Below are 72,089 nucleotides of genomic sequence, written 5' to 3'. Positions count from 1 at the left end.
TAGCTGAAGCTAGACGTCTTATATGCATCACATTTTCCCATTTTTTTGTGGCAATGTTGTATGTATTGTCCCTGTCAAATAAACATTTTATTATTATTATTATAATCTCCTCTGCAATTCAGAAAAAAACAGAGCAAACATTTTTTTGTCAAGAGAATAATTTCGCTTCCGTAAGAGAAGCCATAGTCACGCATAAGTTACGCATATCAGCAGTAAAGTATAAAGCTGGCGCGGCACAGCATTACTGACAGTGTTTTATATTCGCTGTATAATATGTTGGCAAGCTATAGCCTAATACTGTGCAGTAAACAGACACATTAGGTGACAGTTTCCATTGAAGAGCCTGTTTGATTTATTACCAGATCCATTTTCCTCAAGTGATCAGTTTCAATTATTAGGCTATATAATTTTTATATTCATTAGGCTATTTAACGAGGCTCGTCTGTGACTAGGATCGCACAAGTGAACAGTAACAATCGCGTGCAGCCGCAGCGTTACTTGAATCCACCTGACATAACTGTTCAGTGGCACAGACGTTAAAAAGCATACAATACAAATAGGTTTATTAATCGGAATGTAGAGCATGTCACGATGTGTAAAGTGGCCGCCTATATGAACGGCTGAGAACAAGGCTACTGATCAGATAAATGATCGGTCAAACGTTAAATCATCAGGAAATGATAAAAACATCCCGATGGAGATTTCTATGGAGTGATTTTGCTTCAAACTGTACAGGGACGCGTGTGACAGTGACACTCTTTCTTCAGTCGGAGCTGCAGCGTAAAGTGAAAACAAACTCAGGGTAGGTCTAACGACCTCCCGAGCAGGTTAGACCCATGGCGTATGTTGCCGCAGTAACTGACTCTCGGTTGCGCTGAACCTGCTACCTGAAACGGAAAACCCAGAGTTTCCACTAACTCAGAGCGAACAAACTCTGGGTTGCCTCAAAACCAGCTACCTGAAACAGGCCTCTGGACACAGGCAGCCTGTGTGTGTTAAGGTGCGCCCACGCCAAACGCGCCGCTTGATCATTTTGTGTCAAAAATGGTTCATCGCGTCTTATGCATCTACTCCTCTTCCCTCCTAGTCTCCCTCCCTCTATGAGAGGGAGCTGAGATCAGACCCGACACAACAGCGTGCATGTCCGCACAAAAACAACAACACAGCCAACAACACAGCCAAAAGACAAATAAACAGCAACTGAATGGAACAAATAGGCTAGCATTAAAGGTCTCATATTATACACTTTTCGGTTCTATTATACACCATATTATATGGTCTTAGTGGTCCCTAATAAGTTTTTCTTTAATTGTTTGCTGAAAAAAACTTTCAGATAATTTATTGTACTATGCCTCTATACCCTGATGTTCAGCTAATCTCACGATGGCCTATTTTTGAAACCGAGCTGCAGCTCCCCTCGTAAATATACAATCTATGAGCTCCCCCCGCCCCCTGTCCGGAAGCGAAGCCATACGCCTCGCCCTCTTGTCTGTTTGTAAACAATGATGACGTATTTGCTGAGCCTTTTAGCACAGTTAGGTTTAGCCTACCCATGAGAAGAACCATGTCTATTGCTAGTAACGCAGGAGCTCAGCCGCACTTTGAAAAGTTTGACATGACCGATCCTTGTCCACATGAAAGACTATGTTCATACAGATGCACTGACAGCCACAAGCTAATGGAAACGGCATGTTCACAATAAAAATGCTGCAAAAGATGGTGGCTACTGCGAAGCTAGCTCGGGAGCTAGCTGCTAAAAATACCACTAAAATCAGTGAAAAAAATATCTTCAAAGTCAGACTTCTTCACTATTACCTTCCAATCCTTTGTCCTGTTAAAAACGAGGCATTGCTACTGGTGTGGGGAATATAAATATGTTTTTATGAGCAAAAGCTGAATGCTTGTCCCAAAGCTAATAGCTATACACCAGTCAGTTTCACTGTTTGAAAAAAAGCACAAGTAGCTTCCTATCCGGTGTGTTATTAAAAACGAGGCATTAATAGACTGCTGTGGTTAAGATAAATTAGTGGATTATGCAACATTCAGCATGCTTAGCTGTACTAGGCGTCTTGTCGCTTAGCAACAAGCAAACAACATGGGGGTGAAGGAATATTTTTCCAGAGGATCTCGGGGCCGTGGACCAATAAGAAATAACGGTGTGGGCTGCACAGTGGAAGCTTCTGGCTTTCCAGTTTTTGACGTCAGAAACGGGAAGAATTCTGACTGGAGTATATTGGGGGAAGGGGTGGAGGGTTTCAGAAAGGGGGAGAGTGAGAAAAGGAGAGAGCTTTCTTTTTTTTATACTTTGGCAGTCTCTAGGCACACCGTAGACCCATAATTATGTTCAAAAACGTCGGAAAAGTGCATTTGCACAATATGGGAGCTTTAAAACAGCATTGCATATTCACGCCGCTTGGAAATGCACACAATTAACAGCAAGGCAACAATACCAAACGCATACAGCAGCATTGTGTGCACGGCGGTACAAAATAAAGGCAAGTAGCCTACATTTCCCTACCTGGCTGTGACAGGGGACTGTGGCTGGCGTAGATATAAACAACGGTGCTTTGTTGTACTTGTCGTGAAAGTTCCCCGGACTTAGCCGTCATGTTTGGGTTCATAATATGGAGGTGCTAGCCGCACACAACTGGGTGAGTTTACTAATGCTATCCGACGCTAACTTGGTTTATCGGCTAAAGCACAGCCCCACATATTCACTGAATTAACCAGGAAGCCCGTTCTCCTGGTTCACTTTCCCTACGTCTTGTAGAATCCCGAGCGGCTGTCATACAGCACCGGCCGTCTGCAAATAAATTTTTCTCCTGTGTTTCTCAGCCTCTGTGTACACTGTCCTCCGACCGTGCCGATGTCGGTGATGTCGGGTCGTTCTCCAAACTGATCGGCTAAGCGTCATGCGATGGAGTGTAAAAAGTTAAATATTTTGAACTTCACGCGATGAGGCGTTACACACGTAGGAGCCTAAAATTGCCTGAAACGCCTCTACGTGCCTAAACCAATGGATTCTTATGTATAAATGCAGATTGTCTACGCCTCTATCGCGAACTACGCGTTTGGTGTGGGCGCACCTTTATTGTAACTAATAGGAATGAGAACAATACGTGGACTCCACAACGAATTGAAACGATTCTCGGCTCGTGCTCAAGTTGACGACCAGAGAAAATCTCCAGTGAAACAGCAGCCTCCCTCTTTAAGAGTCTGTCCAATTGGACATCCTTTAAACAGGGCTCCAGACTAACCTTTACATCCAGGTGCACCAAGCATATATTTTGGGTGCACCCAATTAGTGCTGCACGATTTGGTGAATTAGTGCGATTACAATTATAGTGGTAAATATTGCGATTTGTGATGTGATATAATAAATAAACGGTATTATGATTCTACCTGCTTGGTTTTCAAGGAAATTGTGAGATTATTTATAGTTTTGAAACCCAAAATTCAATATTTCAATTTAAAACATGTAGCTTGTACTAGGCTAGTAGTTATATTGTTGTATAAGAAATAATAAAAGTTCTAGTTCCCATTTTCTTATAAAAAAATGTTTGTTTCCCCCATGAAAATAAATGCATATCTTCAAAGTGCAAAGACAGAAGCAGAGTCTATAAACATACTGAAACTTGTGTGGGCGGTGGGCCTTCACTCTCATGTGTTGATAGACTGCCACCATGGACCTATTATAAGAGGTTGCCACCGACTTTACAAGTTTTAAACAGCACTTCTATCTGTTCAACGTCGCCGTACCCAAATTCTAAATATCCCCATATAGCAGACGCTGGGTTTGTTTTCGGCATAGTTCGGTGTCGGCAAGCTGTAATGCTGCTGTCCGTCGGCGTCCATGTTTGTTTAACTCACCGGCTCTTATACACATACGCTGACATACACACTGTCGGAGCGGCGCTACCAAAAAGACGAGAGGAGCTGTTGGCACAGCGGATATGGAGGGGGAGCAGATTCCACAGAGTGGGGGCAGACGCACAGAAGGCCCTGTCCCCAAAGGTCTTGAGTCTGGTGCGGGGGGTTGCCAGCTGGTCCTTAGCAGAGGACCTGAGGGACCGCAGGGGGGTGTAAGGATGGAGGAGGTCAGAGAGGTAACGGGGTGAGTAGGAGGATTTTGAACTTGATCCGCGACTTAACTGGTAACCAGTGGGGCTGATGTGCTGCCAGGGCTTAGTGCCAGTTAAAACCCTGGCAGCTGAGTTCTGAACATATTACAGTCGGTCCAAGGTTTTGGAGGGGAGACCTGTGAGGATGGCATTACAGTAGTCCAGACGGGTGGAGATGAAGCAGTGGAAAAGGGTTTCAGTGACTGAGTCTGAGAGTGAGGGTCGGAGTCTTGCGATGTTTCTCAGGTGGTAGAATGCAGATTTTGTGACATTGTTGATATATTTACCATAAATCGCAATCGCAGCCATTTGTGCGGTTATGGAGGCTATTTGCACTAGCTCACATCGTGATTGCGATTAGATTAATCGTGCAGCATTACGGCCACTATTACATTTAATATAATGTGATACATTTCAGGTGCACTGGTGCGACCAGCGAAAATATCTAGACGCACTCCACAGATTTTTGGCCGCACGTGCGCCTACAACAGGCGCACTCTGGAGCCCTGCTTTAAATAATAATATTCATAATAATTCAGAGTATTACTTCTCGTTACGTCCTTTATCATACAAAGTTTGCAGACTGGCTCGTTTACATTTTCAGCTTTCAGCATTGTGTTTTATATCCAAAATATGGATGATCTGAATGTTTGGCAACCGAAATGAGTTGTCTGAAAATAGCAAAATAAAAAAAGCTTTGGCTCTGTGATGCCACCCTTCTCTAATCCGTGTATCTTCCGTTCAATCCATATCCGTTTGGAAATCAAAACACGAAAAACAAAAATGTACATGTTTTTTTAATAATCATCCTCTCATCTACATTATATATTTTACTAAAAACACGTTTTTATCTATTTTTAATCACAATTCATGACCAGGATATCAAATATGAGAATAATGGCCTAAATGTTGATTTTGAAAAATACATGTTTCAATTTAGTGGTCGAGGTTCCGGTGTCGTGCGAAAGTTGAACGGAAGATACACGGATTTTCTCTGATCAGACCCTTTCAATTTAATTGTTCTGTAAGTTTTCAAAAATGAGTAGTATTTTACTCATTTGTTAAAGCCACTATGAGTAACTTTGTCCGTTGGCGGCCCCTTTGGACAAAAGCGGTAGTATTTTTACGACCCCAGCTGTCGCAAAGCTGTTTTCTAGCGCGTTCCGTTCGTGCAAGAGTCAAATTAATAGGACGCAATATAGTACATGTCCGTGTAGCCTATTGAAAGTGTGAGGGCACCGGACTCTTTTCAGCTCCGTGAGAGTGGTTAGTGACTCTGCATCAACTAATGCCAGTCAGTGCCAAACACACCTGATTGCGATGAGTTGATGCAGTGTCACCTAACTAGGCTACTCTCACGGAGCTGAAAGATTCTGTGTCCTCACAGAAAGCGAATGAACGAGAGACGGCAGTTAGTATGGATCACGATGAGGTAATGTGTTTATGTTGTTGTAAATAATTACTATTTCAGATGAATAATGGTCATCTGATGATGGTGAAGCAAAGTAAACTTTGTGTTAGTACCGCTCATTCATTTAGGAGTAAACACTGCAGTCTAGTTCGCTCCCGTGAATGTTTACATGTTGCTTGGCAACGTCCTCCTCCCGCCCGTCTATCACTCTCCCTTTTAGCTTTTCTTCATTGCATTCTCTTTTTTTTTCTTTGAAGGTTCAGCCCCGTTATCAGTCATTATGACGACAAATAACTGTCTCAAACAAGGCTCCCGCTCCCCTTCCCTCACCTGGAGGGATAGGCTTCTCAAATCGTGTTGCTGCGCCACACTGAAATCTGCGACCAATAACGGATATGTGACATAGAGCATGCACGCGTAAACCGAAAATCGGATTGGGTGTGCGACCAGACCAAAAGCAGTAATAAAAACTATATAAAAACGTCTTTCTTTGCACTGATGGTCTCGTTTGCTGTTAAAGGTAATTTATGATTATGAGAGGAAACATGAGGCTGTTTAAAAGATATTTAAATGTTACTCGTAGCTGCTTTTAATTAGTAAAATATTTTCTGATACGAAACAATGTACCAAATTGCATTAAAAAAATTATTGTGCCTTTCAAGCAAGAGTACCTATTTGCAGACCCATGGGGGAAACCATTGAAAACGGAAGCCACGCCCCAAACTCATTTCATTGGTCAGAATTGTAACCTACTCTGAATTTGTTGTCTTCTTTTTGTTTTACTGCCGGAGTTCACCTAGCGGTGAATAATAATACACAGTTTCCACCGGTTATGTGCTAGTACACAGTAAAATACGTCAGTTTGTTAAGGTGGCCAGGACGGTGGTAAAATGTAGATGTTGAGGTAGAAGATGAATGAAGCAACGAAGCTTTGTGTAGCCTACATCTTCTAAAATCCGTCTCTTTAATTCACAATTATCACACTAGGTCAATCACATACAAATATAAACTCTTATAAATAAAAGAGTTGATATTTGTATGTGATTGACCTACTTCTGATAATTGTGAATTAAAGAGACGGATTTCGGAAGATGTACCCAAAGCTTCGTTGCTTCATTCATCTTCTACCTCAACATCTACATTTTACCACCGTCCTGGCCACCTGGGACCCTTAACAAACTGACGTATTTTACTGTGTACTAGCACATAACCGGTGGAAACTGTGTATTATTATTCACCGCTAGGTGAACTCCGGCAGTAAAACAAAAAGAAGACAACAAATTCAGAGTAGGTTACAATTCTGACCAATGAAATGAGTTCGGGGCGTGGCTTCCGTTTTCAATGGTTTCCCCCATGGGTCTGCAAATAGGTGCCTCTCCTTTCAAGGGACCTAAAGCCGCTAACAGGAAGTGATGTCATGTCTTGTGTTCCAGGAAGCTTTTACGAACGCCATCACAGACCTGATCAGTGAGTTGTCTCTGCTGGAAGAACGCTTCAGGGTGGCCATCAAGGACAAACAGGAAGGGATCGAGTGATGACCTCACTGCCTGCTTCCGTTTGATGATTGGTTTATTTTTTTTATAAATAAAGTGTGATGTCACAATGTGTGCTGTGTTCTTTAACAGTCTGTTGGCTTGCAGCTCAGGTGTGACAGCCTCATGTCAGTAGCAGGTTGACAGGAAGCTTAATTATTCATGTCTTTATTTCTATAGATTTTACATTATATAACATTTATATCTCCTAGAGAACTATCTGATGCCTTTTTATAATGTCAATTTTCAAATTTGGCTTCTAAATATAACCAATTCAACTTCAGCATTTAAGTAACATGAATATATAATATAATATTATTAGGACATAGAGCAAAATGTTCCTTCTAAAGTTGTAAAATGTACTTAAAAAGTGTTGTGTTATAACATTTATGGGCTGTTTTATTTATTGAAAGTTTTATTAGGGCATCACCATAAGGATCAAGGGTGAGTTTGTGTTTGTGAGCAATAAGCAGAAAATGCAACAGGAGTTAATGTTATTTTAATGATGGTCCTTAGTGAAAGTCTTTCTGCTCATATAAATGGGAAAAGGGCCTCTAAAGTCACCTAGCGTCTTAAGAATTGTGTGCACCATGTCATCCCCAAGGTTTGTTATAATACAAGAGACCAACACTGAAGGTATACAGTAGTTTCACATAGTAAAAAAGACCGGTGCGTCTGAAAGTTTCATTATGAGGGTGTCATTGGTATGAATGGATGAATACATTTATTTCAGACATCAAAATAATATATAACAAACAAGAAAAGCAAAAAAATCTAATTAGTTCACAAATACAAATAAAAAGCATATTACACCATATATTTGATAAACCAGCATTGACATGCCGGAAAAGTAGTTGGTATTCAGTTTATGGTGGGGATGGATTGAGGGGACAAAGATTGTGCGGGGTGAAGAGCACTGTCACATGAGTGAATTTAGACTAATATCTATGACCCATTACTTACAGAACACAGTAAATATTGTTTTCTCTTGCTGCGACTCTACATTTCTATATGCAGAAGATAGAGAAGTCCATTTAGAAGGCACAAAAGAAGGAGGAGATGAGTGAATGTTCACAATGACAGGTCCTGATGTGGCCTTCTGGCATATTGAGGATGATACTAACTCAGTGACAGGCTCGTCATCCAACAGAAATAGAATTATAATCTGAAATGTCTGCTGGTTCCACTCTTTGTGTGTGTGACTGTGAGAGTTAAAAGACCTGATGTATTTTGTTGGTGTGTATTACTCATTTTGTGGGGACATTTTCCTGTTAAAACTGATATTGTGGGGATGTACCTTCCTTTTGGGGACTAAATGGAAGTCCCCATAACGCAATAATGATATTTTACGGTGAAGACTTGCTTTAGGTAAGGTTAAGGTTAGGTTAGACAAGTAGTGGTTATGATTAGGGCAAGTCAAGAAATTAATGTAACCCGTAATGTCCTCAGAAGAGATGAAAACAGGACTGTGTGTGTGTGCATGGATCCCAGGATGATCCCAGCCACTCTAAATGCTAATGATGTTTGTAGGTGAGTGATAGTTTCCAGAGAGCCTTGCTTTTCAGAGCAGCAGGGATAAAGCACAGAGAATAGAATCTACCTACAGCTATACAGAGGCTTCCTCATTTCAATGCAAAAAACTGCACAATGACCCAGCAAGAGTTTGAATATTTGCTTAGGATTTAGAAACTGTATTACCTGAGGAGACCTGTTATTATTTGGACTCAAGAAACCTTTTATGGAAATCCTCAGTCCGATTTGAAGGTAAAATGACCAGGTTGTACCTGCAAAGTTAAGGTGAGACACTGCAGGTTAATAGGGTCAACTGTTTAACTTCTGGATATCATCATGAAACTTTACCAGTTGATAACTGACATACAAAACTATTTCATTCATTTGTCCATTATTTTTTTAATCTTACATTAACAGCGCCTGCAAACCGATGACTAAAGAGTCCAGTATGTATTTTATGGCACTATCTTACAGCCTATCTAAATCACTCTTCCAAAAAATGTGAAGAAAACACTCCCACCCAAAACATGACACAAACTCCACTTCCATTAGTTGGAGCAGTACATCTGCTCTGTGTTCCAATACCCACACTTCCATACTATTTTGTATGCCTGAAAAAGATTTAGGATGTACCAATGCATGCATATTGAATGCAGTTTGCCAAATAATACCATCCAATAGCATTTTGCAGTATGGAAACCATCTTGCTTTAGTATGCAGTATAGTGAAAAGTATGGGGTTTGGAACGCAGGGTCTGCTCTGTCTTGTCTGAGAAGTATACAGTTCTGGTGTCCATGTTCAAAGTTTGAGTGAGGATAGGGCCTGTGATAGGTCTTCAATTGTCATGGAGTAGGCCTTCATTCTCAAAAGTTTGGTTGGATAAGTGAACTCTGCTGGAGATGGTTGAAGTCAATTTTCCCAAAAATGTTGCTCCACTTCTGAAGGACAAGAGGAGAAGTTACCCTATGCACTTGCTGCAGTGTGGAGTATTTGTTGGGCTGATCTTGTTTCACTTTATGTTTGTATATGTTGGAGTTAAACACTTGGCACTGTTAACAACTTAACCTTTTATTGGCCAATAGGGTTGATTATGAGGATCCCGACAGTAAACCCCAAGTTAGAATCACTTGGAATCATCCTTTAAAATCATCATGTATGACTGCTTTAACACCCTTGCCTTGAATATCAGTGCAGTGTGAGTATGTTCCCTTTAAATAACTTGAGAAATCTGAATGCACAGATGAAAGCCCATTTCAACACTGACATGCTCTGCAGTGTATATTCCTTTGTGTCCTGCTGCCCATTATGGCCATCGTCTCTCCAGCTACGTTTTGCCTGGACCAATCAATGAAGCTGAAATAGATTATAGTCTAATATTTTTTCCCCTCTTTCTTCTCAGTAAGACCTCTGTTCTTCCTTAAAGAAACACAGGTCTATTCTCTCCTTTGATGCAGAGGACAGCACACACACAAAATGAAAGAAAGAATATTCCTTTTTTCTTTTCCAACATGGTTATACTTTGTACATTTTTAATATACAGTATATCCGTAAGTGTTAAAAACTCTAAGAACAAACCCAAACTGAAAACTTGTAAAACCAAACGGTGGAAAGCAATTATTTAGAAAACATAGATATGATAAAAAAATTTAATTTTCTTTGTTAATTTACTGTTGTTTCACCCCTTCAAAGTGAGCTTTTGTCAAGTAGCTATGAGAAACATGGAATGATTTTTCCCACAGAGGGAAGTCTGAGGTTCTAGCTTTACAAAGCTGTCTTAAAAGTAAAGTAAAAGTAAAATATAATAATGTAGGGAATGCACAACATATACCTTTCTCATCATTATCATTAGTAGTATTGGTATATTACAACATGGCCATCTTAACATTATCCAAAAGCCCTACTGCTTAGACATGAACTGTTAGATTGGTATTCATAAGATGGTTCATATTGATTTCATTATATTTATTAGAACAATGTTTTGCCAACCTGTTCGTCTGGTATAAACCTTTTACAAGTTCCAATCACATATGACATTGGTACTTTATGTCACCATTGACAGTCTAAGGTATTAGCAGATATAGCTTACAACCTAGGCAAACATTGTGAATAGGGACTAGGGAGAGAATATTGTTTGTGTGAAATTGTGTTTTTGGCTTGGCTAAAATAGAAATAACATATGGGACACATATACAGTAATATATACAATAGCTGAAACCTTTTTCAAAGACTTGATGGACTGAAGATCCTGAAACAATTTGAGAAGTCCCGTGTGGCCATAGACACAGTGCGTTGTTTAAGAGCTTATAGATCCTCATACAGGTTACCAGAAAGTTTACATGGTAAATGGACGCCACTTATAAAGCGCTTTTCTCTGTTTTTTTAACGACCAAAAGTGCTTTACATTGTCTCACCCATTCACAAACACATTCATACACTGATAGCAGCAACTACCACGCAGGGTGCAAGCTAACCATCGGGAGCAATTTGGGGTTCAGTGTCTTGCCCAGGGACACTAAGGGTGTATTCACACATGGAAAGTCCGTTAGTTCACTTGCTTTGGTCCAGACCAAATAGAATTTGGATTTTTTTGTTTGGTGTGGTCCACTTTCATATTGCCCCTTTTGCAAGTGAACCAGCATTACGAAGCAAAACCACACGTGATCTAAGGTCATTCATTCATTGGACAGACATTCTGGGGTGGAGAGAAGCAGGAAGAACGAAGTAAAAACTGCGAATTTATCATTGATATAATATGGAGTTAAAAATAATAAAAATGCCTACATCTAGCCTATAAATAAAGAAGAAAAAAATCTAATTATTGTTGTTTCATATGTTTATAATATGTAGCCCTATGACAATGCCACGTTATGTGGCTTCTAGCCTACGATGTGAAACATAATTTTTACTGTATTTTTGCTGCTGGACGCGCGACTCGCGTGAAGAATAGGCTCAAAATCAGCTGGGTGTCAGTTCGGCGCAGTTCAGCACCAAACTGACACGGGGACAGTATTGACGGTCCCGTTGGGAAGAACAATAAAAACACACACTTCATGCAAAGCGCAGCGTGAACCTGTTGGCACTGTAGGCTACGGGAGACGCTCCTCTCCATCTGATCGCTGATCCGCACGCATCATTATCAAATGTAATATTTTCGCTCGGGGCTCCCGGTCAAACCACAACTAATCTTCCTAACAATGGCGACAACAACACTTTCCCATAATGTGAAGCTGATGGCGATTTATTAAAAAAGAAAAGAAAGAAAAGGCGCAGTGCTTCCTGCAATTGGGTCGGATCGAGTCCGGCCAAATTCACACCACAAACGAACTGCAGCAGAGTGCGTTTTGAAGCGCATCGAGACTACCTCTTCAGCTGGGTCTCGGAGCGTTTGTTTGGTCCGCCCCCGAGTGCGATTGCTGTATTCACACCTGTCTGAAAGATGCGCACCGAAGGTGGAAGTGCACCTGAGTTCGTTTCAACCGAACTAAACACAAGCCCCTTTTACACAGAGATTGCGGCATATTGACGGAACAACATCACTCCAAAATGCCGGCTTTGCTTGCTTCTGTGTTATTTACACAGAACCAAGCAACGCCGGCCTGCTGGCGCATCAGTAGTCCCTTTTACACAGCGCTCCGGAATGAAAGAGGTGCTTGTAAACAGCGTCAGGTGTGACGTAAACATTTAGCGCCGCGCCGGTCAGCTGCTTTACAACAACAACAATGGCCGGTGAATTGAGAGCAGAAGTGCTGGAGCTTGCAGTAAGAGGGCCGTATTTTACTGTCCCCACGATGTGCCAGTTGATCTCGCTACGCGCTGAGTCCAACATCACTGGGACAGTTAACCAAACTGACTAAATCAATCCGACCGCTTCACCTCTGTGTGTGTGTGTGTGTGTGTGTGTGTGTGACAGGTTGGTTGTGAGCGAGTCTCTTTGTGAGGGCAGCGATCTGCCAATCAGACATACACATACACATACACACAGTGTGTGAAGTCACGTTACTGTAGACAGAAATAAAGTGTGGATATACGCTCAGACTTAGGATAATAATAGCGGCGGCGGAATGTGTTAGCAAAACAGTAGCTCTGTGGCTAACAGCTGAGCCGGAGCCTTCAGTCAGCTGAAGCTGACAGTCTAGCGGGGCGAGCAGACTATTCCCCCGTTACTAGGTCGACCTTCAAGCTGAACAAGAGCCCTCCGCTGCGCGTCGGGCTCCTGCTTCAGCTTTTCGGTCTTTATTTCTAGCAAGTGACCCGTTCGCTATACTTTATCCCTTACTTAGCCTAGCTTTCCATTGTACAACTTCTCCTGGGCAGAAATAGACTCATACACTCTGCAAAATGAAGCGCGGGGGTTTGGATTGAGCAACGGACCTTATGATCAGCTAGATTATACACCGTTCCTTTTATTTGGTGATTTTTACGGGACATCAGGCCGCCGTGGTTAATGTTAAACACACGTCCTTCAACTGCTAACATGGTCGCATGTTTAGAACATAGACTATGGAACGTCAAACGCCCCCCTGTTCCGCAACAACAAGCTGGAGCATTTAAACAGAGAGGCGGAACTGATCGTGTCGGGAATCTTACTACCCCCCGAGGTAGTAAAATTCCCGGAACGATCACTCGCACCTTTCTTCCCTCGTTCCGCAACTGTCGCATTTACACAGCAGGGCGGAGGGCCGAAAGGCCGGCATATTCCCGGCTTTCACTGGCTGTGTAAAAGGGGCTACAGCATGTGTGAATACACCCTAAGACATGTGGAGGGTATAGGCGGGGGATCAAACCAACGACCTTTGCAGAGACAATGTTCCCCATGCGAAAGGCTTTATTTCCCTCTCACTAAGTAAGTACCAAACCTTATTGTAAGATGCAGATCCAGACAGGTCAATAGTTTACAATGTACCATCTATTCATAACGGTAGCTCTAACCCAATCCAGAGCTCCACACTGCTCTTTATTGACAGCAGTGAGACAGGACTGAGGCAAACCAGAGCAGGAAGATGTGTGCACAACACTTGGACCGATTCTAACTCAATACAACCGGTGCTCCAGTGATGTGGCATCCAGGCTGACAGAGATTCACTTTCCTCCTTAAAGGCTTTTGCACAGCGGACACGTCGCGAATAAATGGCACGAAAATGCAAATAATTTGGAATGTGAATTTTGACGCGTCTGAAGCGACGTCCTAGAAAAATCTCACTCAGTTCGAAAAAATAAAAGCCCCAATTTTGTGAAGCAGTGACATACAAATACCAGGAAGTGGTATTTTGAGTGTCAAAACACTGTCAAGTATAGCAGCAAAGAAAATTAATAAATATAAATGTGTTATGAACATCAAATAAAAAGAAATAAAAAATCAACAAAAGAGGAAGAGTGAGAGCACTTCAAAAAGAGTTGGCTTTGGTGAACAGGTGATGCTATTATAGATGGAAATGAACGAGAGATGCCAGCAGGGAGGAAGCATTTTTGTTTTTAGGCATATGGAAATGGATAGTATGCATTGTCGGCATGGTACAAGTTAGATGCACACTGCCAGCAGCAACAATGCTTACATACACAGTTCATGTCCTAGTGATATGTATTGAGTGAATTTTCTTTTCAGTGTGTTTCATTTTAAGGATCTTCTTGTGGCCCTTGAAGAGGTAAATTAACATATATATATAAGGTTATATCCATAAGATTTTCATTAAATCAAACCTTTTTTGACACAATTCATTTACCAACAACATCCTGTAAATACCTCCAGATATAGTTGTTTTTTTCATTCTCGGCCATTGCTACACTGGATTCAAATTGCCCATACATTAGATGGATTCACATTAAACGATGCAGCATGTAATCCAGTATCATTTTATTTCATTAATATCACCATGTCGCTGTTCACTTTATCATATCAGAGCTGCAAGGTTCCTGCTCATACAAACATACTAACATTTCCTTCTGTTACTGCTTTGAAAAAAGTAAAGATAATGTATCTGTCACTTTGGCTAACACTTTGCGTGATTATTGATCCAGAAATTGGTGTCAGAATTTGGAGTACACAGTGTGAATGTGGACATTCATTGGTAGACCTATGTCAGAGTTGGGGGGGGGGGGGGGGGCTGTAATGTTGTGGAGAGTAGTTTTCTTGGCACGCAAACACTCACCTCTTCACCGGAGTCTCAGTCAAATGGCCACAGTGTACCTTGGCTTATAGTTGATGAACAACAGGTGCATCCTTTTGTCCACACTCCACCCACATGGACCTGTATTGTCACAGAGCACTCAGTGTTTCATGATGGTTCCGGGAACTCTCAACTGTCTCATCTGAACACAGCACCTTGGGGTGTCAGGCTGCACTGTTGAGGAGGTCAACATTGTATAGCAACGATTCACCAACCTGACTTTTGGGGGCCTCGTGGGAATGAAATGCATGTTAACATGATTGTAATTATTAGATACAATATATATATGTCAAATATTATTCAAAGTACCCGTAAACCCAAATCCACAAAGTTATGTAGGCTACTTTGGGGAGTAGCCTAGGTTTCATGATAGTAAGCATCAAAGAGTCAAGCACTTATCAATCCAAATTAAAGATTTAGGGTCACACATCCACTAAGAATGGATTGCACGCGCTAATATCTCAATGAATTGCAGCCAAATAGTGCCCGGCAATCTGCTCCGTTTTAGCACCGTACCCACAAAGGAATTTTCACAAAGTATATACCGGCGCTTTCACGCCCACAAAGTTTGACAGCTGGGCGCAGTTCGCCCCCGTTTAGCGTTTGCGTGAGTGAGCGGGCAGGCCGGCCGTCAAGGGGGAAACATCTGTACAGTTGTCCTGGGCCCAGGAGGGGTAGGGGCACAGGGAGACACACAGAGAAAAAAACTAAAACAAACTTCTCATAGAAGAAAAGAGAAAAAGACGAAGACGCTGCTTTGCTTACTATTACTAAAATAAAATAAAACAACCTCAACAAGGATACCCTCATCCCACCTCTGTGCTGCAGCGTGTGATGCAGCATTTGGAGTATTTTATCCACGTGGAGCTGCAGGAGAAGGGGTCGCAGATCCACGTTGTTAACTTGATGTGCTGTGGTAGCCTATTAATTGCAATATGAGGAAAATTGTGTCGGGGGGACGGTAAAGACACAGCAGGCAGTAATGGGTCTCTTCCCAGGCGGGACTGTTTCAGGCAGCACTGTGTGCTTCTTCACACAGGGTCAAGACGATCGACTAGGATTTGATGGTGATGAATGTTCTATACTCTGCTTCACATCCACACAGGTCGGCTGTTACACACAGTTCACAGCTTTATACAGTGACATTGTTTTTAATAAAGCAGCCCTTATTGAATAAACCTGAGCTCCATCATCACTGTTTTTTCCTATGGATTTCCCTCAAAATATGACTCAATATCAATTCCATATAATTTAAAGTTCACAAGTGTTGAAGAGAGATAGGGAGCCAGAGAGAAGGGGAGTAGAGAAGGATTGCGCGACTTTAGTACACAACTTTCATATGTGGAAATTGCGCAACTAAAACGGCCTGTTGCAATTAGTGCCGGCCTTTGAGGAGGATATAATAAGGTGCCATTTGCAACAAGATTTATTTGCTTATTTGGATTTTAAATATGCCCTAATTTAAATACATTCAAATGAGATGCATCAAGTGAGTAGTTTCAGGGCAGTTTCAGTGCAGTCTGCACACATTTCCCCTTTGCTTGTGTAACCGGTGTATAATTATAAATAAAGTTGGTTGAGCTGCTTGAAAAATACAACGATGTCTTCTCCAAACATGCACTAGACTGCGGTGAGGCAAAAGGTTTTGCTCATCGCATCAGACTCACTGCCTTGACACAATCAATAATCAATAATAACATGCTATTTAGCCACATAGACTGGCCTATTTACAGCCCTCATAAAACTGACATCTTTTCTTCGATGCAAGTTCGTCAATTCATGGCTTAAAATCCTGAGCTGTGGAACTTTCAGCAGCCAAAATTAAATATCATGTTTATAGCACTGTAGTTCAATTTGAAAAGCAGGTTTGATTGTTTGGGGACAGTGGCTCCTAGGTACTGTATATGTTAAGTAACTTTAATAGGGAGATTACTGAGTTGATATCACTTTTTGTCAAGATCTGTGAATATCTCCTCACGATCTGCCACCTTTCCGTAGGACTTCTGTGTGTGCCGAAAATAAATCCAGTGTTAATACACAGCCTATGCTCTGTAAACTGGTATGTAGCCTAAACAAAGGTATAAGGGGCCCACCATAGCTAGGAACATGCCCGTTTACAAAGCCTAGGCTGTGCATTAAGACTGGCAATTATTGTCAGCACACAATCAGTACGGACAGTAATTGGATCGTGAGGATAAATTCTCTGATTTTGACAACAGGCATTCTCCTGAATCACTAACTCCTAAAATGCAGGATTGCATTAGTTTGATCAAGATGCACATCCCCCATGAGTGTAGATACACTTCGATTTAGATCATTTATGGCCAAATGACAACCTCAGGAATACATCAGAAAGAAATTTAAAAAGCCAAAACCATAAAAACTTTTCTAAAAAAAATCTTAAAAAAACATAATCTATAAAATGGGTCATGATAATTCGTTACAGTGACCATGTGCTCCTTTAGACAGTAGCATATGGAGCTCCTGGAATGAGCTGGCTAAAGTCATATCAGATTAGGACAGAGAAAATGCTTTTTTTCCACCCTACTTTTTAAATTCAATCCCATGTCTCTGAGGGCGACAAAAGAAAGATGTGGTGATGGCATTATATGATATTATATTGGATTTGATTATGCGTTATGTTCGTGACCTGCCCATGCTACGTGTGGGAGGAGGAGGGGGGGGGGGGGCTGTTGACGTCAGCGGACATCAGCAGGTAGCAGGGGCCGTGAGGAGCGCATATAAACTGGATGGCGTCCTCACTTCATCTCAACACACTGAGCAACCAACGTCTGCTGCCACTGACTTCACTGTGCAAAGGGACGGCAGATCACCACATCGAAGGTAATTTACTCTGTTTGTAGGCCTACTACTTTGCAAATCTTTGGAAAAGTTCGCCTCTAAATGTAAGTTGTACTACTCTATTCATGGCAGGGGGAAAAAAACGTGTTGATGGGATAACTCTTCAGCAGAAATACTTTTATTTTATTGTATGTTTTTTTTTAAATTCTAAATGTCTTTTCTTAGATGCAGAGGTGCTTTGGGATTATTTTCGTGTCGCTCATCATTTGCGCAGCTCTGTCTGAGACCATCGGGCTGGTCATTGCGGTGAGTTCACACAAGTTGGTTTAGATTTCCAGGCAGGTGCCAAATCATTTAGATATAGGCTAAAGGCTACACTGTAAACAATATTAAAAATTACAAAACAAAAGCATATACAATATTAAATTGACACATGAATGTATTTTGTAAAATAACTAGGCTATAATAAATCAAATTAATGCATTGGAATTAGGTTATTATTTATAATACAAATATTAAAATAGAGAGAGTTAGCCTAATGTATATAAAAAGGGAAATATAATAGGCATAGGCTTAATATGAAAATTATGTCATATAGTGGGTTTTACAGGAACAAGGGTAGTATGATAGAGAACAAGGATAGGTGTGGGAGTGTTGTCTACAAATCAGTGATGCTTGAGAACCGGGACAAAAGTCTTCCATATGTACATGCTGTTATCTTTAAAAATATATATTTTTAAACTTGTTATCTTCTCATGACGTCCAAAACAGTGTGTCCACAGAGAGGGTTTCAATCTTTTATATGCAATAAAACCTATTAAATTTTTTCATCAAAAGCAACAATAAATAATCTCTCATATCCATAAAAAACTGTTTTTCTTCAACACATTCATGTTTTATATGGTTTCAAAGTGGTGGGACACTTTTTGACACCACCGTCAGACAATCCATTATTTAAAATGTAAGAAAAATCAGCCAAAATAAGGGGCAGCTGTCACCATGAAGTACGTCTTGTCACATTATACCTCTGCAGAGTGCATTAGAGTCAGACAGGCTCTGATAAGTAGTTTTAGAATATTTTACATTCCAAATCTTGAAAGTCCTGCGTCAAGTAGTTCATACTAGCACCTATCATCAACAGAAAAACCAAATGGCTACTAGAAAAACTCAATTTGTTCTGTTTAAGAAACGTTAAATATGTCAAACACCGTCAGATGTCAAAACAATTTATATTAATTTCATATAAATTTAGAAAATATTTTTTGTGGCCTCTGTCAGTCTTGATGAATATTTGTGATCACTATACATCTCATGGGCCTAGCATAAATTGAGTGAAAATTAATTCGTGTTTTTGGTGTCTGACGGTGTTGACACAAAATAAGGAATGGCAAGGTAAAAAGCCCATTTTGATAAAAAGGACAAAAGCTGGGAGGTTGTGTCAAAGCTTAGCTCAGTAGCTTAGTATAGTATGTGTGCAACATTTTTAGGCAAGTTGTATTTTTGAGGATTAATTTTATTATTGAACAACTACAGTGCTCTCGGTCAATCCAAAATGTTAAAGAACCTAAACCTGAGTGTTTACGAAAGTAAAAGTGAGGTTTTGTCTTTCTTACGAGAATATATATATGTTTTGCTATTATTAGGCAACTATTAGTATGCAGAATTATTCTGCAACTAAATAAAAAAACGAAAATTTTCCCATCTCACTTGTTTATTTTCATCTGTTAAAGTGAGAATAATAAAACAACTCAAAATGTACAAATAAAAATATCCGACATGTAAAAAAATAAATCGGTGACCAATATAGCCACCCTTCTTTTCAAAAACTGTCACAAGCCTTCCATTCATGGAGTCTGTCAGTTTCTTGATCTGTTGACGATCAACTTTTTGTGCAGCAGCAACCACAGCCTCCCAGACACTGTTCCGAGAGTTGTACTGATTTCCTTCACTGTAAATATCCCGTTTAAGCAGGGCCCACAGGTTCTCAATAGGGTTTAAGTCAGGTGAGGAAGGGGGTCATGTAATAATTTTTTCATCCTTAAAGAGGACCTATGATGCTTTTTGACTTTTATGACCTATAAACGTTGTTATGATGATTCATAGTCATGCTTAACCATACTAAATTATCAAATAATGACTTACATGCATTTCGACGTATTCCCTGCTGACCGTCTGGGGTGTCTGTGCAGAGCACTAAACACTATTCTAGCCAGTCGAGAAGTCACGTCTTCAAAGCGGTCTACCCTTTCATAATTCGTGACGTCGCATAAAAATTCGTGACGTGACCACGCGGATGTTTCCATGTATGGTAATGCTGTCACTTCCCTGTTCGCGTCTGCCTCGCGCCTTTATAGGTCCATGCTCGCGCTTCCCGCCACTGAAAGTGTTCTGGAAGGAAGGTAACCAATCACAACGGAGTGGGGTTTGCAAGAGGGGGGGGGGGAGGGTAGCGGAGATGGCCGATGCACAGGCGGAGGGAGCGGAGATTGCCGAAGCACACACACTCAAGTGTTGACAGGATGTGCTGGATCGCCAAAATAAGAGAAAGAGCTTCCCGAAAATCTACATAGTTTTTTGTGATGTGATTCGTGTCAGGTTGCTCTATAGCAGTGTAAAACAAGAAATTAAGACCAGAAAAGTAGTATAATAGGTCCTCTTTAAGGATACTAAGTTGCCTTTAAAGATGAGCTAGTTGGACCTTTTTGGGTTGAAGATGGCCTCAAAATCAACTCCCAAACCTACTGCCAGTTTCTAGAAGATACTTTCTTCAAGCAGTGGTACAGGAAAAAGTCTGCATCTTTCAAGAAGACCATGATTTTTATGCAGGACAATGCTCCATCACATGCATCGAAGTACTCAACTGCATGGCTAGCCAGTAAAGGCCTTAAGGATGAAAAAATAATGACGTGGCCCCCTTCCTCACCTGACTTAAACCCTATTGAGAACCTGTGGGCCCTGCTTAAACGGGATATTTACAGTGAAGGAAATCAGTACACCTCTCGGAACAGTGTCTGGGAGGCTGTGGTTGCTGCTGCACAAAAAGTTGATCGTCAACAGATCAAGAAACTGACAGACTCCATGAATGGAAGGCTTGTGACAGTTATTGAAAAGAAGGGTGGCTATATTGGTCACTGATTTTTTTTTTTTACATGTCGGATATTTTTATTTGTACATTTTGAGTTTTTTTATTATTCTCACTTTAACAAATGAGAATAATAAACAAGTGAGATGGGAAAATTTTAGTTTTTTTATTTAGTTGCAGAATAATTCTGCATACTAATAGTTGCCTAATAATAGCAAAGCATATATATATTCTCATAAGAAAGATAAAACCTCACTTTTACTTTCGTAAACATTCAGGTTTAGGTTCTTTAACATTTTGGATTGACCGAGAGCACTGTAGTTGTTCAATAATAAAATTAATCCTCAAAAATACAACTTGCCTAAAGATTTTGCACACAGTGTATGTTGGATACATACTGTAGGGGAGAACGGGGTAATCTGAGCCACTTTTTACATTTGCTCCCCTCTAAGCGAGCTAAAATGATTTATCACTCAAATTTACACATTTCCCATTAATTCAGGACGTTTCCTAGAAATGGGCATTAGCAGAATTTTTTCAAGACAAAGGGCAGTGAAAATATGATTGTTTTAAAAAATTTTGTCATGTGGCTCACTTTACCCCAGCTGTGGGGTAAACTGATCCACTTACTTTTTCCACTCTGAAACTACCATAACAACACATTGTAACAGTAAGAATCCTGAAAGCTAGCCACACATTCCAGAACTAATGTTGGACTAGTAAAAGAATGATGGGGTTTGGTCAATTAAGCAAAGCAAATTTTCTAAACACTTGAAAGTAACTCTGAACAAAATCAAATACAACATATAATAATTCAAAAGGTTTTAATAAGATTCAAATGAAAGATAGAACCAGTTAGATTAGAACACAGTCTGGGGGTCAGAACACAGGACCCTTAGAGCCAGCTAGTGTCTGGGGGCCAAAGCATAGGAAAATCAGAACCAGCGAGAACAGCCTGGGACTCAGAACACAGGAGAAGACCCAACTGGATTATAACATCAGCCTGTCATACTCTACAACTAGGCTTACTCTACATTCCAGCCCTGAAGGTTACAGGGAAAGATGAGAAGGTGCTCTTTCCGTGTGGTTGCCCCAGGTCGTCTTCCTGGTGTATTTCCTTGGCATGATGGCTTTTCTACAATGTGTATGACATTAAAATAAAGGATATGTCATGTAATATTACATTAAAATATGTTTAAGACTAAACTTAACTTGTGCCTCATGGTGGGGGAAAGTGAGACAGTGGCTCACTTTCCCCCACAGCATTTGGCTCACTTTCCCCCACCACCACAATTTGAGAAAAAACTACCTCTCTTAGCATTTCAGGCTAATCTTCAGTTATCAGCATCACATGGTTTAATTTGTTGGTAGTTCATCAACACGTATGATAGAAGTTTTTCTACGTGAATACATTTGCTTTGGCACAACAGTTGATTAAGTTGACAGCAAGAAAATTTACTTTTACATGCAAAATACCTATTTTGGTGAAAAAAACATGCTTACCACAGCACCATGAGGTCCTCTTTTTCAGGGCCATGGGGAAATGAGAGGGGCTTGAAAACATATATCTCACATGACCACAAATGTTTTCCGTTGCCTAGATACAGGGGGTGGCTCACATTACCCGATGCCTCAGATTCCCCCGTTCTCCCCTACATGTAATTTAATTTGCCTAAACATAGGGTTTGTATTTTTTCAACATTGCACCCTGTTTTATCCCACTTCTCAAGTATCACTGAAATGTATATACACACAAATAATTGCATAATTCAAGTATGCAGTTTGGATAGGGAGCATAGCCTATACAGCACACAGAGGCTGATGTTTGGGTTGTAACACATTTTCTTTGTGGTAACTAATTCATATATGTGATTAAAAAACATATTTTCATATTTATAATTGAACAGACTTGAGACAAAATTGATGAAGGAAAAGACATGCAGTAACATTTGTTAAAAACAATGAAGGCTGGATGTTCTGAGTGTATCTGTGTATCCTGCAGGCAAAGGAGAAACGCGGCTGGACTCTGAACAGCGCTGGCTACCTATTAGGTCCCCGTAAGTACTGACACACACACACACACACACACACACACACACACACACACACACACACACACACACACACACACACACACACACACACACACACACACACACACACACACACACACACACACACACACACACACACACACACACACACACACACACACACACACACACACACACACACACACACACACACACACACACACACACACACACACACACACACAATTTAGTTTGGAACAGAATATCTTAAACAATCATGTATCCTTACAGCATTACTTGTGCTCCTAACATTTCCCTACAATATTCTATACAAACATGTTACAGATTTAGTCAATTGCTGTAACGGAAATTGAAAACAATTTTACTTTGCTGAATTATGAACTTAAAGGTGGAGCGATTTCTGGAGATTTCCTTTTGTCAAAATAAGTAAATAAATCCTCACGATCCGCTTCCTGTCCGTAGTGTGTGTCCTGCGTGACAAATCCTGTGTTAATACACAGCCTAGGCTCTGTAAACGGGCATGGTAGTGGCCCCCCTTTCTTTACATACCCCTTGTTTTTTTTCCAGACACTAAGTTCCAGATACTAAGTATACATCCACTCATTCCCTGTTGAATTAAATGTTGGCTCAGACCAAGGTATTGGGCATCAGGCAGGTACACCTGTCCAGTCATACTATCATGCTATCTTTCTCTCTCTGCGTCAGTTTGCCTCACAAAGCATCTGCTTTCTCTTGAGTCTTTCAACTTCTCCAAACACAAATACATCAGAAGATTTAAAGCCAGCTGTCAGGGGCTAATACCATTGCACTTCTGAAATGTGCATGCTTTGACCAAATGCTAAACAGGAGCAGAGCAAGGAGTGAGGCACTCTCCTAAAAAAATTATGATACACTGGCAACATTGTGAGGCCATTCAGTAAGTTCAGAGGGATGATCATAGTCACAGCAAATAGAACAGGAGCAGCTTAAAAACAAGCTGGCTCTAGTTTCATGTTTTATTGGACATACAGTGATATTGAACCCCTCATTCAACTCTCAGTAAGACAGTGAATAAGGCTTTTTCCTAAATGTAAAATTATTTAGATATAAAACTATTTCTTACTGCTTATTGGTATACTATGTTAAAACACCTGGTATGATACACTTTTCTTTAAATCTTACACACTGCCATAGAGCTGTGGCTAAATCTCATTAGGAAAGCAGAGCTCAGATGAATTACTTGAAAATGTTACTGTTGTAACACGGCTGACAAAAGAGAACTATCAGGCTCATCTTCTGTGCATCAATGCTGCTCTGTTTCTTTGTCCCTGTCCACTGTCTCCACTGTGTCAGATCATTTACTATAATTTAAAGATTGCCTCATTACCTTTAGAGAACATTCAGTGACCATACTAGGTATCCAGATGTGTGTGTGTGTGTGTGTGTGTGTGTGTGTGTGTGTGTGTGTGTGTGTGTGTGTGTGTGTGTGTGTGTGTGTGTGTGTGTGAGTGTGTGTATGTGTGTGTGTGTGAGTGTGTGTATGTGTGTGTGTGTGTGTGTGTGTGTTGTTGTTGTGTCCAAATCAGTCCAGAGCAGGGACCCTAGAAATGTTTTTCCTTGTGTGTGTATGTGTATGTGTTTGTGTGTGTGTGTGTGTGTGTGTGTGTGTGTGTGTGTGTGTGTGTGTGTGTGTGTGCTTGCGTATTTGCGTATTTGTGTGTGCTTGTGTGTGTGTTTTTGTGTGTGTGTGTGTGCGCGCGCATGCATGCATGTGTGTGTGTGTGAAGCCCCGGTAAAGGTTGCTCCTGCCTCATCCTGTGTTGCAGGTCGTATTGATCACCTAATTCAGATAAAGGATTCTCCCGTTGCCAGAGGCAGAGACCCGCTGGTCACTCAATGTAAGATAGAAGCCGTCCGGCCGCTGCAGGGCCTTGGTGTCACGCCCAGGGAATTGCTCTGTCCAAAAACATCCTCTTCCTCTTAGCTGCTTGTGCCATCCAAAACATTGCATTTCTCTATGTGTTTCATGGCATTTATTTTGATCATATTTTTGACAAACAACACATACAACAGTATTTTACATTGTAGGATATGTCAGTGGTGTATATAGGCAAGAATAGTATTTTGGAATCGGCTAGTACAAGAAGTTATCATCAAGTGGCCATCAGGGGAACACAGCAAAACAAGGGCTTTACAAACAGCTCAAACAAATATCATATTCAGGCAACACAGAAATGTTGACTTATACCCTTTTAAATATATTTGATGTAGCGTGATTATGCCATGTACTGCCTGCCTAGCAAGAACTACATGCACCTCACAGAGATAAGTTCACTAATGCAGTGGTTTTCAAACTGTGGGGCAGAGGGGGGCTCAGATGAATATGTGAAAAAAAAAAATATATACAGTCATATGAAAAAGTTTGGGAACCCCTCTCAGCCGGCATTATAATTGACTCTGCTTTCACACAAAAAAGATAAAAGTGGTATGTCTTTAATTTACCAGGAACAGCTAAGTACTGGGATGTTTTCCAAACAAAGATTTTTTGAAAAGCAGTATTTAGTTTTATGAAATTAAATAAAATGTGAAAAACTGGCTGTGCAAAAATATGGGAACCCTTGTGGTCTTGCTGATTTTAATGCATGTAACAGCATGTAAAACTGAGGACTTTAAACACAAAATTGGTTGGATTATGTTGTTAAGCCTTGAACCTCATATAAAGGTCTGTTTAATCATGATAAAAGGTATTTTAGGTGCCTAAATGCAAGTTCCACTTCTCTTTGACTCTCTGCAGAAGTGAGACAGAATGCGATCATCAAAACAGCTCCCAAAAGATCTTAAAAACAAAGATTATTCATTGTCATGGTTTAGGGGAAGGCTACAAGAAGCTTTCCCAAAGGTTTCAATTGTCATTCAATTTTCTACTGTAAGGAACGTTGTCAGGGAATGGAAGGACACAGGCACAGTTGCAGTTAAACCCAGGTCTAGCAGACCAAGAAAAGTACAAGAGCGGCATATGCAGCGGATTGTGAGAATGGTTGCACACAACCCAAAGATCACCTCCAAAGACCTGCAAGAACATCTGGCTGCAGATTGTGTATCTGTACATGGTTCTACAATTCAGTGCAATTTGCACCAAAACATCTGTATGGCCGGGTGATGAGAAGGAAGCCCTTTCTGCGCCCACGCCACAGATACAGTTGCATGGAGTATGCAAAAGCTCATTTAGACAAGCCAGCTTCATATTGGAAGAAAATGCTTTGGACTGATGAGACAAAAATTAAGTTATTTGGTCTTTATAAAAAGCAGATGTTTTGGTGCAAATTGCGCTGAATTGTTGAACGATGTACAGATACACAATCTGCAGCCAGATGTTCTTGCAGGTCTTTGGAGGTGATCTGTGGGTTGTGTGCAACCAAAAACACCATTCCCCTAAACCATGACAATGAACAATCTTTGTTTTTCAGATCTTTTGGGAGCTGTTTTGATGATCCCATTCTGTCTCACTTCAGCAGAGAGTCAAAGAGAAGTGCAACTTGCATTTAGGCACCTAAAATACATTTTCTCATGATTAAACAGACATTTCTATGAGGTTCAAGGCTTAATAACATAATCCAACCAACTTTGTGTTTAAAGTCATCAGTTTTACATGCTGTTACAGGCATTAAAATCAACAAAACCACAAGGGTTCCTATATTTTTGCACAGCCAGTTTTTCACATTTTATTTTATTTCATACAACCAAATACTGCTTTTCAAAAAATCTTTGTTTGGAAAACATCCCAGTACTTAGCTGTTCCTGGTAAATTAAAGACATACCACTTTTATATTTTTTTTGTGAAAGCAGAGTCAATTATAATGCCGGCTGAGAGGGGTTCCCAAACTTTTTCATATGACTGTATATATATATATATTTATTTTTTTGAGTTTGTGTTTTTGATATTAACATCATATTAAGCAAACGTAAGTTTTCATACAAAAAAGGAATACAATGTTTTGGTCTAGATTGTTAATAGCCTAATAATTTAACCCGATCATCTGGGAGATAATCCGAGGTTAACTGATCACGTCACATTCACGTCCAGTTTATTTGCCCTCAGTTGCCCTTGCAGTCTATAGCCTATTTCAGCCTTGTCTGTGGAAATAAAGATAGCTGGACAAGAGTTATTCTGCTTCGTTCCTCTCACTGCATTTAAATGCATTCATTATATTACAGAGAAATATGTCTCGTTAAAGAAAAAGAGCTCCAAGCCCAACCCAGAAGACCCTGCATAATACTTTAATTTAAATTAATATTTTTATGGAAAATCCATGTGTCTTTCTTCAATAGCTTCTAATTCATCCGACCCAGTGTCTCCAAATTATTTGTTCACACAAAATTCCTCAGATTTAGCCTCTTAATTTTCCTCTCAAAGTGCACCAGACGAATGCATTTCAATTAAAAAAGGTAAAAAAAATCTCCCAGGGGGGCATACCCCCGGAACCTCCTAGGAGGGTCTAGTTCTCTGCTGGCTACTACTTTCACCCAGCAGGACATTGGAGGCACTAGCGAAAAAACACTGGGTGTGTGAATGACATTTAACAGTAGTCAATAATTTGGGCAAGTCTTTCTGCCTATCTTTCTCACTCCACTGCACTAAAAATGCGCTGAAATTTGTTCTCTGAGGGGGGGCTCACTCTTTCACACTTTGAAAACCCCTGCACTAATGCATTCACACTGGAACTTTCTTTCTAAAGATTTATGAATCAAATGCTTTTACCAGCTCATATTTTAGGTAGGTCTTGGCTTGACAGTGTGAAAATTAATAGAATAGAATAAGGGTTTATGATTCTGATTCTGATGATTATTCAGCCTCAACATACAGTTCAGAACACATTTTACATTATTTTTTGCCAATCTTGTGGTGGTAACGTTACATCAGCTGCTAATGTCTTTTGACCAGGGGCCTATAGAGACAAGTGGAGCCCTTTATACTTGAAAAAAAAACTATTCAAATACATTTTTTTTTCCATCCTGAGGTCACGCCAGTGTCATGTATTTTAATTGGACGTTTTAAGCACATAGTTCCACACTCACCCAAAGGGTTCAGGGGTAACCAGCTCAAGCACTGCTTTAGCTAATGAGCAAGCCAAGCCAAGATGAGTCAAACAATTCCAGGTACTTAACATCATTAACCTATAATCACAGCTCACCACCAATTAGACTGTAGGCCTAGAGTTGTGTGTGAAACTAAATGATAAACACACATACCTGAACAAATGAGCAATACTGAAAAAAGGAAACAGTCTGATACAGATATTTTCGGTTGTTCCGTGAATATACATTTTTATTCATTTAAAAATAGTTCAATGTGAGCCCCTGTTTGTACATCTCAGGCAGAGTCATAGAAAACTATGCATCGGTAAAAAAAATAAAAACCTGGCAATTTAAAGTGCTGCATAATTAAGAAGATATTTGAGCCGTCTTGCAACTCTATATCATTTCCACGTAGCCATGATTGACAAATGTTGTCATGAATTCAGAACAGAATGGAATGTAAAATAAATACAGACAAATGTAAAAAATACAATTCTGGTTGATATCATACAAATTAAGATATGATGCGTCATCCAACAAGCAGGACATAGCCGCAGCTTGGTTAATAGTAAAAATAAAAATCATCCACATGGTTAAAAAAGTAAGGATTCTCACATCAGAAGCTTTTATATACTATCTATGATCAGAAGGTGCACAACTCTTTGTCTTGTCCTAGCTTGTCATACTGGGATGAGCTTTACATTTTAACATGAAAAGTCCTCATCACGGTATCACAACTTGATAATTATTATCTTTAAGACGTGATACACATCACGTTAGAACTTCATTCTGAACTATTTTTTTATTTCCCATCATGCCTAAGTTACACAGCAGAAATATCACAAACCACTAAAATGGATCAAAACATTTGAAAAAAGATGTTCGCTATGCTATATGTGTTGCTGTTGAGCTAATATGAGGACTTTGAACTCAGTAAAAGTCTGCTGACTAGACCCATGGAAATTCAGAAGCATTCTTCAAGTGAGTTAATGATGCACCCACCTATGCCCAGGCAAATCACTTTGCTCGTCCATTATTTTACTTTTTCCTCATCATTATTCTAATGCATTTCCCTGTGTGTTAAAACTGCCGTTCATCCTACTTTTAAATGTGCTTTTTTCATTTTCTTTCTGTTGGTAATATCCCCGTTTTACTGCAATTCCATGAGCCAAGCCCTGCAGGTGGTCCGTAAAAGTTTGGAAATTGAAACCAAACAGTTACAAACCAAATACTATATGCTGAAATAACCAAGTGTAACAACAATGTCCTTTAGCACTTCTTACGAGAATTGGGTAGAAGAGGTGTGTTGTTTGTGCACTGTGTGTGCATGTGTTTCTAATGTATGATGCTTCTGAAACAGTGGGATATTTAGGAAAATGTGTGTGTTTTTCGGTAGATTAAAATCATTTCCTCCTGTCAAGAGATATTTTCAGTTTAAAGGAATAGTTAGACATTTTTGATTTTTTTTCTTTTTGCTTCATTCTACGGCTCAAGGAAAGACGACAGAAACCGTTCCTGTAAGTGCGTGCGTCGTTGATATAGAAATGGACAAAGGTAATCCAGGTTAGTTTAGCTCAAACACTGCTTTTCAGGGCAGCAAGACAAAAGATAAACATTTTAGAATCAAATACATACGGGAAAGAAACCAAGGTGTTCTAAAATGACAAAACGTGTGAGGCAAAAAGCAAAACATTTAAAATTATGAACTATTCCTTTAAGCGAGTACTGAATTTATTTTCAAGTGAGTTGGAACATTGTGCTGCTTTGTATGACTATGTTGAATGTGAGCTCTCTTCATTGTCCAGATGGAATAGATGGACACAGGACACTGGGAGAAAAGCAGGGACTGGCTGGCAAGAGGGACATGGGCCAGGAGGAGGACTTCAGAACAGGTGTGTTTGTCTCTCTCTCTTCCTCTCTCTCTCTCACACACACACACACACACACACACACACACACACACACACACACACACACACACACACACACACACACACACACACAAAATACAACTATTCTCTATCTACTGTTAAAGGTGCACTATGTAACTCTGGGTGTGTCTGAAAAGTGAAAGTTTTCTAAGGTGTAGTCTGAATAAACAAACTAACTTGAAAATATGATCCCTAGAACACTGTTTGAAGTTAGAAAGCTTCCTGAAAAGTTACTGCTTCTCTGTTGTTGTTTACAGCAGCAGGGCCCACAGTTTGGTTTACAAACATATAGAACAGAGCTTTGACGTGCCCATTATTTCCATAATATTGTAATTTTCTCACCATCTTTACCAATCCCAGAGAGCCTCCAGAGATCACATGACGCTATTATATCTTAGTTATTGAAGTACACGTCAAATAATACAGAGTTTTGTTTCGCTCCAGAGGGGTATACTACGAAACAAACTCAACAGAGCCCGGCTCTCTTTTTTTGATCTGGTTCAATATAACACATACCCTCGCTCAGATCTAACCGGTATCACAAAGGAAGTTATCAACCTCTTATGTTGAACGAGGGTTTCGGCTTCAGGCTCTGTGCGCGTCCCCATGAAAGGGGGCGTTTGACCCGTCATTTGACTCTGCTTCCGCACAGACTGGACTGATCTTGTGCCGCTATTGCCTCGTTTCCACCGAGTAGAGCGGGTCGGATCGGAGCGGTTCGGTCCGGGTAGTTTGGCTTTTCATTTGCCAAAAGTTGGGTATGGTACGGTTTAAGCGCACCTAACCGCTCTGAGCCGCTCCTAATCTCAGTACTCCTCCGTTGGGGTACTAGCCGTCTGAAAGGGTGCCGAAAAGGCGGAGCTACACACTGCCGTCATTTGATTGGTCGAAATAATCATTTCCGCCATGTGTAGTCATATCGGCAACTTAAGAGTGAAGAGAGTCCTGTGTTTTGGAGAAAATCTGAGCACAGCACTGTTTATTCTGTGGTGTTTTTCCTCGTCAATAAATTAATCAGTTGGTTACACTGTGTTCCACTGCTAGTCACGTAGCTGCCGCAGCCAGCACTGTTCGCTCACTGTCTCTATGAGTTGCACCGAGCCGTCTCTGTGTGTTTACGCCAGATAGTAGTAAATACACGCTCACAACAACACGGGGGGAATTACAGTGCCTTGCAAAAGTTTTCATACCCCTTGATATTTTCGACATTTAGTCACGTTATAACCACACACGTACATTTATTTTATTGGGATTTTATATGATAAACTGTTACTAGAATTATTTCATCAAACTACCCAAGTGTTTGAATAATTGAAACTGAGTCAGGCCTTCTTGAAAGCAGGTGAATTTACTTGCAAACAGCATACAAGGGAATCAACAATGTACCTGGATTGATACATGGTTGAATACATCGAATGAACAGTGTACAGAGATTATATGTAGTGAAATGTGTAGGCGTATACACTCGGTTTGTGTGTCCAGCCCGTTTTGCTGGCGAAAGCAGAAACATTTTAATTAGGCAGATATTCCCAGAAAGTCGGCTGGTGTTATTCTTCATATGTCTGATAACAGAATATGGGGAGTGAAACTACTGTGCACATGAATGCGTCATACCTCTGTATGTGCCAAAATCTTATTAGGCAGTTTCTTCTTCAAGGCTAAACAACAACTTGTAGCAAAACACTTTGGAGTTCTTTAAGTTTGGGACAAAGTTCAACAGCCAGAAAGCATGTATTGTGCATTAAAATATTATACAATAAAGCAAATGAAATTCTGTTAACATTCCACCCTTTTTATAATATTTAATGCTATATTCAGGTAACACTTCAAAGCAAAAGGGCAAAGCATATGAGTAAATATATTTCATTCAAGCAGAATATCAAGTACATCAACATTACAGTTGTGAAATTGCAAGTTTGTGTACTGGTGCTATATCGTCTATGTACAGTTTCAGAGAGGACAGTCTTTGTAGAAGCCAGGGAACAGGAACCAAGATCGTCTTGATGGTCAACAAGTCCCTTTGTGGCATTTTGACGCAAAGTGTCCTTCATATCACAGTCACTGGGGGAATGGTTAGGCATTACCATAACCTATTCAGATTGTTCCTCAGTGTCCAATTGTCCTTATTGAAGCATGGTCAGCTTCGTCTTCTCCTTGCATCTGAAACAGAATGAATTTGAGCAGTAACATGTTCTCAAAAGAAATGCTCATCATTCTGCCAGGGTTGTTTCTAAAATATCATCCTATCCATTTTGCTTGCTCTAGATGTCACAATTAACGCACAACAACATTTTAGGATAGGTTTGATTTCATTCTTCAGTTCACATTTTTTGTCTGTGTTTGGGTAGAATTCGCACACACATTGTCTGTGTCTGGGCTCAGTTACACACACACATAGTGCCACCCCTTTTCTCACTGCACGGAGACTACGTCTCCCACGCACATTTTTGCACAGACTGAAATCATACACACACATTCTTGTGCTCTCTCCTTTTCTCCTTTTCACAGAGACTGAGTCTCAGTTAGACACACATGTATTTCATTCATCACATAACACATTATGATCACATTGTTCAGCACACAAATCCCTTTTAACTTGTAGTTCAAATCAAAAGCATTGAATAATTCTTGTTAGTGAACATTTTCATAAAAAGAACACAAAAGAACGCTTTTTTTAAGTTTATGCTGGGACTTTAAATGATTGACTGCACCTTTAATCTTTAAGGTTCACTATGGGGCTTGGATTGGCAAGATATTTAGCTCTAAACTTTAAAGCGTTTAGCAATTTAGTCAGAACTCTGGTCATCTTTAGGAGACAAGCATTTTATAACCCATCATAACAGCATAACAATTGTATGCACACTTACTAAAACCTTTTATCTCCCTTCCCCTACATACTTTTTCTTTCTTTATAACATCCATAAACAATCAGTTCCAAACAATCTTTTTCCTCTTACACTTTCAACAACATTCTCTTATTCCTCTCTTTGGCCACCACCTTTCTCTTTACTGTTCTTTATCTGATTCTCTGGACCTGCCAGCAGAAGAGCAGCTGAGGAGCCGGGGTTTTGGGTCTCAATGGAAAGAGACACAGGAAGGGGTAGAGGAGACTTTTCTTCACCAGTCTCCTTTTTTTCCTAATGTCTATCTTATCATTATCCATATTATGTAATTACATTTTTAAAATGTAAAATCTAATATCAAATTACCCAGTAATCTATTTAAACAGGGTGAACACCCCTATTCCCTCCAATTGATTAACAAAATTCACCAATTTAAAACTAGAACACCCTATGTGATGTATTCTAAACAAAACTAATAAGTCTACTCTGCAGTTGTAGACTATTGACAAACATAACAAAACAAAACAAATAAACAACCTGTCATAGACTAACTCCCTGGAGCAGTACTATATCCCCAGGCTAAGTAACAACAAGCAGCCAGATATCAATTTGTTTCCATAAAACCTTCCCGAATTACAAAGAACTCTCAGTTTAATGGAACAAACTATATCTGTCAGAATAAAGGGACCACCCTCGACCCCACACTAATGATCATTTAATTACGTACGTGAGACTTTTGTTTTTGACAGTGTAAATTCTCAAACACCAAAAGCAGTCAGGCTCCCACGGATGGACCCAACCAGTCAGAGACAAACCCCCGGGAGCAGAACCCTGCCGGAGTATATCCCAAAGTGTTTGAATAACCAAGCTGGGCAACACTACTACTAGGAATTTTCCCCGAGATGGACTATACCAAAATGGAAAACACCACCATCGATAAACTAGTTTATCTATCTAATACATAAAACAAAGGAATTCCTAATTCCTGGACAAAACAAAATCAGCTGTTTATATTCACCTGATTTGAAGAAAGCCTCGACTCGCTCAGTTTTGGCTCTGGATTCCGTCACCCCTCCTCCGTCCAAGTAGAGTCTGCAGACAGCCTCTTTTGTAGCTCTGTTTACTGGAGGTCTTTTGTCGAGAGATCTTGGACTCCCCCGTTCACGGTGCAGGCTCTTCTTGTCCAGAGAAGAAGATGTTGGATCCGGCTCGAAGGACCATTTGTTACTAGAATTATTTCATCAAACTACCCAAGTGTTTGAATAATTGAAACTGAGTCAGGCCTTCTTGAAAGCAGGTGAATTTACTTGCAAACAGCATACAAGGGAATCAACAATGTACCTGGATTGATACATGGTTGAATACATCGAATGAACAGTGTACAGAGATTATATGTAGTGAAATGTGTAGGCGTATACACTCGGTTTGTGTGTCCAGCCCGTTTTGCTGGCGAAAGCAGAAACATTTTAATTAGGCAGATATTCCCAGAAAGTCGGCTGGTGTTATTCTTCATATGTCTGATAACAGAATATGGGGAGTGAAACTACTGTGCACATGAATGCGTCATACCTCTGTATGTGCCAAAATCTTATTAGGCAGTTTCTTCTTCAAGGCTAAACAACAACTTGTAGCAAAACACTTTGGAGTTCTTTAAGTTTGGGACAAAGTTCAACAGCCAGAAAGCATGTATTGTGCATTAAAATATTATACAATAAAGCAAATTAAATTCTGTTAACATAAACCAACACAAAGTGGTGCATCATTGTGAAGTGGAATGAAAATGAAACATGGTTTTAAAAAAAATTTATAAATAAAAAACTGAAAAGTGTGGCGTGCAAAAGTATTCAGCCCCCCTGAGTCAATGCTTTGTAGAACCACCTATCGCTGCAATTACAGCTGCAAATCTATTTGGGTATGTCTCTACCAGCTTTGCCCATCTACAGACTGACATTTTTGCCCATTCTTCTTTACAAAATAGATTGAGCTTCAGATTTACCATCAGATTGGATGGAGAGCGTCTGTGAACAGAAATTTCCAAGTCTTTCCAGAGATTCTCAATTGTATTGAGGTCTGGACTTTGACTGGACCATTCTAACACATGACTATGCTTTGATTTAAACCATTCCATAGTAGATCTGGCTGTATTTTTAGGCTAGTTGTCCCTCTGGAAGGTGAACCTCTGCCCCAGTCTCAAGTCTTTTGCAGACTCTAACAGGTTTTTCTGTCCTGTATTTGGCTCCATCCATCTTCCCATCAACTCTAAACAGCTTCCCTCTTCCCTGCTGAAGAAAAGCCTCCCCATAGCATGATGCTGCCACCACCATGTTTCACAGTGAGGATGGTGTGTATAGGGTGATATGCAGTGTTAGGCCCTGTTCTCACGGCAACACGAAACGGTGCAAACGCGGAAAAATTCCCGCGGTTGCACTATATCATGTACATGAAAACAGCAAACGCAAGCATGAAACCGCAAGTTTTTGAGATCACCTCCCAGGGAGGATTTTTTGGAAAACACAACGGTTTTGGTTTCGTGTGAACACCGAAACCATTTCCCCTGGTAACGCTGACGTCACGGCTCCACTTCACGTATGCATAGTCTATAACATTTGCTGTCAATACCCACACGCGAGTTATAAAGTTAGAAGACAACATAACGTGCAGGGCTTAAATAGGCCTATAACACTCGCCAATTTAGTCTGTAGTCTATTAGTAAGTTATTGATACCATGCACCCGCCACTTTGTCTGGGGAAAGATTTGTGCTCTGCCGCTTTTTCTAGCAAAATAAACTTGTGTACACGGCTCTCTCTACATTAAAAAACACTATCCATAGTTCAGCGCGCAGCGGTTAACTTACTGTTCAACAAAAGGAGCATTAAGGCTATGGCTTCACAGTAAAAGCATTTCACTGGCTAAACATTAACAGCATTTAACCGGACAAACGTGAGTTGACTTTTATTTTGAAGTACACCTAACAGGAAAAGTAGCCGCTCACAAAGCCCCTTCACTATCAGCATGTCTTCTGTTTTCACGAGTTCAATGCGGTGAAATAAGAGGACAGAAAGCTTGTCATTTACAATACTTGTAACCCCAAGCTTACACCAACCGCTTTATGAACGTTAGTGGCATTCATTTTCGGTTTCAGTAAGGTTTTATGCATCAAATTGTACCGGAAAAGCTATCTACTACTACCTTGTACCGCCAACTGCTGGCCTGGCATGCTTACTACATCGATTTCGTCCCGTTTCCTCTGAAAACATGTGCACGGATGAAGATGTCAGATAAAATGTGTCTGAACGGGGTTTAAAAAAAAAAAAAAAAACGGGAAAACTGTCACGTATTCACCATGAGAACAGGGCCTTAGTTTCCACCACACATTGCATTTTGCATTCAGGCTAAAAACTTCAAGTTTGGTCTCATCTGAATATGCTGTGTCCCCCGCATGGCTTGTGGCAAGTGTTGGAGGAAGGTGCTCTGATCAGATGAGACCAAAATTGAAGTTTTTGGCCTTAACGCAAAGTGCAATGTGTGGCAGAAAACTAACACTGCACATCACCCTGAACACACCATCCCCACCGTGAAACATGGTGGTGGCAGCATCATGCTGTTGGGGTCCTGTTCTTCAGCAGGGATAGGGAAGCTGGTCAGAGTTGATGGGAAGAAGGATCGAGCCAAATACAGGGCAGAAAAACCTGTTTGAGTCTGCTAAAGACTTGAGGCTGGGGTGGAGGTTCACCTTCCAGAAGGTTAAATACCCTAAACATACAACCAGATCTACTATGGAATGGTTTAAATCAAAGCATAGTCATGTGTTAAAATGGCTCAGTCAAAGTCCAGACCTCAATACAATTGAGAATATCTGGAAATACTTGAAAATTGCTGTTGACAGATGCTCTCCATCCAATCTGATGCTGAATCTGAAGCTAGCTTGAGCTATTTTGCAAAGAAGAATGGGCAAAAATATCAGTCTCTAGATGGGCAAAGCTGGTGGAGACATACCCCAATGGACTTGCAGCTGTTATTGCAGCGATAGGTGGTTCTACAACGTATTGACTCAGGGGGGCTGAATACTTATGCACGCCACGCTTTTCAGTTTTTTATTTCTTTTTTTGTGAACAATTGTTTTTTATTTCAAATTCTCAAAACAAAACATTGTAATAAACATTTTACCCTTTTTTCTTAAATTAAATTAATTTCCCCATGTATTTTTCTAAGCGTAATGCTAGCATCTTGGAGTATAACTTCATATAGTTGTGTGTAGTCCTTAATGGCCGGGTTCTGAATCCGCCACACGTCGAGCAAATTTAGGTTTTCAATCATAGTGTTTAGAGCCACTGATGCTAACTTTTGAGCATGAGAGGCTGGCAAAGTAGATTTATCTAGGTTTAAGTCACATATTGCATTCATATCCCCACCTATAATCAACTCGTATTCTGATAACGATAGCAATTCCTTGGTTAACTCAGGAAAGAAGTTGCAATCGAAGATTGCTGGTGCATAAATTGACACAAATGCTATTTTCAGCTGTCACCTGTCACGTCCCAACTGTAATCGCTACTGATGAAAAGAAAGAAGCCTACAGTGAAATAATGTTGCAACCTGTGATTTTATAGAACGCTTCATTAAGAGCCAGTGTTTGTAGATCGCCAGGTAAAATCATTTGAGGTGAGAGCATAGAGGTGCGCTGCATACAGTAGGTCTCTAGGCTATTTTACATTTTCTGCATCAATAACTATGCATGTGGAAAAAAGCCGCAGCGCAATGTTACAGTTCACTCTAATGTAAGCCTTATGTCACGGCTTCGTTTCGTTCATTAACTTGCTGATCAATAAGTTTACTGATTTAACTAGTTTACTCAGTGAAAAGTATCGCTCAGACATTATAGTCAGGTCCGCGGGATATCAAAATGTGTAGTTTCCTTAAAGGGCAGCGCTCTAAGAGCCGAATTTAAACTCAAACTCTGGAACAAAAACTGGTCTGGGAAGGTTAGCCGTGCAGCCTCTGTTACCACGGTGATCTAGCCAGGTAGAAAGAGAGCCACCTTTCGTGATAATGAAAACTAAGGCTTTAAACTCAACAGACCTCGCTCAGCCCTTAATCTCGCTTCGTAGTATACCCCTCAGGCATACCAGGAGATAACACAACATTCAAAATGCACATATAGTAGCAACACTCACCCATTTTTAAGGTGCAGATAGAAATTCTGGAGAATGCTTGTTAATCGGTAAATATCTCCTCACGATCCGCTACCTATCCGTATAATAATAATAATCCAGTGTTAATACACAATTTAGGCTCTGCAAACGGACATGTTGCTAATTTTGGTGGCCCCCTTTGTTTACATACAAGTTTACAGAGCCTATGCTGTTTATTAACACCAGATTTATTTGTCAGCGCACAAACAGTACAGACAGGTAGTCAGTGCGTTTACATGCAGACTCATAATCGGGTAAATAAACGAATAAGACTTCAACAGGACTTGTAAACTGCATGTAAACACCTTTATCCGATCTACTTCGCACACAAATCGGCACATAAACGGACAAGCGAAGTCGGATAAGAACACCTAGATAACTCGTTCATAGTCGGCATTCTCTCTGCATGTATACAGGGATCGGACATCGCATATCAGAGTTTGCTTCTGCGCCTGCTCGAGAATCCCTGCGGAGGATTTCACAAAAAAGTGGAAGGAGACAACGTAAAAAAAATAGTAGGGTTATTGCATAGATAGTAGGGGAGAACGGGGTAAGCGAGCTAAAATTATGTATCACTCAAATGTACACATTTCCCATTAATTCAGGATGTTTACTAGAAATGGGCATTAGCAGAATTTTTTCAAGACAAAGGGCAGTGAAAATATGATTGTTTAAAAAAAAGTTGTCATGTGGCTCACTTGAGCCACTTACTTTTTCCACTCTGAAACTACCATAACAACACATATTGTAACAGTAAGAATCCTGAAAGCTAGTCACACATTCCAGAGCTAATGTCGGACTAGTAAAAGAATGATGGGGTTGGTCAATTGGCAAAGCAAATTTTCTAAACACTTGAAAGTAACTCTGAACAAAATCAAATACAACATATTATAATTCAAACGGTTTTAATAAGATTCAAATGAAAGATAGAACCAGTTAGATTAGAACACAGTCTGGGGGTCAGAACACAGGACCCTTAGAGCCAGCTAGTGTCTGGGTGTCAAAGCATAGGAAAATCAGAACCAGCGAGAACAGCCTGGGACTCAGAACACAGGAGAAGACCCAACTGGATTATAACATCAGCCTGTCATACTCTACAACTAGGCCTACTCTACATTCCAGCCCTGAAGGTTACAGGGAAAGATGAGAAGGTGCTCTTTCCGTGTGGTTGCCCCAGGTTGTCTTCCTGGTGTATTTCCTTGGCATGATGGCTTTTCTACAATGTGTATGTAATAAAACATATATCATGTAATATTATATTAAAATATGTTTAAGACTAAACTTAACTTGTGCCTCATGGTGGGGGAAAGTGAGACAGTGGCTCACTTTCCCCCACAGCATTTGGCTCACTTTCCCCCACCACCACAATTTGAGAAAAAACTACCTCTCTTAGCATTCCAGGCTAATCTTCAGTTATCAGCATCACATGGTTTCATATGTTGGTAGTTCATCAACACGTATGATAGAAGTTTTTCTACGTGAATACATTTGCTTTGGCACAACAGTTGATTAAGTTGACAGCAAGAAAATTTACTTTTACATGCAAAATACCTATTTTGGTGAAAAAAACATGCTTACCACAGCACCATGAGGTCCTCTCTTTCAGGGCCATGGGGAAATGAGAGGGGCTTGAAAACATATATCTCACATGACTACAAATGTTTTCCGTTGCCTAGATACAGGGGGTGGCTCACATTACCCGATGACTCAGATTCCCCCGTTCTCCCCTATATAAAAATATAAATACATATTTATATAAATATATAAATATAATAATTTATATATATAAATATATATATATATATATATATATAAATTATTGCCGGAAGGGAACCGGACGTGGCTCTTAACCACTTGTTGAAAGGGCTACAGCGCCACCTAGCATAGTGGAGACAGCCATGCATCGGACATTTATCCGATTACTGAAGGGCCATGTATACTCAGACAAGTAACACGGTCCGTTCAAGTGTCTAGTTAGGTATATGTCTTAATCCAATCCAGTTGTGCCATGGAAACGCACTGAGTGACTCTGACATCTTCCAGTCCCACCTCAAGCCCCATCTCTTCTCCTATGCCTACTCTAGATCACCCACCAACCCAAGCCCCATCAACTTTACATTTTCCTTTTGTTTGTTTAATTTTGTGTCTCCATAAAGCACTTTGAGTGCGAGAAAATCGCTATATAAATCAAATGTATTATATTATTATTATTAAGTACGGGCCCTCAATGTATTGAGGGCCCGTAATTATTACTCTCCACCATACTTACTTCTTACTTCTTCTGACTTCTGATGCAAAAGTTTGAGCTGCTTCTCCTCCCACACCATTTCACTTAGAAACGCAATTTCACAGAACGTCCGTCCCTACCCCGAATAGTGTGCTATTATACAGTTTTTTGAATTTCCGCTAGGGGGCGCTGTTATTAAGCCCCGACTGAAGAAAGTTTGAGAGGCCACGCCCCTCACACCGTAACTCCGATTGACTTGAAATTTCTCACACAGGTGTATGTTAGGGTGCTCTACAAAAAAGCCTCTGGGACCATAAAAAGTCTTCAGGGAATATTTCCCGCTAATTAGCATAAACTGAAAAACAGGGTGTTATCCACAACTTTCTGAAATTTGACTGTATCAACACCAAATTTCTCGTGAAGCCCCTGGGGACTACAATAAACATACCCGTAAAAGATTAGTAGGACAACTTGAAAAACATGGCCGCCATTGACCAAAAAGTTTACGCAGGGGCGGGGCTTAATAACAAATTGGCCATAACTCCTTAACCATAGGTCCTATCATCATGAAACTTGCTGGGTATGTGCAGAAGTCATGTGGTAGCATGTCCCTCAGAGCTTATCGAGATTAACCCATAGGGGGCGCCACAAATGCCCCCTGACTCTGATTGACTTCAAATTTCTTACACATGTACAGCTCATGGTGCTCTACAATATAGCCTCTCGGACAATAGGGGTCAGCCATGATTTTTTTTCCCCCCGCCATTGCCCAAAACGTTTACGCAGGGGCGGGGCTTAATAACACATTGGCCATAACTCATTGACCATAGGTCCTATCATCATGAAACTTGCAGGATATGTGCAGAAGACTCTGACTTCTGCCTCAAATTTCTAGCTGCTTCTCCTCCTACACCGTTACACGCAGACATGCAAAAATTTCGCACAACGTGCGCCCCAACCCCACGGAGTGTGCTATTATACAGTTTTTTGAATTTCCGCTAGGGGGCGCTGTAATAAAGTCCCGACTGAAAGAACTTTGAGAGGCCACGCCCCGCACGCCGTAACTCCGATTGACTTGAAATTTCTCACACCGGTGTATGCTAGGGTGCTCTACAAAAAAGCCTCTGGGACCATAAAAATTCTTCAATAAATATTGTACGCTAATTAGCATAAACTGAAAAACAGGGTGTTATCCACACCTTTCTGCAATTTGACTGTATCAACACCAAATTTCTCGTGAAGCCCCGGGGGACTACAATAAACATACCCGTAAAACATTAGTAGGACAACTTGAAAAACATGGCCGCCATTGACCAAAACGTTTACGCAGGGGCGGGGCTTAATAACACGTTGGCCATAACTCCTTAACCATAGGTCCTATCATCATGAAACTTGCTGGGTATGTGCGGAAGTCATGTGGTAGCATGTCCATCGAAGCTTATCGAGCTTAACCCATAGGGGGCGCCACAAATGCCCCCTGACTCCGATTGACTTGAAATTTCTTACACATGTACAGCTCATGGTGCTCTACAATATAGCCTCTCGGACAATAGGGGTCAGCCATGATAATTTCTTTCGCCGCCATTGACCAAAACGTTTACGCAGGGGCGGGGCCTATACACAAATTGGCCATAACTCCTTAACCATAGGTCCTATCATCATGAAACTTGCTGGGTATGTGCAGCAGTCATGTGGTAGTATGTCCCTCTAAGCTTATCGAGGTTTACCCATAGGGGGCGCCACAAATGTCACCCGACTCCGATTGACTTGAAATTGATTACACTTGTACAGCTCATGGTGCTCTACAATATAGCCTCCAGGAATTTTTTTAAATTCCCGCTAGGGGGCACTGTAATTAAACCCAGACTGAAGAAAGTTTGAGAGGCCACGCCCCGCACACCGTAAGTCCGATTGACTTGAAATTTCTCACACAGGTGTATGATAGGGTGCTCTACAAAAAAGCCTCTTGGACCATAAGAGTCAACCTGGAAATATTTTCGGCTAATTAGCATAAACTGAAAAACAGGGTTTTAACCACAACTTTTTCACGTTTTACTCTATCGACACCAAATGTCTCACAAAGCCCCGGGGGACTGTGACGCACGTCTGCGAAAAATATCAGTAGGCTAGCTTGGAAAACATGGCCGCCATTGACTAAAGCGTTTACGCAGGGGCGGGGCTTAATAACACGTTGGCCATAACTCATTGACCGTAGGTCCTATCATCGTGAAACTTGCAGGATGTGTGCATAAGACATGTGCTAGCGTGGCACTGTAAGCTTGTCGAGGTTAACCCATAGGGGGCGCCACAAATGCAAAAACCATCATTCAAAAATGCAATGTTTGCCAGGCCACGCCCCTTTCCCCCTGACTCCGATCGACTTATCATTTGTCGGACGTGTACAGCTCGCGTAGCTCTACGGTAAAGCCTCTCGGACCGCGGGGGTCGGCCGTGATTTTTTTCCTTCCCCGATTTACGCGGGCGGCCCGTACTTTCAAAATCTCCGCGGGATTTTCTAGTTATTATTATTATTATTATTATCGTCAAGAGATATTCAATGATTTTGACAAAGTTGATTTTGACAACAAGAGTTCTCCAGAATCACTGACTTTAACCTTTAACAACCTAGTAATACCCTCGGCAATGGCTATGTCCAGAAGGTTTAAATGAGCAGAATTGAGTTCACTGGACTTTGCCAGAACACTAACCAGAGCTCCTGTCAAATGTACTAGCACCTTTAGATGACGTACTAACATGCTTTGTCTCCACAGGTGCACTGAGAATAGCAGATGGAGACATGATCCACACTGTAGTTGACTTCCTGTCATACCTCAAACTTAAAGGTAATCTATATTGGTGGGTCCTGAAATCTAAAATGGATGTAGTAATGGCATCTGACATCCATGTTGTTGTGGTTACAGAGATGGGAGCCTTGGACAGCCTGCCCTCCTCTGTGACATCAGATGAACTGGCCAACCCCTAATGTTTTCTGCCTCACTGTTTCTCTCTCTTCCACCCTAACGTCTATTCTGTATGTTACCTCATATGTATGTTGCCTGGGCTCCTACCTCTGCCCTAAATGTCCCGCATACCATAGCTCCATTCTCAAGCTGGTGCTGAATTTGTCCTGGTACCAAAGATGTGATTTGTTAACAGAGATTGACCTCTCCTCCCCCACATCACAAATATCACATCTTTCTGCTCCCTTGTAAATAAAACCATGTATCCATTGAAGCTCAGTGCATGTGTCTACTGAATGTAGGTGGATGTAAGATTAGGGAGCTCATTTCAGAAAGCAACAATGTATATTCATCTTAATTAACCATCATCCCATTAAACAATGAAGTGAATTAAAACAAAATGTCACCGGACTCACTGGAGTTCTTCAATTGATTTATTTCCATCAGTCACAATCACATGATTTATCATTTACATGTTAGTAGCAATTGAGTTGAACAAAAATAGAAAAAGTAATGCAAGCTTGACCGTCTAAATGATGCAGTCTGTATTTCCCAGTCAACATTGAAGTGGGGTTTTACAGAATTGTGTTTATAGTACAATGGTGATAAACTCCTTAATTCAAAAAGAAAATCAAAAACCTTTGGAAAAAAGGGTGATTTATAGATTGGGTGGTACAGCTAGAATGTGTACCAAGTTGTTTACAATAACATTTGATAATGTTCTTTGATTACACGTTTCTTTTGACGACAGTGTTATTCACAATGCTACATTGATTTCACCATGGTAAGTCGGCTCCCAGGTAGTTCTTGAAGCCTCCATTGTCCTTCTCTGTGAGGTTGGAGAGGACAGCCAGCAGTCCACTCACACTCTCCTCCACTGTGATGTCAGCCTGAAACATAAAGGGAGTAGCCACACATAAACAACAACATATAGTCTGACACGACCACTGTCTAATTCATCCTGGCAATGCTTTTTTTAAGTCATTTTGAGACGGGCCAGGATTTTATTTTTTCCAAAACATTTGAGTGATATCTGAACTCCCTGAGATAAAGAAGATATAAGAAATACCTGACTTAAACCCTATTGAGAACCTGTGGGCCCTGCTTAAACGGGATATTTGAAGAAAATCAGTACACCTCTTGGAACAGTGTCTGGGAGGCTGTGGTTGCTGCTGCACAAAAAGTTGATCGTCAACAGATCAAGAAACTGACAGACTCCATGAATGGAAGGCTTGTGACAGTTATTGAAAAGAAGGGTGGCTATATTGGTCACTGATTTTTTTGACATGTTGGATATTTTTATTTGTACATTTTGAGTTTTTTTTATTATTCTCACTTTAACAGATGAAAATAAACAAGTGAGATGGGAAAATTTTAGTTTTTTTATTTAGTTGCAGAATAATTCTGCACACTAATAGTTGCCTAATAATAGCAAAACATATATATATATATTCTCGTAAGAAAGACAAAACCTCACTTTTACTTTCGTAAACATTCAGGTTTAGGTTCTTTAACATTTTGGATTGACCGAGAGCACTGTAGTTGTTCAATAATAAAATTTATCCTCAAAAATACAACTTGTCTAAAAATTTCACACACACACACACACTAAAGATCCATTGCCAGGACAAAAAACAGGTATTTTGTGAGAGGAGCAGGATGTTTCTTAGTAGTATAGCTGACATGTTAACTAGAGAAGCTATATAGATAAAGCTAACATATTACCTGCGTATACCAGCGTAGCCAAGCTGTATTTACTATCCTGTGTTGGTGATCTCACATCATCTCTGCATTCAAAATGCATTTCAGTTGGGGAAATGCCGAGGTTTAGGCCTATTGTTTGTGTGTGTCTGGGGATTGGGATGAGGGGTTATCTGTTCAAGTTTCTATGTAATACTTTTGCATCCATTTTTCTTTTTCTTCTTTCTTTCTTTTGTTTTGTTTTTGTTTTGTTGGATCGAACGACATCACAACGTTACTAATTGTCAGGATAGAAAATAATGGACAGCACGCAACAAAGTGTTTTGGATATTAAAGTAATAACTTGGAATGGGGTATATACACTGACTATACTTAAACAGGTCTTGAACCGGATAAAATACGTTAAATCTAAAATAGTCTTTCTACAAGAATCACATTTGACTGCCTCCGACATACATCCTTTGACCAAAAGATGGCCAGGTCAAGTGTTTCATGCTTCATTAAATACTTGTGCAAGGGGTGTGGTAACTCTATCCCATTTCAAGATTAAAAAACTATCAGAGACCCATCTGGTAGATATATTATAGTTTCAGGTAATATTTTGAAGCAAAAATGTAATCTTATAAATGTTTATGGCCCTAAAGAGGACAACCCCTCTTTTGAAAGAGTATTTCTCACTAATCCTGCCTTGGAGGGACTTAATATTATAGGAGAGGATTTTAACTGCTCCCTCGACCCAGTGCTAGACAGATCCACCCAAACTGATGCAACACATGTGCGAACTAGAAAAACACAGACCAACTTTATCAAAGATCTAAGATTCATTGAAACATGGAGAAGACAAAACCCTAACGATAAACAATACTCTTGTTACTCAAGCTCATATAAAAACTCACTCACAAATCGACTACTTTCTGATTTCCATGGAGCTATCACCTAATGTTAAAACATGCTGGTACAATAGTATCGTAATTAGCGACCATGCACTAGTCTCTATGGAGATCCATCTAGGTAGATTCAAACATTGCTTGAGATGGAGATTACAGGTGTACTTTTTACAAGATCCAGATTTTGTTAAATTTGTGGAGAGTTGCATTAAAAATGATTTTGAATTAAACACAGATGAAACTCCGGCCAGCATCCGGTGGGAGGCGTTCAAAGCCTACATAAGAGGAGAGATAATAAGTTACACAAGCTCTAAACTAACAGCTCAACCAAGAGTTTCTAACTTTAGAAACCCAAATTTAAAAAGTTCAGACTGAAATATATAACGATAATGATCCAGAAAAATTACACTGTCTTTTCTGAGGGCCATATATGATAAGTTATCATCTGACAAAGTAGCTAGGAGTCTAATGTGGACTAAACAAACATATTACGACCAAGGGGAGAAAGCAGGTTAATAACTAACTTGGAAAAATAAAGAAAATTCAAGCTGAAAGAACAATCAGTATTACATATTACATTTACAACTGGCAATCTGACCACAGACCTGTTAGAGGTAAATAATAATTTCAGGGACTTCTATGAAATGTTGAATAAATCAGAACAAACAGATAATGGAAAAGAGCAGAATGCATTCCTTGACCAATTAACATTTCGGAAGAAAGAATGAAAAGAAAAGAAGAATGCAAGTTTGGTCTCATCTGAATATGCTGTGTCCCCCGCATGGCTTGTGGCAAGGGTTGGAAGAACGTGCTCTGGTCAGATGAGACCAAAAAGGAAATTTTTGGCCTTAACGCAAAGCGCAATGTGTGGTGGAAAACTAACACTGCACATCACCCTGAACACACCATCCCCATTGTGAAACATGGTGGTGGCAGCATCATGCGTTGGGGGTTCTTTTCTTCAGCAGGTACAGGGAAGCTGGTCAGAGTTGATGGGAAGCTGGATGGAGCCAAATACAGGTCAGAAAACCTGTTAGAGTCTGCAAACAACTTGAGACTGGGTGGAGGTTCACCTTCCAGAAGGTTAAATACCCTAAACATACAGCCATATCTACTATGGAATGGTTCAAATCAAAGCATTGTCATGTGTTAGAATGGCTCAGTCAAAGTCCAGACCTCAATACAATTGAGAATATCTGGAAAGCCTTGAAAATTGCTGTTGACAGATGCTCTCCATCCAATCTGATGCTGAATCTGAAGCTTGAGCTATTTTGCAAAGAAGAATGGGCAAAAATATCAGTCTCTAGATGGGCAAAGCTGGCGGAGACATACCCCAATAGATTTGCAGCTGTAATTGCAGCGATAGGTGGTTCTACAACGTATTGATTCAGGGGGATGAATACTTATGCACGCCACGCTTTTCAGTTTTTTATTTAAAAAAAAAAATTAAAACCATATTTAATTTTCATTCCACTTCACAATGATGCACCACTTTGTGTTGGTCTATCACATGAAATCCCAGTAAAATAAATGTATGTGTGTGGTTTTAATGTGACAAAATGTGCAAAATTCCAAGGGGTATGAATACTTTTGCAAGCCACTGTATATGTAGATGGAGCTTTGCTTTCTATTGATCAATTATGTCAGCGATACCAAATCCCAAAAAAACACCTTTTCAATTAAAAAGCTATATTTCAACAAAACTTAAACTAGGTCACCTAGTCACTCGACTAAATCATGACTGTTTGCTGTCTTGGCTCCAAAATGGTGGAACGAGCTCCTCATTAACATCAGATCAGCTCATGGCTTACACATCTCCCGCCGCAGCTTTAAAACACATCTCTTCAGACTGCACTTTGACAAAAAAAAAAAAATATTGCACTTGTTACATCTCCATGTAGCACTTACGTGTGGCACCTTGTAGTTTGGTTTATTTGAAGCTATAGTTCTTACGTGATTCTTGTTGTTGAGTTGCTGAGTTTGTACCTTCATGGTTGAATGCACGTAACACTTGCAAACTTAGGAAAGAAGGGCCATGTATCTAAATATCAAAGTATATTAGTTACACATAGTACGGAATCAGCAATAGATAAAATAAATCCTTGGAAAATAGACATAAAAGAAGATAGATGAGACAGACTGGAATAATGCTTGAAGTCACAAAAACAAACTATAAATACTTGATGTAAGTTATTCCAATATAAGTGGCTGATGAGAACTTAAATAACTCCTGTCAAGCTCCACCATATGTCTTCCAATATTCCAGATGTGTGTTTGTCCAGAAAGTCCAGAAATTCACTTCTGGAGGGAAGTTATAGAATGTGTGTCGGAGATGTTTGGGGTCAGGGTGCCTTTGGGTCCCAGAATACGTCTGCTTGGAATATCCAAAGGACTTTTCTCCAAGGAAAAAAATCAAACTGCTGGACTTTGGCCTGCTCAGGCGAGGAGGGCCAATGTGTTGGAGGAACGTGACAATGTGGATTGGAGAACTATCTAAATGTGTTGAGTTTGAGAGACTTTCATATGTAGCCAAGGGCAAGCTAGAGGAATTTGATGAGCTCTGGGAGCCATACATGATGAGAACGTGAGATGAATTATCATTATTATTATTTATTTATTATTTATTTTAATTTTAATTTTTTCTCTCTCTGGGTTTTCTTTTATAATTGTTTGTATATCTTTGTTTGTGTCCTTGTGTGATGGTGCAAATGTTTGTTTGTGTGTTTTGTGAGAAAAGATAATAATAAAACAATAAACATATTGTGAAATAAAACTGGCAATCATATCTCTGGGGAAACAAATGACACAATGGTTTGCTAATATGTTAGCCACAATTGTGGAATAGCTAATTTTTTCCCTTTTTAAGTTTAATTCAAAAAGCTAAACTTTTATATATTCTAGATTCATTACACACAAAGTGATCTATTTCAGGCCTCTTTTGTTTTAATTTAGTTGGTAATGGCTTACAGCTCATGAAAATCAAAAATCCAACATCTCGAATATTACAATATTACATAAAAAACAATTATAAAAAGGATTTTTAATACAGGAATGTCGGCCGTCTGAAAGTAATGTTCATGTATAAACTCAATACTTGGTCTGGGATCTTATTTTAGATTTGAGATCCTGGATTAATTAGCTGTAAGACATAATTACCTGCATTTAAAATGATTTCACTTTTGGTGTAATGAACCTTAAATAAATGGAAATTTCACTTTTTGAATTAAATTCTGAAGAAAAAAAATAACTTTTCCTTGATATTCCAATAGTAGATGCACCTGTATATAGCCATGTTTTCAGGTTGTGTATGTTGAGTAGTGCTCTTCTGCCCCCAAGTGGCCGAAACACTTTATGACATATGTCAGGCAATAGTCAGGAAATGACAGCATACATACATGAGGCCCTCCCATGTCTGTTTTGACCCAGCCAGGGTGCAGAGACACACAGAGGATTCCCTCTGATCGCAAATCAGCAGCTAGACACCTGGTCACCATGTTCAGTGCTGCCTGTGATTATTAGAAAAAGCAAGTTTAGTTAAAGGAGAAGTAAGTGTATTTTTTTGTTAATATGTGTTAAATCACTCTATATTCATACATCAATTACTTAAACAGTATGCACAGTTCATAACACAGGTCTCCCAGTCATTCAGCTTTGCAGTAATTGCCAGTTAAACATTTTAGTATCCTGCTTGTTTTTATCCAATCATGAGACAGAGCGCTATAAAGAGGCGGGTCCCTGTGCCCGTTAATGGTGACTCGCTGCTCTCCATCGCGGCACTATCTGACGAAAACGGCTGTGTGTTCATGTGGTGGTGACGTAGGGACGAGGGAGGGGACTGCTAACTGTAGTTACTGACAGGAAGTTAGCTAAAAGGACCATATCACTGACTGAACCTTTAAAGTTTTGGTAAACCAAACAAAACAACTTAGTATTTTTAAACTGCTGTTTAAAAAAAAAAAGAAAAAAAAGAAAACTAAGAACTGAAAACCATATATCAACACATTATTCAGAAATCTGAATATTTTTTTCATTATATTGAGTATAGCAAATAGTGTGGTCAGACCTTGGAGATGCGGTAGCCAGGGGCGTGGCTCTTAAAGTTAGCATCTTCACCCCAGTTGTTTGTGATGGAGCCGAGGATGGAGGAGATGTTGATGACAGCTGCTCTGTGTAGACCCATCCCCATACACTGAGCTGCAGCCCTCTGCAGCAGGGGTAGGAAGGCCTGCACACAAGAGCAACACACACAAATAATCAGCTAAATGAATGAGAAATGAATATAAACTTAGCACAAAAAGTAAGGAAATTTGTGTTTGGTCGATTATTTCTTTGTTTCAATGCTTCTTGGCAATAAATCTTATACCGTTGGAAATATTGTTTGTTTCTCTTTTAAATGGTTCCAAGAAAATCTGTGAAATGTCTGGTGTCGTTTATTGGATTGGATGATTGAAGTCTGAAGAAACAAAACATATTGGCAATTTAACAATGTATTAATTTTACACACAGGGGCCTCAGTAGCATGTGGAAGAACATACACAGCTATCAACTAAAAATAAGCAATTACAAGTGTGACTATAATTACATACAAGCAACCCCTTTAAAATGTTTAAATGAGGAAGAGAGCCTAACTTTATATGTTTTTGTAGCTCATTCCATTTGAATGCAGCAAAGTATTTGAACCGAGTCTTTCGAAGTTCTGCGTGAACAGATGGCACAGCTAATGTTAAAATGTCCTGTCCATGATAACACAACATACCAGAGTGTTAGGTCAAGAGTAGAATATTTTCATCTGTTTATATCCATATGTGTATCGGCTTGGCCAATTCAGAAATAAATTCAACACAACAAGCATATAATCTGGATGAATACCTTGAATTAGCCTTCATGAATAAATAAAAACTACATCACACAAAAACCAGATCTTGAACATAGTGCATCAAATGGTACGTTCATCATGCATGTATGTATGTAATCAGTTATTGGCGAAAAAAAGGAAGAAGATTTAAGGAGGAGTCAAATCAACACTAGATGGCAGTGTTGTGTCACTTGTGTTGTCCATGCACTTAATGTACTCTTTGCAGATTAAGAGAGTTCAGAATCACTGTAACTATTTCCATACATATGCAGGGCATCAATTTAAAAGCTAAATTATGGTTACGTGTCTGATTCATTAAACAATGTTTTATGATACATACCATTAACATAAACACACAATGTTTCCTTACTAAGGTGTGGCGGAGGGAAACGTTCTGGCATACACAACACAATAAACTGACACACAGCTGCCCCAGGGTTCCCACACATTTCTAAAACTGGGAACACACCGCATTGGCCGCCTGCGGCGGTTGGCCGCGTGAATGCAGGAGGTTCGCCGCTTGGTCATATTGGGCCATGTTCACCGCAGTCGCCGCCGCGGCCAACCGCCGCCTCATCGTAGGCAGCGGTTGGCCGCGTGACAGCAGGAGGCTCGCCGCTTGATCATATTGGGCCATATATTCCTGACGCCGACGCGGATATCAGACCCGTCACACTTACGGTGCAACAACAACAATAACATGGTCCAGCTGTGCCAAAAAATACAGATGTAGGTTCACTGTGTAACCAGCGGCAGTCTTGTCACAAATATCATTAAAACAGCCTGAACACGCACCCCGATCGCAAATACACACACATTAACAGCAATTCAGCAACATACTAAACACATTAACAACAGTGTGTGCTCAGCGGCTAAAATAAAGGCAAACATCAGCCTACCTGAAAGTGAAAGTGTGCCGGCTGACGGAGGACAACACCGGTTCTTCGCTGCACTATATTGGAATTCCACACGGACACCGCCGTCAAGTTTGGGTATATTATCCTCAGGAACAGCACACAGCTTGGTGAGTTTCACTATGCTAACCGGCGCTAAACAGATGCAAAATAGCCTACACATATTTGCAGAATGTATTGGAAGCCCGATGTCCTCACTCCACACGCCCACCTCGTCTTGCAGACCACCGCCACCGGGAAATCTCAACGCTGATTGGCTGTGGAGGCGCGGTGCCCGGCGGCGCTGCAGAAAAAGATGAAAAATTTCATCTTTTTCTGCGGCGCCGTGCTCGCCGCACAAGCCTTCGGTTCACGCTCCTTCGATGACACAATTTCTATGCGCCGCTAATGGCCGCGCTCCCGATTCACGCGCCTCTCATGAGGCGCGGCCACGCGCCGCGCAAGCCCCCGCCGCCGGCCGCCGATTATTGGGTGGACGCGCGGCCACGCGCTAGTACATTGACTTTGTATGTAATCTCGCCGCGCGGCCAGTGCGGTGTGTTCCCAGCTTAAAGGTGCCAACACACTGCACAGCGCGGCGCGGCGGTTGGCCGCGCGAATCGCAGGTTCCGCGCCGCGTGATAATTTTGGCTCATTTGTGTCTCATTTGTGTCCGCCGCCGGCCGCCGCCCGCCGCCCGATGACTCATTGAATGTGCACGCCCAGTTTCTTCCCGCTATTTACATCTCTCTCATCATCGTCGTCATCCTCACTGATTTGTTTTTGTTGGGAGCGTCTCTGAAGTATTCTGCCTTCATCATCTCTGCCATCGGCCCTTGTATTGGTCTCAATGCACCTCTCACACATTTCTCCCCGCCACCTGCCACCCAAGCTTCGTAAACACACACACCCACACATGCGCCCCCCCACACACACGCACGTATCCATGGCCGTGCATACACACTCACGTCATATCAACATGTAGAGAAAACCCAAACAGATTTTCAGATGTTTAGGGAAATGTTTGGAAGTGTCAGTTGTCGTATTTAGTTTGCATTGTCTCTGCATATTCACTCATCTGCAGTACATCTTCCCTGGCTTTCTCTCCTTCTCTCTTCTATAATGTGAGTCTATTCCTTGCTCCTTTTACTAAAAGGTGTCTCATTAAACTGCTGTCATACATTTTATCGATGTGTTGGAACTTTCTCTCTCTCTCTCTCTCTCTCTCTCTCTCTGTGTCTTTTCCTTCTTTTTTCCCTTCATCCCTCCTTTCCCGACTGCACCGCCAGCCAGGTTTCACGTGTCTTGTAGCTCAGCAGACTCACCCGAGTGACGTCGGGAGGAGCTCAACGACGGTGATTGGCTATCGCGGCGCGGCGAAAAGTTCAATATTTTCAACTTCTGCGGCGGCCGCGCCGCCCCATTCGCGCCGCCCCTGGCCGCGCCGCGTGATCCGCCCTCCGCCGGCCGCCGGTTCGCGCGGCGTCGCTCGAAATACATTGACTTTCTATTGAAACTCGCCGCGCGGCGATGTGCAGTGTGTTCGTACCTTAACAATGCATTTTCACAAGCCATACATTATCAAACAGGCACTTTTTATGCATTCTTGTATATAAGCAAACTGTTAACTGTTCATTTGATAACTTTTTTCACTATTTCAGAAAAACTATTCGCATCACATTAGACATGTTTTGGGATTTATATGAACATGTTTTAAATAAAATCAGAACTTTTCCAAAAAAATTCAGTTAATTCCAAAACAGTTTCGGGCCTTTTTTCAAATTTTGTAACTTTTCAAGTAGTTTCATGACCGTGGGCACCCTGGCTGTCAGAAGGAAGATACCTAGACTACTGGTACTTGATTTGTCAGAAACTTTCTTTTTCAGAAAATATTTCATTTCCTGGCTGTGTCCAATTCTGTCTGATGCTCAGTAGTATTACCTTAGTGACAAAGAGTGGTGCCACAGTGTTGACCTGCAGGTTGTTGGTCAAGGCCTCTGGTGTGAGAGAGTTGAGGTCAGCTGACAGGCCCACAGCAGCGTTATTAACCAGACAAGTCAGTCCTTCATCTCCTACTATGGACTGCACCTCTCCCACTGCCGAGCTGATACTCTGCTGGCTCTCCACATCTAAAATAATACACACATTAAGTGGGAAGTCTGGGTGTATTTATGCAGCATATTAACAATTATTCTATGCAAACTTACCTAATGTCACAATGTGAACACCTGGGTAGGTTCTGGAGAGCTCCTGCAGATCCTAAACCAATAAGGAAATTGATGAGGGTTTTCCATGAAAATATAGTAAAATCCTTTGGATGCACTGTCATGTTGACTTAAACAGGGTCCGGTCACAGTACACCAGCACCTGCATATGCATTTGGGAAATTAAAGGGGATATCTCTCTCAAAATAACATTTGGGTTCAAAATGGAAATTGATTATAAACAAAGCTTTCCTCATATAGAGCCATGTTTGTGGTGGCAAGTGAAAGAGAGCGGAAATGTGCTTTACATTTTCACACATGGATTTGAAGACTGTTTATCATCAAGATGCATGTTTAGAAAAGACATGTATCATTGATTCTATGTCCCCTTCTTGAGGTATGGAACAAATAAATATAGACTAAACATCAAAAGATTCAAAATGCAAATACAAACATATCCCTAGGAATAATATTTATTGCATGAAGGAGATCACATGACTTGTTATGATGGAAAGATGATAAGTCCTCACACAAATACAATTATTTTTAAGAATAGATACTGAAGATGCAAGGATATATGCTATTATGATATGACTTGGTGGAGAGCCTATGCTTAAATACCTATGGATTTGAGGTTTAATGTGAATTGTGAATCCTAATAAATTTTTTGTGTAACCTTTTTGAAAACAATCTCCTTTTGAACCTCACACAAAACACTGTAAAAGGGAATGGGATACTCACCCTTAAATCAAAATAAATAGTAAAGGTAAAATCACGTCGAGCATCACCATGAATTATTTATGGATAGACATGTTCCTAATTTCAGATTTCTTGAATGACCTGTTATGAAAACAAACTGTGACAACTGTAGCAAGGTGTAGAGGGAGGAGCAACCTGCTCCTGGCAGACATTAAGGAGGAGGGCAGCCAGGGCTGAGGCCCGTTACAACAGTGATTTTCAACCTTTTTTGAGCCGCGGCACATTTTTTACATTTACAAAATCCTGGGGCACACCACCAACCAAAATGACACAAAATTACACTCTAACACAGTACATATAATACATATAGTTAATAATATAGTTTCTAAATGTATTTATACTCACTAAGTGTGAAACCTGGGCCTGTTTCGATGAACACAAAATGGATACCCTGGCAGGAATGGTAGAAAGACCGGGATTTTGACCCATTTTCACCACAACCCCTTCTACACCTGAGCCCTGTGATTTTTCCTTCTCTATCTCTGCTGACTCCTCTATAAGGAAAATAGTTATTGGCCCAAAATTAACTAGTTGTAGCTAGATGACATAATCATCTAATTTGCATAATATGCAATTCTGAAAGAGGCTAAATGGATAGAAAATGCTGACCAGGTAGTAGGCCTATACAAATTACCTAGACCTCTTTACATATTTACAAACTAACTTTAAAAACTTTGTTAGTTGCCATAACTAAAGGTTAGATTTTTTTTCATAGATATGCAGTCGCCAATTGAATGTGGACCTATAAAACTATTTACGTGTTTTCAAACGTCACCTGGCAGCTCTTGCTCAGAGCGACACGGTGTTGTCTAGCTGCTGGCTGCTGCAGGTAGCAGGGGACTGTTAACAGAAACACACACCGTGTGAGTGAGGGCAGTCAGCGGTGAGGAAGAGCAGACAGCAGCCGTTGCTAGTAGCCTACTCGGCTCTGGGGAGCGCGGTATTTAAAAGAAGTTGCAAGATGTGCCTCCGGTCTAGCCTTAGCGCCAGTTGGCAACATGTTAAAAGACGTGACGACAGCGGGACACTGAGATGAGAGTAGGTCACGTGATCCGCGCTGTTGATCGTTTCACTGATCAGTCGCGGACTGCTCTCTCTTAAACACAAAACACTAATAATGGATGTAATAATAGCCAAATAATGAAAAAATATGTCGGCGAATTTCCCAGTCGCGCGCGTGCCCCTAGTTGAAAAAAGTACTCGCATAGTCTAAAAAATGGTCCCAAAATGGGAGCATTTGGTCTCTGTCTGGAGCCCTGCAGCTTTGTACACCACTCATCACTTGCAAGCAGCTTTGAGTAATCGGACCTCTCGTTTGTCAGAAAAACTTTAAGTTCCTCTCGCAGCTCATACACACGGGCCAGCACTTTGCCGGTGTTGTGCCGAATTCCCACTCCCCCGCAGGATCCCACTCCCCTCTAGGAGGCTTAAACGCACCAGGCTTCTCATGGTGCGTTTAAGGACAGCTCGGAAAAATGTGTTACGACATATAACAAATGGGTCTCTCTTGTAAATGAGACCCTGGGTCTCAATGAGATTTTACCTGTATAAATAAAGGTTAATAAAAAATAAATAAATAAAAAAATTAATTAAGTGGTTGTAGAAAGTGCGGGGGACAGAGGGCACAAATCGTATAGACTCTCAAGTGCAGCACAACATAACTTATATTTTGATGAAACATGAATTAAATAGCCTACGAACCGTTTCCTCAAAGCCTAAGACGAAGGAACTTGGCTTGTAAAAATCGCCTCGGTTCGTCAAACTACAACTAGCAATACGCTAGGAAGGCAGTGGGGAGTGGGATCCTGCGGGGGAGTGAGAATTCGGCACAACACCGGGCGACAGCCACCGGACATACGTGTGGAGCAATAAGACTTTATGTTCCGCTCCCATTTCCTCACACAAAGACACCCGACAATGGTTAATAAGGTGATATTAGATAATTTCCCACGGCGCACTAGTGTGCCGTGGGAAAACAACACTGCGGCTGGCTTGACCCACAGTAGCCTAGCAGTGACGCCACACACTTCGACCTGACGAAAGTAGCCCTCTTCGTAAGAGTTTGGCGTAGCGTCGTAGACAGAACAACAACGGACTCGTTTGTGCCTAAATGTTAAGAAGCATAACCATAATAGAAGCCATTGTTTATTACCGTGGAGACGGTCGGGTTGCGGGCAGTTGCAATGATCTTAGCCGGTCTGTGGTTGCTTTTAGCCAGTTCTTTCACTATCTGTAGCCCGATTCCTCTACTGGACCCTGTTACCAGCATGGATTTACCAAAACTTGCGCTCATTTTGAGATATTTACCAAATTAGTGAACACACTGCTGTTATGTCAGCGTACACACAGCAGTTGGTTGGACTGAGGGTATCTTCGTCAACACTCGTAAACCCCAATGTCAATATATACGCAGCAGGTAATATTGGGTTGAAGTCATACTATCAATGGTTGAAGTCCGAAAAAGTTTTGGCTGCAACGGCAGATTTCAGAGGAAACCATGGCCGTCAAGCATTACGTTTTAACATTAGCATTAATGTAGTACCTGCTCTAATCAAACGACGTATTAGCCTATTCAACCATTTCAGCCCTCAGTCATTCACATAACAAGACACCGTCACAAAGCAACAATAATAAACAAAAATAGCCGCAACACATCCATGCTGATAAAGCCCACAGGTCAGCAAATGTTTTTCCATCAAATAATAGTTTTCCGCTGCTCAACATTTTCTCATTTTACTTGGAAGTTTTCCTAATTTCGACACTTCTGGTAGCACGAGAAGGCACCACCCGGTTTGAAGTTCCATAACAGTACGCTCAATAATAGTTTAGACTTCTGACATAATTTGTTACTAACCTCGACGAGTTTATTGATTATTATATATGATTATTTTATACGTAACAAAAGCAAACGCTGCATTGAAAAATAAAAATAAATAAAAAAGCTGTGAAATCTCATCACCATCGCGTGTCGTCACAAATCGATTTCGGACTGAACAAACGTCACTACTGGTAACGTAAATCTATTTGGACTTTTTATCGTATCGTATTAATTAAAGTTAATACATAGGACTTTATTGACAATTCTTACTGTAAGGTGTGACGCGAGGCTAATATTTTAGTTAGCTAACGTGATTAATTCAACTCGATTGTTGTCAATCTAGCGTTAAACTTAACTATCTAACGTTAGCTAGTGTTAAGCTAATAGCGAAATATTTACTCGTTAGCTAGCGAACTATTGTCGAGAGACACTTGATGATAAAAGCCGAATAATTAAAGAACAACTTCGTATTTAACTTTCTTTATGATTAAAATAGGTGCCAAACATGCATAGCCCTATGGGAGAGCTGAACACAACGCAGTGGAAAAGGGACTATATTGACAACGATGACCCTTCTTCGAAAGGTTGCGTCTCCGAGGAGGACAATAATGTCCACCCTCCTGAATGGGCTGGACCCCATTCAGATGTCGGTCTGCCTGGCCTAATTCCCCATCCTCACCAGCATCCTATACAGCCACTAATGGTGGACCCTCTCAGCCTAAGGTTTCACTCATTAACATTTTGACATTTCATCATGAATATATTTTCTGAATATGTTACACAATGACTCTGACTCACACATTTTGATTCCATTTAAGCTAGCTACACTGTTGTACAAATCACATGACATAACAATATGTTTGAAAAGTGCTCAACAAATCAGTGATTCTTGAGAAGTGGGACAAAACAATACAAACCCTGTGTTTAGGCAAATTAAATAACATGTATCCAACAAGCTACTGAGCTAAGCTTTCACACAACCTCCCAGCTTTTGTCCTTTTTATCAAAATGGGCTTATTAGCTTGCCATTCGTTATTTTGTGTTAACATCGTCAGACACCAAAAACACATTAATTTTCCCTCAATTTATGCTAGACCCATGAGATATATAGTGATCACAACTATTCACCAAGACTGACAGAGGCTATAAAAAATATTTTTAAAATGTATATGAATACATTTTTTATATCAATTTTCCTCGTATGTTCTTCAGTTGAACTGTGTAATAGAATTTTTACTTTAAAATTAACAGCAATCAAGATGTGTTTCAAATTTCAAAACACATTCTCATGTTAGGTGACTGGTTAGATTTTCACATATGACCAACCATTACTCAACAACTGTGAAATATCATTATGCAATATTATCAAAATAATATAAATCTGTGTGAGTTGACACATATCTGACGGAGTTGACAAGATTTGGAATGTAAAATATTCTCAATCTACAACACTTATCAGAGCCTGTCTGGCTCGAATGTACTCTGCAGAGGTAGAATCATGTGACAAGAGGTCCTTCATAGTGACAGCTGCCCCTTATTTTGCCTGATTTTCTTACATTTTAATGGACTGTCTGACGGTGGTGACAAGAAGTGTCCCACCACTTAGAAACCTTATAAAACATGAATGTCATCATCATCATCATCATCATCAACCGCTTATCCGAAATCGGGTCGCGGGGGCAGCAGCTTGAGCAGGGAACCCCAAACTTCTCTTTCCCGGGCCACATCAACCAGCTCTGACTGGGGGATCCCGAGGCGTTCCCAGGCCAGTGTGGAGATATAATCTCTCCACCTAGTCCTGGGTCTTCCCCGAGGCCTCCTTCCAGCTGGACGCTCCTGGAACACCTCCCTAGGGAGGCGCCCTGGGGGCATCCTTACCAGATGCCCGAACCACCTCAACTGGCTCCTTTCAACGCAAAGGAGTAGCGGCTCTGCCCCGAGTTCCTCACGAATGACTGAGCTTCTCACCCTATCTCTAAGGGAGACGCCAGCCACTCTCCTGAGAAAGCCCATTTCGGCCGCTTGTACCCGCGATCTCGTTCTTTCGGTCATTACCCAGCCTTCATGACCATAGGTGAGGGTAGGAACAAAGATCGCCCGGTAGATCGAAAGCTTTGCCTTACGACTCAGCTCTCTTTTCGTCACAACAGTGCGGTAAAGCGAGTGCAAAACCGCCCCTGCTGCTCCGATTCTACGGCCAATCTCACGCTCCATTGTTCCCTCACTCGCAAACAAGACCCCGAGGTACTTGAACTCCTTCACTTGGGGTAAGGACTCATTCCCTACCTGTAGTAGACAATCCATCGGTTTCCTGCTGAGCACCATGGCCTCAGATTTAGAGGTACTGATCCTCATCCCAACCGCTTCACACTCGGCTGCAAACCGATCCAATGAGAGCTGAAGGTCACAGGCCGATGATGCCATCAGAACCACATCATCCGCAAACAGCAGAGATGAGATCTTCAGCCCACCAAACTGCAACCCCTCCCCACCACGACTACGCCTTGATATCCTGTCCATGAATATCACAAACAGGATTGGTGATAAAGCGCAGCCCTGGCGGAGGCCAACCCCCACCGGAAACGGGTCTGACTTACTACCGAGAACCCGTACACAGCTCTCGCTTTGAGCGTACAGAGATTGGATGGCCCTCAGAAGAGACACCCTCACCCCATACTCCCGCAGCACCCCCCACAGTATCTCCCGGGGAACCCGGTCATAAGCCTTCTCCAGATCTACAAAACACATGTAGACTGGATGAGCAAACTCCCAAGCTCCCTCTAGGATCCTTGCGAGAGTGAAGAGCTGGTCCGTTGTTCCACGGCCAGGACGGAATCCGCATTGTTCCTCTTCAATCTGAGGTTCGACTATCGGCCGAACCCTCCTTTCCAGCACCTTGGAGTAGACTTTCCCGGGAAGGCTGAGAAGTGTGATACCCCGGTAGTTGGAACACACTCTCTGGTCCCCCTTTTTGAAAATAGGAACCACCACCCCGGTCTGCCACTCCTTCGGCACTGTACCCGACTTCCACGCAATGTTGAAGAGGCGTGTCATCCAAGACAGCCCCTCCACACCCATTGCTTTCAGCATTTCTGGACGGATCTCATCAACCCCCGGGGCTTTGCCACTGTGGAGTTGTTTGACTACCTCAGTGACTTCCACCAGGGAAATTGACGATGATCCCCCATCAGCCTCCAGCTCTGCCTCCAACATAGAGGGCGTGTTAGTCGGATTCAGGAGTTCCTCAAAGTGCTCTTTCCACCGACCGACTACCTCCTCAGTTGAGGTCAACAGCGTCCCATCCTTACTGTACACAGCTTGGATGGTTCCCCGCTTCCCCCTCCTGAGGTGCCGGACGGTCTTCCAGAAACACTTTGGTGCCGACCGAAAGTCCTTCTCCATGGTTTCTCCGAACTTCTCCCACACCCGCTGCTTTGCCTCGGTCACGGCAGAAGCTGCAGCCCTTCGGGCCTGTCGGTACCTTGCAACTGCCTCAGGAGTCCCCCGAGATAACATATCCCGGAAGCACTCCTTCTTCAGTCGGACGGCTTCCCTGACCACCGAGGTCCACCACGGCGTTCGAGGGTTACCGCCCCTTGAGGCACCTAAGACCTTGAGACCACAGCTGTCTGCCGCGGCTTCAGCAATGGAAGTTTTGAACATCGACCACTCGGGTTCAATGCCCCCAACCTCCACAGGGATGCTAGAAAAGCTCTGCAGGAGGTGCGAATTAAAGATCTCTTGAACAGGGGCCTCCGCCAGACGTTCCCAGTTCACCCAAACATGAATGTGTTCTAGCAAAAAAGTTTTTATTGGTATGAGAGATTATCAAGTGTTGTTTTTGATGAATAAAGCTCTTTTTAATCATTAAAGTACATTTTGAATAGATTTTATTGCATATGAATGATTGAACCCTTCTCTGTGGTAACACTGTTTTGGATGTCGTGAGAAGATAACAAGTGTCATATATTTGACATAATAATGACAAAATTAAATTTAAGGGGATAATTGTGCTCCAGACATTCTATTCTTAATCCCTACCTAATAACATCTACAATTCTAAATATTTTTACTTTTAAAGATAACAGCAGTTAATATCTGAAGACGGCCTTTTGTCCCGCTTCTCAAGAATCACTGAAATACATGTTCTACAGATCTAAACAGTTGATGTACATTTTGTGTTGCAGATTCCACTGTACATGTCAGTCCAGTCAGTGTCAGCTGACTTATCCAGACTACATCATGGAGCCCCAGTCCAGTCAGTATCACCTCCTCACTGGGTGGGTCCTCATTCACTTAACAGTGTAGGCCTACAGGTTGAGTTCCACTGCAGCGTGTTTAAAGGAATAGTTCAACATTTTTATTATTAGCTTGTTACCTCACTCACATGCTATCTGAATCATTTTAAAATATGCTATTATCACATTATACCTAATCCCTTTAATTTGGATCACTTTTAACAAACTCTAAATGGTAAAGTCAAGTAGATGAAAGGATTCAAGTATATTTCAGTATTAGAATTACGTAATGTATTTATTAATGACATGGGGCTTAAAACCATATACCTGTACGTATGTACTACTGACCTATGTGAGTTTAATGATGCTTTGGTAATGGTAAAGTGACTTTAGGCACTGTTGCTCCCCTCAGACCTGTGCCTGGTCCAGCAGACAGCAGCCACCGGAGCTCAGTGTCTGCTCCTTGGTTTACTAACGAACCCATTCTCTGCAGCATGATGCCGGTTAGTATTCATCATCGTTTATCCCTTCTGATGTGGTTATACAGAATTGCGGCTTTGCTTATCAGCGATTATTGAGAACCGGGACAAAAGGCCGTCTTCCATATGTAACTGCTGTTATCTTTAAAAATATTAAGAATGGTAGAATAGAATGTTTGGTGCACAATTATCCCCTTAAATAACAATTTTTCATTATTATGTCAAATATATAAAGACACTTGTTATCTTCACACCACGTCCAAAACAGTGTGTCCACATAGAGGGTTTCAATCTTTCATATGCAATAAAACCTATTAAAAATGTACTTTAATATGGGGGCGCCCATAGCTCAGTTGATAGGGTGGCCTCTGTCAGGCTTGGTGAATATTTGTGATCACTATACATCTCATGGGTCTAGCATAAATTGAGGGAAAATGTATTTGTGTTTTTGGTGTCTGACGGTGTTTATACAAAATAAGGAATGGCAAGGTAAAAAGCCCCATAAAAAGGATAAAAGCTATAAATAGATGTAATTTAATTTGCCTAAACATAGGGTTTGTATTTTTTCAACATTGCACCCTGTTTTATCCCACTTCTCAAGAATCACTGTTATTTGATTTTAAGTGTTTTTTTCTTGTATGTTTTTAGGACTTACATCCACCTGCTGTAACTAGTGTATGTGTACCACAGGCCACGGACCATCAGCAGTTTCAGGAGGGGCTGACTGACTTTACATCCCACTTCACACAGCCTGTAAGTTCTATTGTCTGTCAGCACAACAGAAAACAGATAAACAATACAGATCATAGCACACAGCAACCACACACAGACAAAGGAGTCTTTAAGATATATAAAACATGCCAGGGGTCTGAGTTACATGTCATGTGGGAACCATAGTGTGGAAAATAATGTTTTGACATCAGCATGTTCCTTGCAATGGACGTTAGCAAGGCTCGTAGCAACAGTGTTCATTCAGATGATTAAGTCTTCTATCTCCACCTCGTATTTACGCTCCCTTACCCAAAATATGTTTTCTCTCTCTACCCTTGTAGATCAGTGCCTTTAGAACTATATAACTTGTCAGTTACCTTTGAACTTCTACATTAACAGTAGTTTCCTTTTCCTTTTTTTAATGTTTACTTTTCGCTATAATAGCCTGCTGGTCCTGCGTAGGTGTAAAACAACCAGTGGTGGACTAAGACCACAACCCCAGTACTTAAGGCCAAGTATAGTTACTCCTTGTCAAATATTACTTAATTACTGAGTAGTGGCAAATCACAATAACATGATTTTTTCGATGAGGTTCTGCAAATTCATGGTTCCATTGTTCCGTTGCTTTGACAATGTGTAGTTCATAAGTGAGTGTTTTTAGTCAGATTTTGAGCCGGAAGTGTTCATCTTCAATACCTGTGGCACTGTCCCACTGTTTTGACAGCAGTTTAGTGTTTGACACCCTAAGCGAGAATCATACCCTAGACCAACGAGCCACGGGAGAGCATGTGTCACTGGACATTTTGAAAATCTTGATTGTGCTAAATGTTTTGTCAGTTGCAACTAAAGGTGCTTTTTGCTAAGCCTAGGCTCTGTAAACTGGTACATAAACAAAGAGTATGTTATCAAAGGGGGTTCACCATAGCTAGCAAAATCCCAGTTTAAAGAGCCTAGGCTGTGTATGAACAATGGATTTTTTTTTCCAGCGCACACACAGTAACATTGCGGATTGTGAGGAGATATTCACTGATTTTGACAAAAAGTGACTTTGACAACAAGCATTCTCCAGAATCACTGACTCCACCTTTAATCTATAATGGAAACAGCTGGCAGTTGATTTTTCTTATGGCCTAACCCATAATCAATCCATCAAAGCCTTCTCCTTGTCATGTATAGGTGATGTGTAATGTGAATGGAGATGGACAGGTTGTGCTGGTTAACTCCTGTGAGCCAGGACCTGTGTTCCTTACCCTGAAATCTGCAACAGCTCACAGAGATGAGAGCCACACGCAAGGGACAGGTAAGGACCAGTTTAGATAGGCTACAAGTTTGTTTAACAGGCCCAAATTATACTTTGCCAGTGTTGCCAGATATCCAGGTCTCCTCACAAACGTGCACCATCACAACAAGGACACAAACCACAAAAAATTAAGAAAAAAAAGGTAATTTATCTAGTATAATTTGTATGTTCTCATCCGTCATGTAATCCACGTATGGCTCCCATAGCTCTTCAAATTCCTTCCGCTTTCCCTTTGCAATATAAGTCAACTTTTCAAGTCTAATACAGTTCAACAGTTCCCCAATCCACATTGCCAGCATTGGAGAATCCACGTTCTCCCAACACAGTGCAATGGCTCTCCTTGCCTGAAGTTTGGGATCCAAAGGCACCCTGATTTTAAATATTTCTGACAAACATTTTATAACTTCCTTCCAGAAATCTTGGATCTTTGAACATCCCCATAAGCAATGGAATAGAGTTCCTTTCTCATCTACACATTTAGAACACACATCTGGAATGTTAGCAGACATATGATGGAGCTTGACAGGAGTATGTTCTCATCAGCCACTTATATTGAAGTTGCTTAAATCAAATATTTATAGTTTGTTTTTTGCCTTTAAACAAGCATTATTCCAGTCTGTCTCATCTATATCTTTAATGTCTATTTTCCAAGCGTAATTTATCTGGTGTTGATTCAGTACTATGTCCTAAGATACTGTCATATTTAGATACATGGCCCTTCTTTCCTAAGTTTGCAAGTGTTACTTCCTTGAGTTTTGATAAAGGGGGTGGGTCCATCATTTGTGTTTTGTTGACATCTAGCTTTTTAATTGTAAATACTTGAACATCTTTTTTTTTTTTTGGGTATTTGATATCGCTGACATAATTGAAAGCAAAGCTCCATCTACATATAGATCCATTATTTTCTGGATGCCTTTCGTATTCCATAGAATACTTGTCTACACGTGTGCAAACACCGACAGTTCTGTTACGGATGGATTTTAGTTTCCGACATGAAGTGAGAAAAGCCTGGTGCGGTCCGGCGGAAATAGTGTCACAAACACCCGAGCAAGGACATTGTCAAAATAAAAGCATATACTACATCGATATGCATCGATGTTTGGACGTTGCATCGATGCAGTTGGATCTTTCGCAAATCAATCGATGGATCGATCTAAATCAAATCAAATCAAATTTATTTATATAGCCCAATATCACAAATAGCAATTTGCCTCAGTGGGCTTTACAAACACAATAAAAACATACACAGTGAAACAATCCATAAAAGATAAAAATGTCCATAGTGAGAATGTAGGTAGATTTCGATAAGATGTCCATAGACTTCAGAAGCTGCCAGACAAAGGGCCACACCGTCACTCATCCTTCAAGTCACCATCACTCTTCATGATGTAACCTAGCGAGTAGACGGTCAACTGTTCATGACGAACGGGACCCGCAGTAGGAGAGAGCAGGATACAGGGTGTCCAATCGGCACACAGGACCTGCATGCGAATAGAGGATGGAGGGAGGAGCTATGGCTCGGAAGTTTGGGAGATAAGAAAAAAAAAGAAGAAGAAAAAAAAATAAAAAAAAAATAAAAATAGGGCCCGCAGCACGGCGCCTCGCCCCGCCCCGCGGTGGAGCCCGAGAGGCCGCCCACCCCCCCACGCCGACGGGAGACCCACCACCAATGGGACCATGCCAGCCAAGCAATCCTCGTGCCCCCCCCATATATCTACATGGATGGATCGTTACACCCCTAGTTGTCTTGCGTCCCAGAGTAAAAAATTCACACTGTTTGGTTGCTGAGGTGTCAGACATCTCACCACCAGGTTGTTTTCAAAGGGTTAGCAGCATATGTTAGGGTTTTTAGGTTAAATCGTGCTCTATTGAACGGAGCCTCCTCTCTAAGCTGCCATCTAATTCGCGGCCATGTGACCTTTCCCCACAGTAGGCTTATTAAAGCCACTACGAGTAACATGGCACGTTGGCGGCCCCTTTGGACAAAAGCGGTAGTATTTTTACGACGCCAGCTGTCGTGAAGCTGTTTTCTAGCGCGTGCCGGGCGTGCGAGATTCAAATTATCAGGAAGCAATATAGTGCATGTCCGTGTGTTGAAAGTGTGAGGGCACCGGACTCTTTTCGGCTCCGTGAGAGTGGTTAGTGACACAGCATCAACTAATGCCAGTCAGTGCTACACACACCTGATTGCAATGAGTTGATGCAGTGTCACCTCTCACGGAGCTGAAAGAGTCCGTGTCCTCACACAAAGCGAATGAACGAGAGACGGCAGTTAGTATGGATCACGATGAGGTAATGTGTTTGTGTTGTTGATGTAAATAATGACTATTTCAGATGAATAATGGTCATCTGATGATGCTGGTGAGGCAAAGTAAACTTTGTTTTAGTACCGCTCATTCATTTAGGAGTAAACACTGCAGTCTAATTCGATCCCGTGAAATTGTGTATATACGTTGCTTGGCAACGCCCTCCCGCCCATCTCTCCCTTTTAGCTTTTCTTCATTGCATTTTCTTTTTTTTTCTTTGATGGTTCAGCCCGGTTTTCAGTCATTATGACGACAAATAACTGTCTCAAACAAGGCTCCCGCTCCCCTTCCCTCACCTGGAGGGATAGGCTTCTCAAATTGTGTTGCAGCGCCACACTGAAATCTGCGACCAATACGGATATGTTACCATAGAGCCTGAACGAGCGAACCGAAAATCGGACTGGGTGTACGACCAGACCAAAAGCAGTAATAAAAACTATATAAAAACATCTTTCTTTGCACTGATGGTCTCGTTTGCTGTTAAAGGTAATTTATGATTATGAGAGGAAACATGAGGCTTTTCAAAAGATATTTAAATGTTACTCGGAACTGCTTTATGGTGGTGAAGTTGTTGTGGTGATATAAGTGGTCCCTTGTGTTTGATTAATGTTGAACATTGATCCTCATCCTATCCTAATAGAAATGTAGTTGTAGGATAAAGATCCTTAAAACTCAGGTTGATAGGCAACTATGTGTTATCTAAACTTTAACAGTTATCTCCATTCTGCAGTCAGGTTTTAGACCACATCATTGTACTATAGTTGCCACTGAAGTTGCACTCATTAAATCACAGTTGAATGATTATCCTTTATCCCTGTTACAGTGTATCTGCCATCTGAGTTAAAGCGAGTTAGTGAATTTAAGAAAATGTACATACCTGGGGCCGTATTCACAAAACATTTTAAGGCTAAGAGTAGGTCCTAACTTGTTGATTTAGGAGTATCTCTTAAAAATAAGGGGCGTTTCACTCCTAATTTTAGGACTCCTAACTTTTTAAGATAAGTGTAATTCACAAAGCATTTTAGCGCTAAAACTAGCTCCTAAATTGATCCTAAGTCACTAAGAGTAAATCACAGACAACCATTTAATGGCGTTTTGGAGATATTTAATGATAGTGAGCTTTGTAAAAGGTTCCTTAATAACTGTGAGGGTTTTATGATCTTAGTGATGCTATATTTAGAAAGTATAGATACATTTATATTTATTATATTTAAATACATTTTTTTATTTATAAGCTCCTTTTCCTGCAGTTGCTGTTGGTTTACGATGCACTGAAAGTTACTGTTGGTGTCACGTTTGGGTTTAATTTCCTACTAGAGTAGGCCTATATGTGGCGCTTTGCAGCATCTCCTCCGTTCCACAGGTCCGCTGTCTGTATAGTTGCGCGTCTCGCCTTTTTCCTCAGTTCGTCGCTGTCTGACTATTGCTGCATAGTCCGCCGTTGAGAGAAATACAGTGAGAGCGCACGCCGTGCAGCTCTTCAATGAGGATATTTTTTCCAATTCAAATGAATATGCCTATGTGGCGCTATTAGGCTAATTATGAACGAATGTGTGTGAAACCCTGCAGTATCTTGGTTTCATGTTAAATCAGTTTCACTTATCATTAATTGTATATAAAAACTATTTACTTTAATACAGCGACACGATATGGATATCTCCCACAGTGTTTCTATCATAAATTCACTCTTAGAGAGTCTATCCCTCTCAGCCAATCACTGTGGGTATATAGAAGGTATGAACATGACATCATCCATAGCAACAGGGTCAACCCCGCCCTTTAGTCTTAGTTTAGGAATCCCTCCCATTCCTTAGTAAAAGGAATGGGAGGTCTTAGCAGCTTTGTGAATAGGTTTTAAGAAATTACTCCATACTTTTAGTGCTCCTTAGGAGTACTCTTAGCGCTAAGTGATTATTTTGCAGCATTTAGCTGTGCCTTTGGCCAAGGCCTATCTCCTCTTAAATCTGTCCCTCTCTCTTCTTTTCTTTCTGCCACCCATATCAAACACATTTGTGTTGACAAGCTGTCAAAAAAGTGCATTGCAGTGCAGCTGTACTTTTCAAATTTCTTGAATTGTTCATGGCTGTAATAATCCTCTTGTCCTTTCTGTTTCCCAGATGTGAGTTTGTTGGGGAATACCTGCCAGGTAGGAAAACAATGTTTAATCCATTTTCTTTACCCCTGAAATCCACTCTAGTCTTCAGTTTATTGAGCCTAGCCCCAGCGCCATCTTAACCATGACTGATCCATCTATCCATTATTAATTTATTACTACATCATTATTCATGTATCCACTCATTCATCCGTATGTAGCTTCCCCAGTACCAACAGGCAGCTTGTCCCATGTATGAGTGTAGAGACCAGACAGCCAACATGCAGCCACAGGCCCCTCCAGCACGGTGAGAACTTTGGAACCCTTTTACAATTCACCTTTATGTCCATGAGTGCATTATAATTATAATAATCATAATACATTGTATTTTATATAGCACTTTTCAAGGTACTCAAAGACACTTACACATAAAATTAGTACACAAACAAATTAAAGCCAGGTGAAGCAATGAAGCCAACGCACAATAAATAAAAGCAATAAAAAGTATACTGTATTAAAAGTGAGTTAAACAATAAAATCAGCATTTTACAGCAGGTGTAATGTGAATATATAAAATATATATGTAATGTTAATATGCAATGTAAATATGTAAAAAATTTTTTTTTACATTATCATTGGCTCAAGGCTGATTCTGAAGAGGTGTGTTTTGATTAGGCAGTACAAACTTATGTGTCTACCTTGCTCTACATATTTGTCCAGTATCAACATGTCACTAGCTGATTGTGAGTGTGACATTAGACACAATGTGGACCTGAAACAAAGTTGAGTTTATTCTGTCCTTTTTTCACCCTGTAGAACTGTTGGAATTGTATCTGAATCCAAGTCCCGGAAACCCTGTCACTGCACCAGATCCCAGTGCTTAAAACTGTGAGTAGATTCTCTGGTTAATGCTTCGTTACATTTTCACTTTTCTTCATACTAGGCAGAGGTGGAAAGAGTACAAACATATTCTACTCAAGTAAAAGTATGATTACTTGGATGAAATTTTACTTAAGTAAAAGTAAAAGTACTAGTCTAAAAATCTACTGAAGTAAAAGTGAAAAAGTAGCTGATTTAAAATGTACTTAAAGTACAAGTTACTAGTTACTTTTTAACAGCGGGAGGGGTCTCTTCAGTGTAGGGCATTATATATATATAGACAAACTAGTTTTGTTTAATTAATGCAACACTTTTACAAATTAAAGTGCACAAATTAAACAAATCATGTCACCACACATGTATGGATGTACACTGTGTCATTATTCCTTAGAAAAGCAAATATGGAGCAAATAGTCTGTTAATGGGGGAATGTAACCGGTCTACAGACCTAAACAGACTGCAGCTGCAGTTCTAATAATGTAATAGTGTATAATTGATCTAAACCATGGAAATTGCAAGGTTAGGCTGCTCGATTTTGACAAAAATCTTAATCATGATTGATATTGTGTAATCACAATTATTATAGACAATTATTCATTGATTTAAGAACTGTAACATGCACTTATTTAACATTTGAAACCATGACTTTAAACATAGCCTATCCTAATTGAACTGAAAACAAGGAAAATGCAAATAGCCTTTTTTATAATTAAATTAAATAAGTGTCAAAATCAAAATAAACCGTTGCAAATGTTGTTGATAGGGCACGTCTTTTGCTAGCAGGAATGTGAGGGCATATTTTATTTATATCTCATGGAGCTGGCTGGATAGGCAAGTTGCATTGTAGGCTACAGTGTTCTTAATTGATGACTGTTGTGGTGGCAAGAGTCAAGGAGCTTTAAACTTCCTCTGTTTTTTATTCCTTTATTGCTTGGTCATAGACCACTAGGATTCAACTTAAAGTGAGTAAACTAATTGGTCGTGATGTTTTGAGGTGCAGCTGGGTCGCATATGCCTTTTTTCTCTCTCTCTCTCACGGTCGCGTATGTCATCTGACTCGCGCGTAACATATCTTGCACATTATTTTAGTAGTTTTACCTTTCTTCTCGACCAAAGGCTGACTTTCTGTCGTCTTCTGGAAGTTTTTCAAAGCTCCCGGCAACACGCACCGTCTCCATCCTACTCTGCACTGTTAATTAAGCTGAAAGCTAAACTATCAGGTGAGGGAGGGGCCGATTGCACGGCTGGATGAAAGGTTTGCTGCATTTAAAAGCCTTCACGTGCGGTACAATGATAGTTTAACTAGGACTATTTTGTTTTAATGATAGAGGGAAGCAATGTTTGCTGTTATCATTTAGTCGCTCAATGTGTTCTCTCCTCCTGTCGATCACTCACTGTGTTAGTTTCCGGTATTGTGCCGTAAAAATAAAAGCCCCCCGCGATATTTCTTTTATTTTCTCTCCTTTCCCTATCTATTTTTTTACTCAGTAACGCAGGTGATATAAAATGTAGCGAAGTACAATACTTCACAATAAACATACTCAAAGTAAAAGTAAAAGTATAGGTTTTAAAAATCACTTAAAAAATTACAAGTACACGAAAAAACTACTCAATTACAGGAACGCGAGTAAATGTAATTTGCTACTTTACACCCCTGATACTAGGATATACTGTATGTGCTTTGTGATGTTTGCACTTCATTTGAAACTCATACTGCCGACTTCTCTTTCCGGTTTTGCACCTGCAAAATAGAATAAAAGTGGCCGCCACTGTCTGATAAGTGCTTGTTTGGTTTAATCATAGATAGTATTATAAAATGGATATAGCATCCGGGCTGACCTCAGTTATTCCAGCTACATCTAATCGTCCTGGCCTATGCGCGTCACCATCTTGTCAGATTTTTACTCCGCCTCATTTCCTCTTACCGAAAAAGGGCATTGGTATACCTCAGAGGCGAAGTGAGGGCCAGCAGGCGGCTGGCTGTCACTCAAGAGGCCACGCCCCTAATTATTCATACATTTTAACCTCCAATAGTTTAAAAACTAGCGTAATCCAAAAAAATTCACCCTCCTCAGTGTTGTCATGGAGATATGACCTAAACATACATACAGATTAGAATGTCTTTTTGGACCAGGCCTTAAATAGGTTTAATAATGCTGTGAACACGGCCTATTTACCGTGGACCATGCTGTTTTAAAGCATAGGCTTCTTTGCTTGGGTTTGTCAAATCATGTAGTTTCCTGGTTCACAGATTATTTGAGTGACAGGACTCAGTGTATTAAATATGATGGTGTGTTCTGAATTTGTGAGTGTCCACAAGGGGGTGCCACAGGGTTCAATATTAGGACCCCTCTTGTTCATTATGTACATTCATGATTTGGGAAATAATGTGTTGGATGCTAACATGCATTTTTATGCAGATGACACAGATTACTGTTTTGGTTCAATTCCTGCTAGAGCTGTTGAATCTCTGCAAAAAGCTTTTGATGTAGTCCAGCACACACACCTGCAGCTAATACTAGTCCTCAACACTGACAAGACTAAACAAATGTTGGTAACACTTTATAATAACTATCCGTTGTAACTTGTTAATAGATCATTAGTAAACTCTTAGTTAATGATTATTAATGATTTGTTAAGTGTTTGTTAGCAGTTTGTTAAGGATTTATAACAATGGTAGATAGTTAATAGCGTAATAATTGAATCAGTTCATCTGGGAGGTAATCCGAGATACCGACGAGGCTGAAATAGGCTATAGACTATACACAGTGCATGGGCAACTGAGGGCAGCCCCATTTTCAAATATTTTTAAATAAACTCAATACACACTGTGCATGCCATGGATTTGAACGTGACGTGATCAGTTAATCTCGGATTACCTCCCAGATGAACTGATTCAATTATTAAGCTATTAACTATCTACCATTGTTATAAATCCTTAACAAACTGCTAACAAACACTTAACAAATCATTAATAATCATTAAGAGTTTACTAATGATCTATTAACGAGTTACAACGGATAGTTATTATAAAGTGTTACCCAAATGTTGTTTTCAAATTCTAAGAAAGTACCTCAAAC

The 72,089-nt window shown here is 40.7% G+C and overlaps 3 protein-coding genes across 3 annotated transcripts in view; 2 read left to right on the top strand and 1 right to left on the bottom strand.

Annotated features, from left to right (window-relative positions):
• polr2j (RNA polymerase II subunit J) overlaps nt 1-7,137 on the top strand; it is a 14,852-nt gene extending 7,715 nt beyond the window's left edge. Inside the window, exon 3 of the mRNA XM_080027490.1 lies at nt 6,966-7,137. Within this exon, the coding sequence (XP_079883616.1) occupies nt 6,966-7,067 (102 nt within the window). The 3' untranslated portion in view covers nt 7,068-7,137. The remainder of the gene's footprint in view (nt 1-6,965) is intronic.
• Nucleotides 7,138-17,767: 10,630 nt separating this feature from the next.
• Nucleotides 17,768-42,940, top strand: gal (galanin/GMAP prepropeptide; the record flags this gene model as incomplete). The annotated part of the gene is made up of 6 exons (XM_080028187.1): nt 17,768-17,848; nt 22,627-22,681; nt 24,484-24,555; nt 29,539-29,625; nt 42,699-42,770; nt 42,849-42,940. The coding sequence occupies 6 exons, from the start codon at nt 17,768-17,770 to the stop codon at nt 42,908-42,910; spliced, it is 429 nt and encodes a 142-aa protein (XP_079884313.1). The 3' UTR covers nt 42,911-42,940.
• Nucleotides 42,941-43,339: 399 nt separating this feature from the next.
• On the bottom strand, nt 43,340-56,537 carry LOC307251096 (C-signal-like). The gene is made up of 6 exons (XM_080028417.1): nt 56,339-56,537; nt 53,431-53,482; nt 53,165-53,352; nt 49,539-49,700; nt 48,871-48,981; nt 43,340-43,777 (listed from the first exon to the last, which is right to left on the bottom strand). Exons 1-6 carry the CDS (start codon nt 56,477-56,479, stop codon nt 43,664-43,666), a joined length of 768 nt encoding a protein of 255 aa, XP_079884543.1. The 5' UTR covers nt 56,480-56,537; the 3' UTR covers nt 43,340-43,663.
• Nucleotides 56,538-72,089: the final 15,552 nt, after the last annotated feature.

Source organism: Ammodytes marinus (genome assembly GCF_949987685.1).
Source record: "Ammodytes marinus genome assembly, chromosome: 5".
Taxonomy (NCBI): Eukaryota; Metazoa; Chordata; class Actinopteri; order Uranoscopiformes; family Ammodytidae; genus Ammodytes; species Ammodytes marinus.
This window is presented reverse-complemented; position numbering and strand designations above follow the sequence as displayed.

Excerpts from the sequence above, each read along its gene's own strand:
- LOC307251096 (XM_080028417.1), bottom strand. The coding sequence starts at position 56,479 with ATGAGCGCAAGTTTTGGTAAATCCATGCTGGTAACAGGGTCCAGTAGA. Across the intron at positions 53,353-53,430 it reads TGTTCACATTGTGACATTAG|ATGTGGAGAGCCAGCAGAGT; the intron begins GTAAGTTTGCAT and ends GTATTATTTTAG. Across the intron at positions 43,778-48,870 it reads CAGACATGGGAGGGCCTCAT|GCTGACATCACAGTGGAGGA; the intron begins GTATGTATGCTG and ends TTTATGTTTCAG.